Source organism: Lepidochelys kempii, chromosome 1, assembly GCF_965140265.1.
Source record: "Lepidochelys kempii isolate rLepKem1 chromosome 1, rLepKem1.hap2, whole genome shotgun sequence".
Taxonomy (NCBI): Eukaryota; Metazoa; Chordata; order Testudines; family Cheloniidae; genus Lepidochelys; species Lepidochelys kempii.
In genome coordinates, this window is record NC_133256.1 from 56061841 (window position 1) to 56133929 (window position 72089).

The 72089-nt window shown below is 44.4% G+C and overlaps 2 protein-coding genes and 1 long non-coding RNA gene across 4 annotated transcripts; 1 reads left to right on the forward strand and 2 right to left on the reverse strand.

Annotated features, from left to right (window-relative positions):
• The first annotated feature begins 24781 nt into the window (after window positions 1-24781).
• Window positions 24782-30050, forward strand: LOC140911126 (uncharacterized). Its single transcript, XR_012158839.1, has 4 exons — window positions 24782-25146; window positions 26476-26595; window positions 27294-27408; window positions 28886-30050. It is a non-coding gene; the product is annotated as an uncharacterized lncRNA (long non-coding RNA).
• A 2283-nt stretch (window positions 30051-32333) lies between these two features.
• On the reverse strand, window positions 32334-41573 carry KCNRG (potassium channel regulator). Of its 2 annotated transcripts, XM_073343492.1 has the most exons (3): window positions 41076-41573; window positions 40900-40997; window positions 32334-36955 (listed from the first exon to the last, which is right to left on the reverse strand). In XM_073343492.1, the coding sequence occupies exons 1-3, from the start codon at window positions 41478-41480 to the stop codon at window positions 36703-36705; spliced, it is 756 nt and encodes a 251-aa protein (XP_073199593.1). In that variant the 5' UTR covers window positions 41481-41573; the 3' UTR covers window positions 32334-36702. The 2 variants fall into 2 exon arrangements, with proteins under 2 accessions (XP_073199593.1, XP_073199586.1); XM_073343485.1 differs by having other exon boundaries at window positions 40900-41573.
• Window positions 41574-41575: 2 nt separating this feature from the next.
• Window positions 41576-51556, reverse strand: TRIM13 (tripartite motif containing 13). Its single transcript, XM_073343471.1, has 2 exons — window positions 51227-51556; window positions 41576-44920 (listed from the first exon to the last, which is right to left on the reverse strand). The coding sequence occupies exon 2, from the start codon at window positions 44912-44914 to the stop codon at window positions 43685-43687; it is 1230 nt and encodes a 409-aa protein (XP_073199572.1). The 5' UTR covers window positions 44915-44920; window positions 51227-51556; the 3' UTR covers window positions 41576-43684.
• Window positions 51557-72089: the final 20533 nt, after the last annotated feature.

Sequence of the window (72089 nt, forward strand, 5' to 3'; positions counted from 1 at the left end):
TTTTGGAGTCTTTGTGAAAAATCCACCCACATCTGGCCAAGTTATAAGTGAAAAATTGCACTTTGCACATGCTCAAGTAAACTTCTTAGATTTTAGCAGCGAACTTCCCCAAAGGTTTTGTCTGCACTGGGCATGCTCCAGCCCATAGTTGAGCTGGGCTTTTCCTGAAAGTTCAGCTCTCAGGCAGCTGAACTCAGAGTAGGGAGCCTGTCACTCCTGTGCTTTCAAAGATAACCCCCTTGCTGGGCCGAGGCAAGTTGGAGGAAGAAGCTGCCTGATTCAAATGCAGAGGGGATAAGAGCCGACTACATGGGGAGTAGATGGGAACATGGCGTGTTGGTAACAGAGTGGGACAAGGGAGAGAAATAGTGGAGGGACTGAGACTGTGGGATTTGGTGGGCTAGGGGGAGGAATAAGAAGGGGAAGAGGGATTTTGAAAAGGTGACACTAGAATTTGCTGAGCAAAGATACTGGAACAACGAGGCTGTGGAGTTGGAACTGGGACAGCATGGAGAGTGGCTCCTTGCCCCAGCCACAGGAGTAAAGAAGATCCAGGACAGGGACAGGTTGGAGGGGATGGACAGAAGAGTCTGTGCCTACTAGAGAACACTCCCGCCAGAGCATGGAATAGAACCCAAGAATCTTGGAATCTCATTTCTCTGCTGTAAGCAAACATCTGTGTAACCCACTTGCAAAGTATCCCATCCACTCCCTGTGCGGGTCCACATAGAGGATGACAAACTACTATTGCTGTCAGTTACTCCATTAGCTCAAGTGGTGGAGGGTCTTTGCATTGAAGCTAAAGTTTCCAACTCTGCTGATGGCCTGACTGGGTATCCATATGATGTCACCTTATAGAATTTCTATTTTTAAAAAACCTAGTGTTCCATGTGTAATTTCCTATGTTAAAAGAACATAATTAAAGTTAGTCAGGCACTGATTTAGTTGGGGATTGGTCCTGCTTTAATCAGGGGGTTGGACTAGATGACCTCCTGAGGTCCCTTCCAACCCTGATATTCTATGATTCAAAAATTGGGAAATGCCAGAGTTTAATTGTGCCTACACCTATTTGTTGCAGAAGTTGAGAGGTGTGTAATATTTGTAGTACTAGAACAGACAGGGCTAGGCTTGCCCATAACTAAAGCGCTTCCCCCACCCCCAAATTATAGGGGAGGAACCACTAAGTCCAGGTTACAATTGACTGCTGGGGACAACAAAGGAAAAAAGAGAAACGGGTGAGATTAAAGATTGAAAATCAGGGCAAACAGGGCAGAGAATCCCAGAGAGCACCCCCTGCTTCTCAGAGGTATCCAAGGAACTAGTGGACACTGCCCAGAGGAACTCCATCTGGAGATGTGAGCAGAGAAGGGACAATAAAAAGGCCCCACAATTGCAGAGCACACCCTCCTCCCCCACATCCAGCTTCCTCCTCTTGGAGTGATAGATGGCCATCTTGGCCAGTGTCAGGAGGATGTTGACAAGGAGGTCCCATGACTTTGTGAAGCCATGGATAAAGTATACAAAAATCAAGAGGTGTGGGGGAAAGGGGCAGCCAGAACCTCAGGAAGGGGTTCTGGATGAGCCACAAGAGGGACTGCAACCTGATGCACTCTACATAGATCTCAAGGGTCTCCCTGTTGCTGCAAAAGGAACATGTATCAGAAGAGTTTGTGAACCATGCTAGGACATGCCTGTGCTCACAGCTCTATGTAGGAGCTGCCATTTAACATCTCCGGTGGGCCATGGAATTACATTGGAGTACAGACAGGCCCACCAGGGTTCCTCACCCTCTGCAGGTGGCAACAGGTTCCTCCAACTTGGTGTTGGATGGGATGCAAGGGTGAGGAACTGAATGGTATGAAGCATGAGCGCTTACAGATATTTTCTGAGCACAGCTTGGAGGCAGACCAGCTGGATGTCATTCAGCTGACAGGTGGCATGTTGGGGGCAGCTGGAGAGGCTCGTACAGCAGGAGCCTTGTGATGAGTTCTGGAGGGCCAGAGACGAGGGGTGGACGCAAAGCACACTCATGTGGGACCCACTCAAGGAAAATCATAATCAGGAGCCAAGGCTGCCCTCACCTCCCAGAGCACACAACAGTGGAGATGCAGGGTGAGCAGCCCCATGTATTGGCTGAGCACAACAAGGTCCACTCAGTGTCTCAGATCAATTCTGGTGGCACCAGCCAGGACTATCCTCTGGAACACAAAGGGTGACACCACCACTTTAACACAGAGATGAGAGCTCTGTGTAGTAGGAGTTCTGCAGCACACTATGGAACTTTTAGTGCATGGTTACTGGTTATTGTGTGGCAGGCTAGTGTGCTGTAGATTTACACCCCAGCTTACTGTGCACTGTCAGTGTAGACATGCCCTCGCTCCCTGCATGATTCATGTCTTGGGTGTGGAACACAGCATAGCAGTTACCAGACTTAGAGGTATAGGGAAGACTGCATTAACTTGATTAGCTGTTTGCTAATTTGAGGAGTCCCCAGTGAAAATGCTGATCAAAACCCACACACAACAATTGAATGATTTGCTGGTCTTTTGGTCCTGTCCCACACTCCAGCTTACATCCTATGTTGCCATTTATTCATTCTTTATTATGTAGTTATCAAATAAAAAATTGTAAGATCTTTGTTTTGCATAAATGAGTTAAATGTATTGTAAAACAATATGCCAAAGAGAAGCTCAAACATGAGCATTGCCTTTATGTTGTAAAAAGTTGTACACTGTGTGGCAGGTGTTCTTCATACAGTAATGTTCTACAAATAGAACTGCATGACAAATAGAATGGGCAAGTTAAACTGAAATGATACTATTTATTTGTTATGTATAATATGATTGTAACAATGTTTTTAAAAGTGCAAAATGACTTCCATACATATGTTCAGGGCTTAGCACACTCTGTTGTATATAATTTCATGGGAACCAAGTGTTTTCTCTTTTTATACTCCCTTATAATGGCTGCACTATATATTTGAGTTTTTACAATACTTTCCTCACTGTCAAATGGTTTGGGGTTCAAAAATAAAATCACAAAACCTCTGATAAATGTGTTATTGTTTCTGTTCTTTAAATAAAAAAAATCTTAGTAAAAATCTGAAATACAGAGTATTAGGCAAGAATATTTTCATACCTGATATTTATAGTACATAACCCCGAAAATGTTTAAACTTCTCCCTTGATCTGCTCTACATGCTGAGTATCCTTCAAAACAAGGAAATGATGAAGTCTCTTCTCTAACAGCAGTAACCAGATGGAGACTTGAAGTGTCTTGATTCCTTCCTCTCATTTTCTTTGATGTCACCACCTTTCTCTTCTAGCTGCATAGGAATCACAACAGATCATTGATGGCAATATCTGAAATGGTGAGCAGTTGCCAGCTGCTACTTTCCCACAGTTTAACTGGAGGTAAAACAATGGTCCTTTGCAGAAAGGTTTGAAATCTATCAGCATACTTAAGGCCAAATCCCTCCTCTCCAAGTTGCAGTGGGGTTCTTTATGTGTATCTAAAGGAAACATTTGGCCTACAAGTAGAAACAAGAATGAACTGTGGGAAAAAAACATTAGGGCATAAGTGCCATTGTTACCACTATTTTGGAGGGAGGGGGAAAGATTTCTCTGTCTACCAGTTTATTTCAGTGGGATGTTTATTGAGTAATTATACAAAATATCAACAGTTATTAGGTAATTTTTGAATTCTTCTGATAGCTTTATATTAGTAAAGATCATGAGAAATGTTTACAATATTGATTCCATCTCTTAATGTACACATTGGAGAATTATTCTGTAAACTCTGAAAAGGGTGAAATTGGTAGTACTATAGAACCTCAGAGTTACAAACACTTCGAGAATAGAGGTTGTTCGTAACTCTGAAAGTTCGTAACTCTGAACAAAATATTATTGTTCTTTCAAAAGTTTACAGCTGACCATTGACTTAATACAGTTTTGAAACTACTATGCAGAAGAAAAATTTTGCTTTTAACCATCTTAATTTAAATGAAACAAGCACAGAAACAGTTTTCTTACCTTGTAAAAAAAAATTAAAACTTTCCCTTTATTTTTTTAGTAGTTTACATTTAACACAGTAATTTTTTTTGGTCTTTGCTGCCTGATTGTGTACTTCTGGTTCCAAATGAGGTGTGTGGTTGACTGGTCAGTTCGTAACCCTGGTGTTCATAACTCTGAGGTTCTACTGTATTGGCAGCCCTGCTGACAGCTTAAATGGAATGTGTATATAGTTTCATTAAATGTGAAATTTCTTCCTCACTTAAATTCTTCTGGAAGATAAGGAACAATATTCTATCCTAAATCTTTTATTCTTCTAAAGGGTTTCTAGCCATTGGTCACATATAGAGAACACTTCAGAGCCTCTTAAAAGTTCATAGATTCATAGATATTAAGATCAGAAGGGACCATTATGATCATCTAGTCTGACCTCCTGCACAATGCAGGCCACAGAATCTCACCCACCCACTCCTGTGAAAAACCTCTCACCTATGTCTGAGCTATTGAAGTACTCAAATCGTGGTTTAAAGACTTCAAGGAGCAGAGAATCCTCCAGCAAGTGACCGGTGGCCCATGCTACAGAGGAAGACAAAAAACCTCCAGGGCCTCTTCCAATCTGCCCTGGAGGAAAATTCCTTCCCGACCCCAAATATGGTGATCAGCTAAACCCTGAGCATATGGACAAGATTCACCAGCCAGATATCCAGGAAAGAATTCTCTGTAATAACTCAAGATTCCACCCCATCTAACTTCCCATCATAGGCCATTGGGCCTATTTACCATGAATATTTAAAGATCAATTAATTGCCAAAATCGTGTTATCCTATCATACCAAGTTCTTGGTTTTGAGGGGAGGGGCTGAGCTTGTTTTGGTGGTGGCATTTCAGCAGGGATGGGAATCTTTCATCATTTCTTTTTTCCATATTTCTAACTTCCTATTGTAATAAACAGGAAGTTTCTGGACTTCTAAAAAAAAGTTTCAGAAACTTTCAGTAACATAAAAAACAAGATGAATTTTCATACAGTACAATAACAAAGTGAGGATTGTGATTACATCTTCCAGCTACTGTACAACTGTCTCCAGAAGAATAACACCATTAAAGGTATGTGAAATAAAACATATGATTAGGTTAGTCATACTGGGGTAAACTTCAAGCATTATTGGGCCTGCTTAAATTGAACAATATCAGCTTAAGTAACACTCAGAATCCTTTTATTTAGACATACAAGGTGGGTGAGGTAATTTATATTATTGGATCAAGTTCTGTTGGTGAAAGAGACAACATTTTGAGCTTACACAAAGCTCTGCTCCAGGTTTGGGAAAGGGTACCTCAAGAGTGTCACAGCTAAATTCAAGGTTGGACAGATTGTTGAGCATGAGGAATTAACACATGTTACAAGAAACCATTCAAGGGGAAGTAAGCAGTTAACACCTGCAGTCAAAGGACGGTAAGTGGGTTACACTACATCAGTTTATCAAGACTACTCCTACCCCAAGTTGAATTATGTGTACTCTCCAAGGGACTGAATTTCAACCCCACCACAGAACCTATTAGTATGATAACTGTGGCAAACTAACAGGTTTCAGAGTAACAGCCGTGTTAGTCTGTATTCGCAAAAAGAAAAGGAGTACTTGTGGCACCTTAGAGACTAACCAATTTATTTGAGCATAAGCTTTCGTGAGCTACAGCTCACTTCATCGGATGCATACTGTGGAAACTGCAGAAGACATTATATACACAGAGACCATGAAACAATACCTCCTCCCACCCCACTCTTTTTCATGGTCTCTGTGTATATAATGTCTTCTGCAGTTTCCACAGTATGCATCCGATGAAGTGAGCTGTAGCTCACGAAATCTTATGCTCAAATAAATTGGTTAGTCTCTAAGGTGCCACAAGTCCTCCTTTTCTTGTGGCAAACTAAAATTCTTTCTTTGATGTCACCTCAAAGAATTCTTTCACAACAAAGATGACATCACCACATCATCCATATTTCCCCAACTGTCACAGAAAAAATAATCTGGACCCCCGCACAGCAGATGAAACTACACATTTGAACATTACACAATCAACTGTGAAATCCTTAACAAACATCACCTCACAAACACCACACTCTCTTCATCACCATCAGCCCCCAACTAAAACCTCTCCAGTGCATCATCAAGGATCGACAACCTATCCTGAAGGATGACCCATCACTCTCACAGATCTTGGGAGACAGGCCAGTCCTTGCTTACAGCCCCCCAACCTGAAGCAAATACTCACCAGCAACCACACACAAAAAACACTAACTCAGGAACGTATCCTTGCAACAAAGCCGGTTGCCAACTGTGTCCACATATCTATTCAGGGGACACCATCATAGGGCCTAATCCCATCAGCCAGACTATCAGAGGCTCTTTCACCTGCACATCTACCAATGTGATATATGCCATCATGTGCCAGCAATGCCCCTCTGCCATGTACATTGGCCAAACCGGCAGTCTCTATGTAAAGGAATAAATGGACACAAATCAGACGTCAGGAATCATAACATTCAAAAACCAGTTGGAGAACACTTCAGTCTCTCTGGTCACTCGATTACAGACCTAAAAGTGGCAATTCTTCAACAAAAAAACTTCAAAAACAGACTCCAATGAGAGACTGCTGAATTGGAATTAATTTGCAAACTGGATACCATTACATTAGGCTTGAATAAAGACTGGGAGTGGATGGATCATTACACAAAGTAAAACTATTTCCCCATGTTTGTTCCCCACCCCCAACCCCCCACTGTTCTTCAGACGTTCTTGTCAACTGCTGGAAATGGCCCACCTTGATTATCACTACAAAAGTTTTTTTTTTCTCTCCTGCTGGTAATAGCTCATCTTACCTGATCACTCTCATTACAGTGTGTATGGTAACACCCATTATTTCATGTTCTCTGTGTATATAAAATCTCCCCACTGTATTTTCCACTGAATGCATCCAATGAAGTGAGCTGTAGCTCATGAAAGCTTATGCTCAAATAAATTGGTTAGTCTCTAAGGTGCCACAAGTACTCCTTTTTTTTTTTTGCAGATACAGACTAACACAGCTGCTACACTCAAATCTCTCCATGATGACAACCAACAACTCTCCAATGCCACTCATAATAAAGTATTCAAATAAGACCCCACACTACAATTCACCCAAGAATTTAAGGATATCATCAAACCTTTCACAAAACAACTCTAAGAGAAACTCTACAACTTCATCCCCTTCTACAGACCCATGCCAGTGACCTGCATGCTGCCCAAGATATACAGACAAGGGAAACCAGGCAGACTCATCATATCTGGTCATGGCATTCTTATTGAAGGAATATCAGGACTCATAGAAGCCATCTTCAAACCACTCATCGCATAAAGAGCCAGTTACCTCCAAGACAAACTAACTTCCTCCAGCAACTCTGCAACATTAACAACCTCCCTCAAAACACCATCCTTGCTACCATGGATGTCACCTCCCTCTACATCAACATCTCTCACTATGACTGCCTCACTAGCTGCTTCTAATATCTATAAGACAATGGGCAACACTCAGAAATCCACCCCAAATACATTGCCAAACTCAGCCATTTCATCCTCACCCATAAAAAATTTACATTCAACAGCAAATACTTTGTAGAAACCATGGGAACAGCTATGGGTACTAGGACAGCTCCCCAACATGTCAACCTCTTCACAGACCACCTCAAGGAAGTATTTCTGGAAAAATGCACCACAAAACCAGTGATTTACCTGAAATACATCAATGATATTTTCATTCTTTGGACAGATGGTCTGAACTCCCTCATAGACTTCCACCACAATGTGAGCCACCACCTATTGTCTGGGTGCACATTCTGGGGTGCAATCCAGCATAGATGCCAACTCCGTGGGTGCTCTGGGGCTTAAACACCTATAGGGAAAAAATGGTGGGTGCTGAGCACCCACCAGCAGCCCCCCTACCTGAACCTGCTCCTCCCCCCAGCACCTCCTGCCTGCTGGCGGGCCCTGTGAATCAGTGCCTCTCCCACCCCCCCAGCGACTACCACCGGGCGTGGATCAGTTGTTTCACTACATCAGGAGGTGCTGGCGGGGGAGCGAAGGCACAGCATTCTTGGGGAAGGGGCGGAACTGGGCGGGGTTGGGGTGGGAAGAGGCATGGCAGAGCTGAGAAGAAGCAGGGTGGGGCGGGGCCTTGGGAGAAGGGGTGGAGTGGGGGCAGGGCCTGGGGGGAGCACTCCCCCCCAGCAGATTAGAAACTTAGAACATCTATGCAATCCAGACCAGTAAAGAGTTTTTACCTTTTAACATTGAGTGCCTCACAATGCCTTGCCACTGTGGTTCTCTCCCTGGGACACTTACTGTCAGCAACAGGTATGGAATTCGTCTATATACTGGGTAGCCCTGGTCCAAATCTTTGGATCCTGGAGCCTGCCTGCACTATCACAGCTTTCCACTGTCTTCTACCAGCCTTGGTTAACAACTGGTATGGTGACACCACACTCTCCTAACCCCAAATTTTTCCAAAAATGTGTGTTCTGAAATGTCCTTTCCTGGAACAATCAGAGGGATATTAATCTTTGTTGCCCTTTTAAGGAGTCAATATTCAACAGTTTGCTTCTTTAACTGGAGTTAACAAACAGGTCAGTTTACACACAGTACTGGTTTGGTTTAGATTAAAAATAGAACAAGTTTATTAACAAAAGAAGATAGGATTTTAAGTGAATTCAAGTATTGGAGATAAAGTTAGAAATGGCTACCAGCAAATACAAGTGAAAACATCTAAAACTTAATCTAGCAAGTTTTGGTTCAAGGCTTTGTTTAAGATAACCTTTCTCACCCACAGTCTTCCAGCAAGATGGTGACTGACCCTCTCCTCAGTCATAATTAAGGCTCCATGACTGTCATGGAAGTTACAGATTCCATGACTTTCCCTGACCTCTGTGACTTCTGCAGCGGCTAGTGTGGCTGGCTCTGGGGCTGCCCAAGCAGATCAGGCAGCCCCTGGGGCAGTTGTGTCAGCCGCTGCTGGGGAAGTTTGGGTGTGAGAAACAGCTCAGGGCTGGGGGTTGGGGTGCGGTGCAGTGTGCTGCTTACCTGGGAGGGGGGATCCCCAGAAGTGACTGGCATGTCCCTGCAGCTCATAGGCAGAGGGTCCAGGGAGATCTGCGTACTGCCCCTGCATGGAGGTACTGCCCCCGCAGCTCCCTTTGGCTGCGGTTCCTGGCCAATGGGAGCGGTGCATCCAGAGCTCATGGCGGGGGCAGCATGTGGCGCCTCCCTGGCCTTCCCTCTCCCTAAGAGCTGCAGGGACATGCTGGCTACTTCTGGGGAGCTGCGCAGAGCCCACTCGGGAGCCTGCCAGCACCGCCAACCCTCCCCGCCACCCCCAGCAGCAGCGGAGGTCCCGGGCCGCGCACCACTGCCCAGACAAACCACCCCCCAGCACCAGTGAGGGTTCTGGCACATGTACCACCACCCACTTCCGCCCCAGCACCAGCGGGAGTCCCGGGCTGCCCCCCACACAGCACCCGCAGTGCCCCCCAACCGTCCCCCAGAGCATCCACAGCCCCCCAGCCCAAGTTTTAGTTAGGGGTATATAATACAAGTCATGGATAGGTCACGGGCCATGAATTTTTGTTTACTACCCATGACCTGTCCATGACTTTTACTAAAAATACCCATAATTAAAACATAGCCTTAGTCATGATCTCTCCCAGAGGCCCAACGGTGCTGGTGCCCATGGACAATATGTCGCATAGGCTGGGGAAGGCTGTACTTCCCCAAACAGCCCGGTGTGGCCCTGCTCACACTCCTTCCCGAAGCCCCCTCCTGCCTGCCCTTCCCCCTTTGCCTCAGCCCAGGTAGGCTACTCCTCTTCAGGGAAGCGGGCTGGGGCTACGGCGGCCAGGACTTGGGGCAGCTGGGACTGTCTAGCACTGGAGGGCCCCCGGGTGCTGGGGCCACGACACCCAGCACTGGGGGGTGGGTTTGTGCTGGGGCTGCCTGCCCATTGCTGGGGGAGAAGGGGGTTGAGGGCACTGGAGGGGGCTGCTCACTCTGTGCTTGGGGGCACTGGGGGGAGGTGCCTGTCCTGTCATGGGTCAAGGGGGTTGCGCACCGCCCACCCGCTCTGCACTTGGGGGCCAGGGGGGCCGCGAGCTGCCTGCACACCCTGTGCTCAGGTCTGTCATGTGCCACCCACACGCCCTGCACTTGGGGGCCAGGGGGCTGCATGCTGGCTGCCTGCTCAGAGGCTAGAGGGCCCACGTGCCGCTGGCCCACCTGCCCAGTGCTCAGGGACTGGGTGGGCTGCACGTTGCCCACTTACCCAGTGCTCCAGGGCTGAGGTGGGAGGGGCTGGCAGCCATGGGATTGGAGTGCTCCAGCAGTGGAAGGAGGGGTGGGTCCTCGGGCAGGGCTGGCAGGGAGCTAACCTCCCCCAACCGGCAGTTCACCTGCCGCCCATGCTGGTGCCTTTGTCTTCTTAGGTCAAAGTGATAATTTGGGGTTTATGTCGTTTTCTTTTATAGACCAATGAACCTTTGAAGTGGATTCTTCTGAAGGTTACCCTTAAAGTAAAGTTTATTGAAGCAGTGAAGATGGCAACATGGAGTCTGGTGATGAAGGGAGCTGTATGCTCTTTCTTCCCCCACTTGTGTTTGCTGAAAGGCAAATTATTCTGTTTCCTATCATCTCCTCCTTCTGCAGTCTTGAAGATCCTATTTACTACTTGTACATAAATTGAGGTAAACCCACATTCCTTTGTTTAGGATAGACCTGCCTAACACTTTTATCAGGCAGGGTTTTGAAACTGTGCTAATAACCTCATATGGGGGAATTAATTACTTTACATATAATGTTGCTACATACATTTCACCATGATATTATTGACCAGTGAGTTATTAGTTTTTAAATAATACCTCACAAGGCATATTTTATACAAAGATTATTACAGTAGTGTGTAGGGTGTGAATACATGGATGCTTTTGGTCACACCCATCCATCAAACTCCTTCTAGAATCCTCCTACACCAGCATCAATTTCCTGGACACCAACATCACTTTCAACCATCAGAGGGGGAGCCGTGTTCGTCTGGATCTGTAAAAGCGGCAAAGAGTCCTGTGGCACCTTATAGACTAACAGACGTACTGGAGCCTAAGCTTTCATGGGTGAATGCCCACTTCTACAGACAGCTATATACAAGAAACCCATGGACCATGCTTTCCTTCACAGATGCAGTAACCAGCCCAAACACACCAAGAAACCTGAACAGTCAAGTACTCAAAAAGTACACAGAATATGCTCTGAGGAGAAAGTCTGGGATACAAACTTTAACACACTTAAAACCGCCTTCACCAAACAGGGCTACTCCACCAGAGAAATAGATCTCATCATCGAACGGTCCACCCGAATACCCTGAGAGAACCTGCTTCGATATGGAGAGAGAGAGAAAAAAAAGCTCTGATATAGCATCCCTAGTTGTCACCTACCACCCGACCCTGGAACCCATATGGGGTATCATTAAACAATTATAACCCATACATGAGGGACCACATCCTGAAATAAATCTTTCCGAAACTCCCTCTGCTGACCTTCAAATAACCCCCAAACTTTGCCAAGTTCATACGAAGCAAGGTGCCCACAGCCCAGGATTCACTAACTCAAAAAGGCACCAGATATTACCATAAATATTGCCATAACAGATACAAAACCTCCAGGCATATCTCTATTGCTACAATGAACAATACCCCTTACAACACAATTTTCAATATCCATGCCTACACATGCCTATCACAACATGTGATGTACCTCATCCAGCGCACTAAACACCACAATGACAACTGTGTGGGTGAAATGAGACAATCACTACTCTCCCAAATGAACTCTCAGAAAAATGATAAAAGACAAAAACATGAGATCGTCCATGGGCAAACACTTTTAAATTAACAATCACTCTGTATTTGACCTTTTGGTCCTTGTCCTCAAAGGAAACCTGCACAACAACTTCAAAAGATAAGCCTGGGAACTTAAATTTATGAATGCGCTAGACATTAAAAATCATAGACTCAATAAAGACAAAAAGAAAAGGAGGACTTGTGGCACTTCTTAGGTGCCTTTTCTTTTTGCGGATACAGACTAACACAGTTGCTACTCTGAAACCTGTCAATAAAGACACTAGATTTATGGCTCATTACAACAATCTGTAACCTACTAACAATCCTTTTGTCCTCTGACTGCAGAGGTGTTAACTGCCCACTTCACCTTAAATGGTCTTTAACTCCTTATGCTTAACAATCTGTTCTACCTTATGTTTAGCTCTGACACTGAGTACCTTTCCCAGACCTGGAGAACTGTTCTGTGTAAACTTGAAAACTTGTCTCTTTCACCAGTAGAATTTGGCGCAGTAAGAGATATTACCTCACCCACCTTGTCTCTAATGTCCTGGGACCAACACGACTATAGCTACTCTCCTTATACTTAGCTTCTTACTCCCTCTTAGCTGCCATTTTTACAACTGTAGACTCAGCCTAGCTTCTTCATGTTGCCTACATGTCAAGGAGGTTAGACTCTTATCCTTGCCCCTTCAGTCTTGGTATTCTTTCCTATTTTTGTTTACCCTCCATTGTTACACTTTAAATGAAATACTTCACATCCAGCCTAAGAGATGAGCATGTGGTTCTTACCTCTCTGACGTCTCAAAATCACAGGAGGAACAGTACATAAGTCAATTTACTAATCATTCAATGATCTGTGTACATAATGAATACTAACAAATATATACAATGTGCCTGGTTTTTTTTTCTTTGCGAGAACTACATCTTTTTGCTGCCAAATGTCAGTCTCTTCAAACCAGTACAGCAACTCGAATGTTGGCTGAAGGATTTAAGTCACATTCACCGGCAAAAAGATGACTTCGGTAGCAGAAAGATGGTTCCTATAACTAGTCTTTTATAATTGATATTGATAAAATTAGGGTTCTACTGTAAATGTTTTCTGAAAAGAGCTGGACGAGAAAGAGTGCTCTGCATTACCATATATGCGTCAATTCTCAGTTACATTAGCTGGGCTAGGAGTAGTGCAGAGGCAAATGTGTTCCTCCTTGGCTGGAGAGGGAAGGTCTTATCAATCAAAAAGTGTCTTTGTGAATACATAGCATTGATTGGTTCCAGAGTAGCAGACGTGTTAATCTGTATTTGCAAAAAGAAAAGGAGTACTAGTGGCAATAATTGGTTAGTCTCTAAGGTGCCACTAGTACTCCTTTTCTTTATAGCATTGATTAATGTCCAAAAGGAACTTAGCCAGGTAATTTGGAAGGATAGAGACTAACACAAGGCCTGAGCACTTGTGCTTTCTGTCGGCCTAATTCCATCACAGCTAGAACCAGTTTGCTAGGTCTAAATACTTTGTAAAAGCTGATTCTTCTTCAAGTGGTTGCAGACGTATATTTCACTCACGTGTGTATGCACAAAGCACATCAAAGTCAGTGCCTTTAACACTCACAGCAAAGCATACCGATAAGAGGTATTATATCCCCATGCAAGGTTTTGAGTGTTTTACATCCAGCTCCTAATTCTCTTGTGTGATGACAGCAAATAAGAGATTACCTCAGGGGAGATATAAATCCACACCTAAAGACAAGGAGTCTAAGAGGTTAGACTTGATGGGGAGAATAGTTTATTCAACCTCTTCATTACAAATACCCAGTGCAAACCAACAGGTGTTTTTATCTAAGTATGACTTTGTGAACTGGGATGCTATGTCCAAGTTTACAGATAAGTTGCCAGAATCCTTCAGGAATTCATTGCAGAAGGCAGTGTGGTGGCCAAGACATCTTTGCAGTCAGTGGTGGACGTGGCAGATGCTTCATCCAGACTTATGCCTCAGCTGCAATAATGAGAAGAGCCTCATGGTTAAAGAATTCCAGCACAGCTCCTGAGGTCCAACAAACATAGATGACTTACTTTTTGATGGATGCTTTTTGTTTTCTGAGAAAAATGAAGAGACAGTGCATTATTTTAGTCAATGCTACTTTGCTGTCATTGGGGGTCTATGCCCAGGCCACAAAAAGATATCATTATTGAGGTCAGCAACAACACCAGCGATATTGTCTGGAGTGATGCTTCTGATAGTCATCCTACCCTGCTAGGCAGCAAGACTTCCCCAGAAAAGAGCATAAATTGCAGACAAGACGACCTTCTGGGTCCAGTTGTAATCAACCAGCCCATCCTCCTCCACCTTTGGTCAGGCAGTCTACTTGACTTTCATATCGAGAGCACCATACCAGTTGTGAACTTATCGACCACTCCTCCCCAGTTTGGGACAGGCTAGCTCACTTCCGCAATAGTTGAGAAACAATAACTATGGAAAAATTGGTTCTAAGCCCTGTAGGATCATGTTATGCCATCCAGTCTCTGTCCATTCCCCCCTCTCAAACCCCTGCCCCATCCCTTTTCAGGACCCCTCTCATGAGTCACTGCTTCTAAGCAGGTCCAAACTCCATGTGCTCTGGGGGCTTTAGAGGAGACCTTTCATCATCATCAGGGAAAGGAATTCTACTCCCAGCAATTCCAGTCCAAGGGAGGGGTGAGACTCATCCTCAGTCTCCGCAATCTCAACAGGTACATCAAATGCCTGAGATTCTGCATGGTTACCCTGGCTACTATCTTCCTGCATTGGATCACAATGACGGGTTTGCTGCTCTTGGTCTTCAGGATGCCTACTTCCAGGTGGCAATTTTCCCAGGTCACAGGAAATGTCTGAGATTTGAATTGGCAAGTCAGCATATCAATATACAGTGCTCTCTTTTAGCCTATCCTCAGACCCACACGTTTGCCAAATGCATGTCTATAGTGGCGGCCTATCTCAGAAAGGGGAGTAGTATGTGCACAAGCAGGGAGGGGCTCGTTCTAACCAATTTTTCCAGGAAGCAATAAAACTTTGGCATATTTGCATCAAAGAGGGCCTTACCGCCACAGCAGCACACTCACCCAATGTTCAGAATCAGTTAGCTGACCACCTCAGCAGAGATTTTTCCAGAATCATGAGTGGACCCTGAAGAACAGCGTGCTGAGATCCATCTTTAGAGATTGGGGTATTCTGGCAATCCATTTGTTTGCAACAAAAGACAACAGAAAATGCAGTCAGTTTTCCTCTCAAGTGGAGTTCAGTCCAAGCTCTTCAACCCAATACCTTCCATTTGAATCGGGGTCTGGAGCTAATGTATGCTTTCCCCCAGTTCCTGTTCATTCCTCAGGTTATGCAACTGAAGCTGAATCATGTCAACCTGATACTCATCGCACCAGCTTGGCAAAGACAGTATTGGTTCTTGGATCTTCTCAGCCTGTCTGTTTGACCTCCCAAACCTCTTTCCCTCCTCCCAGACCCTCTGACACAACACCACAGCCAGATTCAGCATCCAGCACTGAGCAGACTGAACCTCTGAGCATGAAGGCTGCTTGGTTAGATGAGGAGGAAGGACATCACTTGGAAGTGGTGCAGGGAGTCTTGCTGAACAGTAGAAGGCTTTCAAGTAGGACTACATATTTCACCAAGTGGAAGCATTTTTCTGTTTGGTCTCTAGCTTGGAGAATCCAGCCAAAGCTAGCATGTATTCAGGACATTTTGGATTATCTGTTGCATTTTAAGTCCTAAGGTCTGTCTCTCAGCTCCTTGAGGGTCCACTTAGTAGTGACATCAGCTTTCCGTCCACCGATTCAAGAGAAGTCAATTTTTTCTAACTCCCTGGTGGGTAGATTGTTAAAAGGGATTGTCCATCTCATCCCTCCTGTTAAAGAAACAGCACCATTATGGGACCTTAATCCAGTGCTAGCCCTCATGATTCCTCGATATGAGCCCTTGGCAACTTGCTCTGTCCCTTCTTTGCCAAAAAATAAATTTTCTCAAGGCCATAACGTCCGCAAAGAGGGTGAGTGAGTTGCAGGCTTTCATGGCAGACCTCCATATATGCAATTTTTCAAGGATAAGGTGGCCCTAATGCTACATCCAATATTTTTGTTTAAAGTGGGTTCGCAATTTCACCTTAACAAAACTGTATATTTACTGCACTCAAATACAGAGGAACAGCCCCTTAATACATTGGAAGTGAGACCGTGTTTGGTGTTCTATTTGGAGAGGACTAAATGCTCTACTAATTTGCCTCAGCTCTTTGTCTCATATGTGGATGAAGGGTCAGGCAGTTGCCATACAGACAGTCTCCAGGTGGATTACTTCCTGCATTACATATGGAGTAGCTCAGTCTACATCTCCTCAAAGACTAGTACTCATGCAATGAGGGCCCAAGCGACTGGTCATGTTCCTCACATTAGACATTTGCAGAGTAGCTCCTTGGTCTTTAGTGCATACTTTTACCAAGCATCATGCTTAGGGACCATTTTAGTCAATTTCATGGTCATGGGATTTTAAAAATCATAAATTTCATGATTCCAGATATTTCAATCTGAAATGTCTTGGTGTTATAACTGTAGGGGTCCTGACCCACCTCTGACTTCTCTGCTGCTACTGGCGGCGGCGCTGCCTTCAGAGCTGGGCAGCTGCCACTCGCCAGCCACCCAGCTCTGAAGGCAGCGCAGGAATAAGAGTGGCAATGCTGCGACCCCCCTACAACACCTCTGACCCCCCCAAACCCTCTTTTGGATCGAGACCCCCAGTTTGATAAATGCTGGTCGCCCACATGAAACCTGTATAGAATAGGGTAAAAGTAGACAAAAGACCAGATTTCATGAGGGAGACCAGATTTCACAGTCCGTGACGCATTTTTAGCGCCATGAATTTGGTAGGGCCCTAATCATGCTATTATGACTGTGTTGAGATCAGATGAAAACTTTGGGAGGGAAGTTTTGCCGTCATTCTTTAGATACAGTCTGAGCCCCACCCCCTTCACTTACTGTTTGTGAGTCACCTGAGTGGAATACACACCTGCAACTGCTCAAAGAAGAAGAAATGGTTACTTACTGTACTATAACTGTTGTTCTTTGGAGATGTGAGTACAAATGTGTATTTCATGACCCACCCTCTGTCTCCTCTGCATCGGAGTCAGTAGCCTTGAATTCCGATCCAAAAGAACTGAGGGGGTTAAGGTAGTGCCACCCTTATGTAGCCAGGGGAGGGGCTACGGGGCCCAAGACTGCAAGCACCACCCCAGCAGGTACTGCTAAGCAAAGTCCTCCTAATCTGGTGTGCTGGGCGCATGCACACCTGAGAGGAATACACATCTACAGCCACATCTCAAAGAACAACAGTTACAACAGTACAGGTAAGGAACCATTTTTTCCTTGTCATGGGCTCAACCTTCGGAAGCTCTAAAATTGTTTCTGAATGCCCCTGTGAAAGATGAAGTCTAACCAAAAAGATAACAGCAGTGGTATAGAAAGAGCCTTTCTCATTAGAAAGAGAATGGGATCCGGTGGCTAGATTATTGGACTGCAAGCCAGGAGAGCTGACTTCTGCCTTTTCCACTGACCACCTATATGACTGTGGATAAATTGCTTCAGCTCTGTGTCTCAGTTGCCCCTTCTGTAAAATAGGGATATCTTCTCTTGCATAGAGCTTTTCATTTCTAAGTCTCAAAGCACTTTACAAGAACTAAATACTTTTATTAAACTTAGCGACTTTAGTGCTTGTGAAAGATGCTATATTGTCAGCCCTGGAGAGTGAATTGTTTCTTGTAGAACAAGAACTGAAAATTAAACAGAAAACAGTCTTGGCCAGTGCTAAATTGAGTGAACAAGATTTGTTTGACTTCATGGAAGAACTCTTAAGACTTTGACCAGACGAGGGTTTAAAGAGGATGTTTAGGTATTTGTTTTCAAACACAGCAGTTGCATATGTTGCACTAATTCTTACGTTTCCTGCACTTCTTGCTGAGGGGGGCCCTACTCAGTTTCCTATACCCCATGTTAATTGAGGAATTCAGGAGTTTAAAATATAGTCCTGGTTTCACAAGTTTAGGCTGTAGCTATGGATTTATTTATTTGTTTGTTTATTTTTAAAATAATAAACCAAATACATTGGTGCATGTTGATTTTGTGAATCACTGACAAGCCTTAAATCTAATGAGTGTAAAAAGTATACAATTACAAGGTTAACAATATTCACTAAATTTAACTCTTATGAAAGAATTGAATATACAGTACTAATTTTCAGCAATTAGACCTGTCTTATGATTTCTGCATTATTTTATCATGATTAAGCTAATTCAATGCATGTACAAGTCATTGATAGCTAAATCTGCATGTATGCAACAAGAGAATATTGTGTACCTTTTTGACAGTAATGCATCATCTTGATGTAGGAGAGACAGGGCTAGGGATTCTTGTCCAATTTTCACTGTTCAGAGGTTTGTCATTACAGTACCTGACTGCAACTTCAAAGGACAAATTAAGTCTGTACCAAGGCTTAAATTCAGCCAAAGCCAACCAGAGTGGAGCTCCGATAAATACTTTCAAACCCATGGGAGCCCTGGCACCTCCTGCGGGCTTCTGCCCCAAGAGTTCAGGAAATACTCGGGGAGAATTTAAGCCCTGGTCTGTACAGCTCCCATATGTCTCCTGCTTACTGGCTTATTGGTTCTTCTTCGAGTGCTTGCCCATGTCAGTTCCATTCTAGGTATGTGCATGCCCACATGCGCGGCCGTCAGAGATTTTTGCCTTAGCGGTATCCATAGGGTTGGCTTTGGTGCCCCCTTGAATGCCGCACCCATGCATCGGTATATTAGGCACCGCCAGCCCTATGCCCTCTCAGTTTCTTCTTACCACCCATGGTGGTTAGTCAGAGTGCCTTTCCCTTGCCTCGCAAGGGCTAGCAGTTCTTCTACTTCAGTCTTTGCTGCAGGCGATCCTAGACTATCTTCTGCACCTCAAGCTCCAGGGGTTGTCCCTGTCATCAATCAAAGACCACTTGGCCACTATTTCAGCTTTCCACCCTTCACTCCAGGGCAGGTCAGTCTTCACTCTCTACATGACGGTCTGGTTTTTGAAAGGTCTGGAGCATCTCTACCCCCACCTCAGGGATCTTATCCCTCCCTGGGACCTGAATCTCATGCTGTTGTGACTCCTGGGTCCTCCCTTCGAGCCTCTAGCTTCCTGCTCACTTCTCCTCCTCTCCTGGAAAGTTTCCTTCCTGGTCGCAATAACGTCCGCCCATAAGGTCTCTGAGATCAGGGCGCTTACTTCAGAGCCACCCTATATGGTGTTCTAAAAGGACAAGGTTCAACTGAGGCTGCATCCAGCGTTCCTGCCCAAGGTAGTTTCATAGTTTCATACCAGCCAAGACATATACTTACCTGTCTTCTTTCTGAAGGCTTATAAATCGGAAGAGGAGTGCAAATTGCACACCCTGGACATCAGGAGGGTGCTTGCCTTCTACATCCACAGGACCAAGCCATTTCATAAGTCAACACAGTTTTTTGCGGTGGCAGACAGGATGAAAGGTTGCCCAGTGCCTGCACAGAGGATTTCGTCTTGGATCACGGCCTGCATCTGTTACTGCTATGACCTGGCAAAGGTGCCTCCACCAGCAACCGTGACTGCCCACTCGACTAGGGTGCAGGCTTCGTCAGCAGGCTTCCTGGCCCAGGTGCTGATTCCAGGGTATCTGCAGGGCCACACATTTATGTCTCATTATACGTTCACCCAGCAAGCCCAAGACGATGCTGGCTTTGGCAGAGCTGTGTTGCAAGCCACATAACCAAGCTTGCCGCCAGGGATGCTGCTTGTGAGTCACCTAGAACGGAATCGACATGAGCAAGCACTCGAAGAAAAAACAGTTACCTACCTTTATAACTGTTGTTTTTTGAGATGTGTTGCTCATGTCCATCCCATTACCCACCCTCCTGCCCCTCTGTCGGAGTTGCTGGCAAGAAGGAACTGAGAGGTCATAGGGCCGGTGGGGCCTAATATACCGTTGCATGAGTGTGGCTCTCCAGGAAGTGCCACAGCTGACACTACGGATACCACTAAGGCAAAAATCTCCAACAGCCATGCACGTGGGCAGATGCACACTGAGAATGGAACGGACATGAGCAACACATCTCGAAGAACCACAGTTACGAAAGGTAGGGAGCTGTTTTTTCTTCCTGATCCCATGTTAATCCATCACTACCAGAGAGTAGCTTACTGTGTCCAAGGGAAATACGAATAGTTAAGGCCCCAATTTTGCATATTTTGTACGGGTAGACCTCTGCTCCTACACAGAGCCCATTAAAGTTAATGGTGGCCTGTGCCAGCACCGTGGCTCTGAATGGAGCAGCTGGCAAGATTGGAACGTAAGGTTTCTGTAGCTCAAAATTTTTCTCTTTTAGGTCCCCCCACCCCCCCATGTAAAAATTTAAAATGAATGAAAATAAATAATGTGAACCAGTCTTCTGCTGCTCAGCCTCAAGTCCTAGACTCCCAATATTTGGCATCATGAGGGGGACTCTTCCTTTGAGCGCACAAGGGCCTGTTGGAAATAGTGATGATTTTTGGTACAGGTGTCTTACAAAATGGTAGATATGCCCTTGAGAGAAACCACTAGATTTTACTTACTCTAATGTAATGTGAATTTCATTAGCATTTTTTTCCAAATAATTTGAAAGTAATATATAACACTGGGGAAAATCTCTAGAGGTATGTAAAAAACCAACAACTGTGTGTGTGTAGAGGAGGGGTGGTACTCAGGGGATAAGAATAGTTGTTGTGTATTATCTCCTTCAAGAGAAGAAGAAGGGCTTGTCTACACTTGAAATGCTACAGTAGCACAGCTTCACCACTGCAGCCGGGCCACTGTAGCATATCAGTGTAGACCAGAGGCAGGCAAACTTTTTGGCCTGAGGGCTGCATCGGGTTTCGGAAATTGTATGGAGGGCCGGTTATGGGAGGCTGTGCCTCTCCAAACAGCCAGACGTGGCCCAGCCCCTGCCCCCTATCCGCCTTCCGCCCCGCTTCTTGCCCTGTAATGCCGCCCCCTGGGACTCCTGCCCCATCCCCCCGTTCCCTGATGGCCCCTCTGGGACCACTGCCCCATCCACCCCACCTGCTCCCTGTCCCCTGACCACCCCTGGAACTCCTGCCCCTGGCTGCCCCCTGCTGCCCCATCCAACCCCCCCCTCCTTCCTGACTGCCCCCCTGGGTCTCCTACCCCATCCAACCACCCCTTCTCCCTGTCTCCTGACTGCCCCCAGACCCCCTTCCCCTTACTGCCCCCTGCCGCCCCATCCAACCCTCCCCTTCCTGACTGCCCCCCCGGAACCCCTGCCCCCATTCAACCCCTGCTCCGTGCCCTCTGACCACTCCCCCACCCCCTGACCACCACCCCTGAACTCCGCTGCCCTCTATCCAACCCCCCCCCCACTCCCTGCCCCCTCACTGCACGGCCTGGAGCACCCGTGGCTGGTGGCGCTACAGCCATGCCGCCCATCTCAAGCCAGCCACGCACTGCGCAGCACAGAGCACCGGGTCAGGCCCGGCTCGCAGCTCCGCCGCCCAGAGCATCGCGCTGGTGGTGCAGTGAGCTGAGGCTGCAAAGGGGCCGGGGCGAGCCTCCCGGGCCAGGAGTTCAGGGGCCGGGCAGGAGGGTCCCGCGGGACAGATGTGGCCCGCAGGCTGTAGTTTGCCCACCTCTGGTATAGCCACTACCTACGTAAATAAGAGGAGTTCTCCTGTCAGCGTAGGTAATTCACCTCCCTGAGAGGCTAGTGCACTGGGGGTTATACTGACTTAACTATGTCGCTCAGGGGTGTAGATTTGTCATACCCCTAAGCGATGTCACTGGATTGACCTAACTTTTTACTGTAGACCAGGCCTCATTTATACATACAATCTTAACACAATAGAACTGGTATAGACATAACTTCGGCATACTCCAAGTAGTTGTGCCATGCCTCTCACGTCATTAATAAGAGTACGTCTATCCTGCAGCTGGGAGTAGGCTTCGCAGCTCAGGTAGACAGAGATATGCTAACTCTGCTTGAGCTAGAGCACTAAAAATACCCTGTAGTCAGGTACCAGAGGCAGCTGCTCAGGCTAGCTGCCTGAGTACAAACCCAGGGGGTCTGGGTAGGTTGTACTCAGGTGGCTAGCCCAAGCAGCTGCCCATGCTACCCCTGGCTACATTGGTACTTTTTGTGCAGTATTTCAAGCAGAGCCAGCATATATGTCTACCCAAGCTAGGAAGCATGCTGCCAGCTTCAGTATAGATGTAGAGGAATGATATAAAATAACACAAAGTTTTCTCACTTCTCGAATAAGCTATTTTTGTTGTGTCTTCTGACATATGGTGTTCAGAGACAAGAAAGATATACAAGGTGTTATCAAAAAGAAAAGGAGGACTTGTGGCACCTTAGAGACTAACCAATTTATTAGAGCATAAGCTTTCGTGAGCTACAGCTCACTTCTTCAGATGCAAGTGAGCTGTAGCTCACGAAAGCTTATGCTCTAATAAATTGGTTAGTCTCTAAGGTGCCACAAGTCCTCCTTTTCTTTTTGCGAATACAGACTAACACGGCTGTTACTCTGAAAGGTGTTATCAGGCAAAGATGGTAAAGAATTGCATTTATGGGACTGCTATCTGTTAATTGACTTCTGGAACTACCAATTACTTAGGGATTGTCTGAAACCCATAATGTGCCTGACGATATGTTGTACATTTGGATCACTTATTTAGCTAAAAGATGCATGAAATCATGTACCCAGACAGCCCCCTGTTGGCTGCAGTGTCATGGAGGCTCCAGAAAATAATTCTAGTTTAATTCAGCATTCGCTTGCCTTCCCTAAGCTGCTTTTAGATTCACCTGTCTTAGATGGTTACAAATAAAAAAACAAACATTTTTTCTTGTTGTACCATCTACCAATTTAGTCACAAACGTTGCTCCTTTTGTCTCTAAGATAATCCATGTAGAAAGTTGAGAGTCTGTCAGTGCCTAGAAGGCTTAACTGAAGCTCAGTTCCAAAGGTCCACAGTGAAGACTTGAATGTTTGGTCCTTCTGGTACAAATTAAGACCGCCTCATTAAAATATTAGACACATATTCTAGGACAGTGTACATTAGTCTGACATAATTTTGGGGAAGTATTACCACCCCCAAAATCCAAGGAAAACAAAAAACATAAAGAGCAGGGGGAGAATGTTTGAGAGTTCAAATTTGTCAAATGTAGGCTTCAGCCTTATTTTCAGACTATTCTGACCAGGCCACAGGGATCTCTACAGCAGCTTCTGCTTTTTCGCCAGTTAAAAGTCTGACACCTTCAGAGACCTCCTGAGGTCTCTTCCAACCCTAATATTCTATGATTCTAAGTTCAGACTACATATATCATCAACTCTCAATTTAATAAGGTACAACACTACCAAGGAGACCCTTTTTTTTCTGTGTTGCTTCTTACCTTTTCTAACTTCTTCCTTCTCTTTTGTGCAGGCTAGTTAAGCTTTTAACACAGTTGTCCTTCTGAGCTGGCTGTTGTCCATTTAGATGCAAGTTACCAAACAGCCCCAGGCCTGAACTTTCAAAAGGGGCTAGTGAATGGGGGTGCCTCAATTTTGGGGTGCCCAAGTTGAGACACTTTTAAAGAGACTTCATTTTGGGGGGAAGCAAATGTTCACCACTTTCTGAAAAGCAGACCGCTTAATGGGTTTCTTAAGCTGAGTACCTCAATATTGAGGCACACACAATCACTAGTCACTTACAAATATTTAGACTTCAATTCTTCTTTAAAGGGCTGCCTTGTAACTAGTATATCCATTTGGTACCCAAGGTGTAGCAAGCACTATACACACACATGCACAACAGTCCTGCCCAGAAGGTTTAGTCACAAAGCTCTTTTGTGCCTAACAGGCACAGTATAAGTTGGGACAGTGTGGAAGTCCATCACCCCAATGGAAGTTCCAAGAGGCCTCCTACTTCCAGGGGGACAAAGCCTCATGATCCATGACTTGGGGACATCATCTTTTTGCTTCAGATATGTTATAGGTTTTCAAAACGCTCCTTGGCTTCAATGGATGCAGTTAGGCCAATGCTGAGCACTTTTGAAAATCCCACCCATAAGCAAAGAAGCAAAGTCTGTCCCCTCACCTAATAAAATAAAGTAGGCACATAGGGAACAGACCCCCTAAAGAGAGAGACACTGGCGTGACCATAGACCCATAGATCAGGAGACATGGTTTCAATTCCTAGTTGTGCCACAGATCTCCTGTAGAACCTTGGGTAAGTTACTTATGGCCAGATTTTACAGGTATATAGGTGCCTAGCTCCAGGAGTCAGTTGCCTAAATACCTTTGAAAAATCTGATGCTTAACCTCTCTGTGCCTTAGTTTTCCATCTATAAAGTGGGACAGTCCTTCCCTACATCACAAAGGTGTTGTGAAGATAAATTCAGTAATGTTTTTAGACACTGAGATACTACAGTGACGAGCACCATAGAAAACCCTGTTAAGAAGTAATAATTGACTCAGTCTTAATCTTGAATTTCAGTTATCCAAAATTGGCAACGTGTCCTTACATTTTGGTCCAAAAACCTGATTTATTTTTGTAGTTCCTTCCAGCGGAAACTTTCACTCACAATTCCTTATGGGAACAAGGACTAATATTTGGATATTCATCTACCTGATTGCAACTGCAGATCATTTAGTTAAGCATCTATGTACCATATTTCTACCTACAATTCTCTATTGTGGTTCAAAATTAGAGGCTTAATTTGGGGCCTCTTTAAAATTTTCACCCAAACTGCCTTTGCTAATTTTCCAGAATCACAGCAGAGTCATGAAACAACAGCAAAGTTTTAAAATATTTGTTGCAAGGGGATATATTTCTAATCTGTTGCATTGTTTTCACAGTAGTCTTATAACAGTGCCAACCAAGGAGTTAGGGTCTCTTTGCCAGCTGACAGATAGTGTAGAATCTTGTGGGGAGAGAGGGCGAGGGAAGTTGAATGATAGCCCTGTAAAGGAGCTTGCTGGTTTCAGAGCCTCAGTTGAGATTTCAAAGAGTAGTGATAATATTATTTTAATATTTTGTTTGTCTTGTTGATACCGTTCTACAGTCCAAGATCCATGTTTTCCCCTAAGATCACAGAATCATAGGACTGGAAGGGCCCTCGAGAGGTTTTCTAGCCCAGTCCCCACACTCAAGGCAAGAGTAAGTATTACCTATACATTTACTAAATCAGAAACCAAAGACAAAATAAAAATAGCTTTTGAGATACATATAATTGACAAGCAATCATTAAAACAAGCTATAGTTATACCTTCCCATTGCTTATAATTGAAGATTGAGATAGCTAAAACTTATTTATAAATCAGGGCCCAGATCCTCAGTGTCTCAAGTTCTACTTGACATAGCAGAAAAGAGTGGAGGCAAAGGTGGTTTTAAATCTCTCACTATCCCTGGACCTGCTGCGGGGAAGACCAGTCTCCAGCAAAATTTAGAGTAGCCTTCTGGCTGCTCTAAATTTTGCCCAACAACAGTGACTCCCAATAGACTGTTCTGCAGCCAGAGGTCACTGGGTACAACATACTCTGACAATATTCCCTCCCACCTTCTGCATGCTCTCTGTGCCAGTGGGGACTTGCAATCTTCCTCCCCAAATAGTGCTGCAGTAGGATTGATGGGGGCTATTTTGGGCAAAGGAAATGGCAAACAACCTTGTGTGGGCAAGGATTACAATTTCTTTCTACTCTGTGGAGTGCCTAGTTACTCTGATTCTTTATTTCCTAATCCACAATTAGACTGCTCCATAACTTGTGGTTATTTGTTTTCCTTAATGTTATCATGGAAAATCCAAGTAATCTGTGTTCCTTTCAAATATTTTTAAAAAGTTAGAAAGCACAGTTTACCCTGGAATCTGTGATGCTATTACCCCATCCATTTATACTTATCCTGCACATTACCCTATTGTTAAAAATATTCTCAATCAATTTCCTCAGAAACTGTGGTGTGACTCTGGTCTACAGTGAAGGTGACCTTTACGTCCTCTTCTGAGGATGGTTAACTATGAACAATTGTCCAATCTTGAGGAATATTTGGTGTTCTTAGGGATAATTGAAAAATCTTTATCATGGTCTCCACGTTTTCACATTTTATTTCTTTCAGAGCTCTTGGATAAATAGCATGTACTCCTGGAGATTTACTGCACTTGAGTTTCTCAAGCTGCCCATAACCTCTTCCTTAGAGACCTCCAGGTCTGTTAAAGCTATACTCTAATTTCCCGTAAAACATGCCCTTGGGATATTAATTTCTCTATTGCCTTCTATATTAAAAACAAATGAATTATTTGCATTAAACTTCTGTATAACTTTTCCATTCTCTTTCATTTCCCCCTTTGGTACTATATAGGACCTAAGGATAGACAAAAAGCTTTCTTGAATGAAACGTCTTTAAAAAAATCTATTATTTTCTTTAATATCTTTGGTTATTTGTTCTTCATATTGTATATTTTCCCTTTTAATTCCTGGGTCCAATTTCTAGGTTTGACTAGGGCAAAAAGAAACATTTCTTCACTTCCACACGAGAATGAAGCGTGATGTGGATGAAAATTATTCATATAGTGCCTGTTATTAAACGTTGAATGGGTAGCTCTGAAAAAAGGTAAGGTTGCACAACACTTTCCATTATAAGATGACCCTTATTTCAGTGGTTTGTAACATTGTTAAACTTTAACCAGTCAGGCTGAAGTTTCCTATGTTGGGTGTGTGTCTCTGACTGAATTTTTATTTTAAAGTTTCTGCAAAACAGTTCAGCCATTTCCAATAATAAGATTAGAGGAAAATATTTTGTTTTGAGTGCCACAGTTACTGGTCTAACTGCACCTCTGATGCCTCCTGGTCTCTTCGAGTGCACCCACTCTCAGGTCTCAGGCCTCACATCACCACCTTTCTTAGGACAGAATCATACAATTCTCCCACTCTCAGATTGAGTCCTGGCTACAATCCCCTGTGATTACCTCCGGAGGTCTAACAGACTCAGACCCTTCAGTTCTGTTCACTCCAAGAGCATGACAGTAGTAATCAGTAGCTAGGAAGCCTTCATAAAGCAGAGTATTATTTATTAGAAAAAAAGCATTTCAAATAAAACACATTTTAGAAACAATAAACCAGTCTATACCCATGCCTGATTTTCCCTTTGGCTTACTGTTCCCTGGATCTGGGAAAACCCAGCTTCTTCAGGCTCCCTCCATAGAGACTCTCCCTGCATCAGACTGTCTCCCTGGTCAGTCTTGGACAACTGACCACCGTTCTTCTCCTGAGAAGGGCTTTTTAACTGTTCAGTGTTCTTTTGATCTCTAGGAACACAGCTTTGGTAAAACAAGGCTTGCAACTTGTTAGAGACAAGATCCAGGATCCTTGAAGCTAACAGGTTATCCCATTGTCTTTCAACTGTATGCGTGTATGCTTCCATCTGGTAAGCCATTGTGTTCCTTCATGCACAGACCCCATGGAATTAAAGTATTATGGGCATATAATAAACATTCCACTACCCCCAAAATAAGTTAGAACAATACAGTCATACACAAAGTTTTAATATCCTACCATAGTTACACAGTAACTTTATCTCACTAATCATCTCACATATACTGTTCATAAAATTATTACATCTCAGGGATGTGCCTTGTTATGTTCCTGTCAAAATCTGGCCAAGCTGTAAACCTCTGAAAAATCTCAATGTGCACATACTCAGTAGAGACCATTTAGAGTTTCGTGGCTAAATTATCTGGATTCCATCCTCACTGAGCAGGCTCCTTCCCCTGAGGGTTCCTTGACCTAAATACTGAACAGGCTGTGCATGCACCTTTCCCACAGAGTGACTGAGCATGTTGCATCCTGGGCCTAGGGGGGCTCAAGTAGATTTTCCTTGCAATTCCTCCTCCTGGCTGCCAAGGGCCACTGTGGTGTCAGACCGTGTGTCATAATCTGGGATTTAAGTGATCAGACCTCATGGTCAGAGTTGTTGTGGTCAGAAACCAGAGGTCAAAGACAAGAATCCTGAGTCAAGCCAAGGGTCAGAGCTGGAATCAGGGTCTGGAATCCAAACCAAGGGTAGAGTTGGAGTCAGTAGCCAGAGGTGGATCATAGAACTCGGGATCTGGAACAAGGCAGGAGGACAGGCACCAGGAACAGGACAGGAAGGCAGGAATCAGAAATGAGGCAGGGCTTAGGAGTCAGGTGAGAAGAAAGGGTCCAATGTAGCAGCCAGCCAGAGATTTACTTGGTTGGTTAGATGACTGCCTGTGCCTCCTTCTGGCTTAAATAGTGAGTTTGAGCCAATTGGAGAGGCTGAATGTCTCTTCCTGTTGGAGCTTTTGTGGCCAGTGCCAGGGAGAGCTTGAGTCCATCATCTCATACTCCGTGCCCAGTTCCAGCAAGCTCCTAGGTGGTGGCTGTGGTCTGAGCACTGTTTGAGTTCCTTGGGTTTGAGACCTGCAATCCTTCGATGTTCACATACTGTAATGAAGATCAAAGAGACGGACTCTCTTGTGCTCTCAATTCTCCCCCAGGTGGCTCCCAGGCAGCAGAGGAGGAAGCAATCTGACTAAAATACAGGGAAATTGTAGGAGCCAAGGGGTAGGGAATAGGGGAAGGGAACAGGAGTTGGTGGGGAGTGAATGGAAGAGGAGGAGCTGGGAGCATTATAAGCACAGAAGGGGAGTAAGGCATTTAGAGAGAGGGGGCTGGATGGGAGGATGGATGCAGGAGCACAATGTAGCTAGGTCCGCTATAATATCGTTCTCTATTTACACTCTTTACATAGACTCTGCCCTCTTTTCTATTTTTAGCCTTTGCCTGTTTACCTCCTTATAGTAATTTTTAGGCAGCTTCTCCGGGAGAATGGAGAAGAACAATGTGCACATCCCTGTTTACACAGCACTCCCTTCCCACAGGCTGACTTATGGACTCTTCCCGCATCTGAGAACAGTGGCATTAGAGAGGCAGCTGCCACCCACCGTGTCTCCAATAGAAGAGTGAGATCGCCTTCCCAGGCAGATCCCTGGGATCCTTCCGCTAGCACCTTTCCTACCATTCCATCAATAGCGGTGGTGTTACCCCTCGGAGTGGGTTGCAGGTGTAAGGAGATAGCCCAAAGAAAGGTGCAGAAATGAGAGAAGGAACAAGAATCAGGAAGGCTTTGCCACTAAATGTAATATCATGAAATTACTGTCCCAGGGTTGATAGTCTATTTTTATTACATTTTTATTTTTGCTACTACTGGCTATAAAATATAAAATTGTTGGAGGCTGTGGTTTTCAAAGGAGCTTCAGGGAAGTAGGCTTCAGACTCCTGTTGAATTTCAGTGGGAATTAGGTGCCTATCTCCCTTTTGAAAATCCCAACCATAGTGTTTTTAATCTCTTGTATTTTGTCATAATTGTGATGCAATAGGTAGTGTTGCAGTGCTTAATCCTTCAGCAGTTTAGGCAGACAGCCAGCACTTGACTTACTTCATTTTGATAACCAGTTATTTGGAGAGGTGAAAATGCAGATGAGTTCCCTGTAGTAGGCTCACACATGGCTGTTTCCAGCATTTCTGAGGATTTACTTTGGGAATGAGATCTATCTTGTTCCACTAGAAGGAAGTTACCTACTGAGTGAACCGTCACATTACAGCGGTAGCAATGGAAGAGCACGGGGAAGAATTGTATACACAAGACTGTAGTTGTCATAAATATAAAGGGAAGGGTAAACCCCTTTGAAATCCCTCCTGGCCAGGGGAAAGCTCCTCTCACCTGTAAAGGGTTAAGAAGCTAAAGGTAACCTCGCTGGCACCTGACCAAAATGACCAATGAGGAGACAAGATACTTTCAAAAGCTGGGAGGAGGGAGAGAAACAAAGGGTCTGTGTCTGTCTGTAGTCGTTTTGGCCGGGGATAGACCAGGAATGGAGTCTTAGAACTTTTAGTAAGTAATCTAGCTAGGTATGTGTTAGATTATGATTTCTTTAAATGGCTGAGAAAGGAATTGTGCTGAATAGAATAACTATTTCTGTCTGTGTATCTTTTTTGTAACTTAAGGTTTTGCCTAGAGGGGTTCTCTATGTTTTTGAATCTAATTACCCTGTAAGATATCTACCATCCTGATTTTACAGGGGGGATTTCTTTATTTCTATTTACTTCTATTTTTTATTAAAAGTCTTCTTGTAAAAAACTGAATGCTTTTCATTGTTCTCAGATCCAAGGGTTTGGGTCTGTGGTCACCTATGCAAACTGGTGAGGCTTTTTATCCAACATTTCCCAGGAAAGGGGGGGTGCAAGTGTTGGGAGGATTGTTCATTGTTCTTAAGATCCAAGGGTCTGGGTCTGTAGTCACCTAGGCAAATTGGTGAGGCTTTTTACCAAACCTTGTCCAGGAAGTGGGGTGCAAGGTTTTGGGAAGTATTTTGGGGGGGAAGGACGCGTCCAAACAGCTCTTCCCCAGTAACCAGTATTAGTTTGGTGGTGGTAGCGGCCAGTCCAAGGACAACGGGTGGAATATTTTGTACCTTGGGGAAGTTTTGACCTAAGCTGGTAAAGATAAGCTTAGGAGGTTTTTCATGCAGGTCCCCACATCTGTACCCTAGAGTTCAGAGTGGGGGAGGAACCTTGACAGTAGTCTTATAGCAAATAATTTGGGGGTTATACTGCAGCTGAAATGTTGTCATGCTCTAGAAAAGTGACATTTGTTTTTTTTAGACAGAAGTCGGTTTAGTCTATATTTCATGTGAGGACTGATCATTCATATCCCACACAATCATTTGAAAACATACACGGCTCTAGGCCTTTCTGCAATCAGCGCCAAACTACTCTAGTTAATGTTGGTAGATCCATTTACTAGTCACTACGTGGTATTCTCTAATTGAGGCCTACCTACTGCAGGAGGCTGGGCAGAAGAAGCAGTGTCAAAGGATGGGACAACTTTCAGGGCTACCATAACCAACAGACCTTCAAAAACAAACAGCTGGTCTGCTAGGTCCTACTTCTTTATTTTATGTGACTTATTATATTGTTGATACAAAGTTTAGTGGGCTGCTGAAGATTCACAGGGATCAAAGCCCCAGTACATATTCCCTTGCCCCTGTAGTGGTTTCTGAGGACATAAAATTTATACACAGCCCTCACAGAGGAGCATTCTCTATCATCACTTTGATTTGGTCTTTTATTTTAGGAGTTCTCAAACTGTGGGTTGCATCACAACCCCATTTTAATGCGGTCGCAAAGGCTGGTGTTAGACTTGCTGGGGTCCAGGGCCTAAGCCCCACCGCCCGGGGCTGAAGCCGAAGCCTCACCACGCAGGATAACGATTATATGCCCCCCAGCCAGGGCACTAGCCTTTGGCCCCCAGCTTTGGCCCCCCCGCCCAGTGGTGGAGCTCGGGCTTCGGTTCCCCCCTCCTGGGGTCATGTAGTAATTTGTGTTGTCAGAAGGGGGGCACAGTGCAATGAAGTTTGAGAGCTGCTGTTTTATATGCTTGGCTTCAGCAGCATCTAGTGGGAACAGATCAATACAACATTTGGTGGAGAGTTGGATTTCCTTAGGATGGACTGAAATTTGATTGTAGGTGTTCATTGTTGGGGGGGGCTGGAGGGGGGGGGAATTAATAAAAATAAAGCTGTGCAGCTGCACTAGGTCAGCACAAACCAGGAACAAAGCCGAAGAGGCAGGGAGAAGGTGGCTTGTGGGTGGTCGAGCGGCTGCTACCCACTTAACATTCGATACCACTTTCCAGCAATTGGGGTGTAAATCTCCTTGACAATTTTACAAAGCTAACCAGGCATTACTATGATCTAAGAATAGACTTCTAATTCGCAGCTCGCACTTACATCTAAAAGCAAAATCCATACTGGACCAGAAGAGTACTTCTCAGCTAGCCTGTACGGCATATACCACAGCTGCGTCCATTTCAAGGACAGATCAAGCCCTGCTCACCCCCCACTGTGATTAAATTCCTTTTCGGCACTTTAGATTGAAACTAAGCAAAATACAGTATAAAGGGAAAGTCTATTGCAGAAGAAAGCTTCCTCCAACTCTAGTACCTAGAAACATGATGTTCCAACCGCTCTTTGCATGTGTGCAGGAGAGGAGATAGGAAGCAATCATCATGGTATCATTCTTTCACCCAGCATGTGTTAAATAGTCACATACCAGAACGTGGCCTGGTATTCTTCATTGTTTTCTTATGCAGTTCAAGTATGCTGGCAAGAACTGTACAAAGAGTGGTAGTTTTTCATTAGCATGGCAAATAAACCAGCTGATTTGTCTTTTCTTTCTCCCAACTCAAGCAAAATCTTTATTTAAAAATCCATTTTAACTAATTAATAAGTAGCACACACACAGAGCACAAGATATTCAAGACTGCAGTTTTCTTAATTCCTGAAGGGCTTTCATTCTTTATCCAGTATCTACAAAGCTATCACTAGAGATACAAAATACCTGATAGTACAGACTCTCCCCAAGTTAGCGTCAGCAGCTTATTGTATATTAAAGTTGGAAATAGACCACCCCATCTCACAAAAGATGAAAAATAAATCTTTAAAAGACCCCCCCCCCAGAGCTGTAAAGGAGTTTAACAGTTTTTTTAAAAAGAACGAGATATACCACTAAAGATCCACCCTTGTAAAGTGGGATAATACTACCCTACTTGACAAGGGCATCAAAAGCTTAAAATATTGATAAAGCCCTTTGAGAGCCTTGCATAAAAAGTGCTAGACAAGTTCCAGTTATAAAGAAAAGATAGAAGCAGTGATTTAAAAAAGGAAAGAAGATAGTCTAGCCAATGTGTTCCTTATGCATTTGCTTTTTGCAGATCTAATAGCCAGTCATTAATGCTTTTCAGAGGGATTTACTATTTCTCTAATGAAACCACAGAAGAATACGGAGGGCAGATTACACTAAAAACAGAAGGCAGTCTCGTATTTCAGGTCTGGTTTCCTTTATATCCAGTGATCCCTTGTTTAAAAAAAGGCAGAGGCAAAAATCACTACTTCATCAACACTCAGGGCTTGTCTACATTACCTGCCAGATTGGCAGGCAGCAATCGATCCAGCAGGGGTCCATTTATCGCATCTAGTGCCGAGCGCTCTCCCGTCGATTCCGGTACTCCACCAGAACAAGAAGCACAAGTGGAGTTGACGGGAGAGCGTCAGCTGTCGACTTGCCACAGTGAAGACACCGCAGTAAGTAGATCTAAGTACGTCGACTTCAGCTACGCTATTCACGTAGCTGAAGTTGCGTATCTTAGATGGACAGCACGCGGTAGTGTAGACAAGCCCTCAGACATGACTGCAGGGACACCTCAGGTCTGCAGATACACCATACATGTTACTGAATACCAAAATTTAGGGCAGTCTACAACTCATTTGCTATATTTAGAGGAGAACTGCCGGGGGGTGGCGGGGGAGAGAGAAAGTGTTAGTAACTTAAACCAAACCCCTTCTACACAGCATGATGCTCACCTCAAGACAACTTATTGACATTACTATGAGGGGGGAAAAAACCTTATTTGCTGAGACCAAAAGATCCGTTTAAATATGGACCATCTCCTAGGACTGGAGAGGGGAGAAGAGTAGATGAAGCCAGTAGCTACAAACTCCAATTTTAAAACAACAAAATGGAGTAGCTCAAATATGACAAAAATCTATTCACATTTACTTAAAGAGAGAGAGAAGATGGGACTGCTGAAACTCAGGAGACCAAGGTTCTATTCCTAGCTCTGATGCCTATGACAGGTTGGCCAACTTTCACACTGTGGTTCTACTCGGAAAAGTGACAGTAGGAGTTCTATTGTGCTGTGCCATTGTTTATTCTCGCCAAGATTTCTTTAAGGAAGAACTCAGTTTACAAGTAAGCATGTTTTTTCTGGCTAGCAGGTTTACCAAGGCACCCCAGTCTCAGTCAACCAGGCTTCTTCCCTTCCTACACACCAGCACCCTTCATGAAGGTTTTGCAGGCCGAATGAGACCTTCACTTATACCTGTGCAATCACAATCTATAGGACTGCCCCAATGTAACCAACTGGAACCGTGTAAACAATTCTGTCAACAGTGCACCTGAAAAAAAAAAAATACATAACTCAGCTACACTCTCTGCAGCAGCATCGGTTTGGCACTGAAAGGAGTAGAGCAGTAAAAATTTCACTAATGTAAGACAACTGAAAACACTCTGTGATTCAGCATTACCCTGCACCCTGTGTAGCCATTCACACTTGCAGACTGAGTGTAGAAAACTATCATTCTGAATTGGTAACACCCACTTTGCATTGGTGTAATAGACCACACAGGGTGCAGGGCAATGGTGATTCACACCAACAGGGAGCTGTTGCAGTAAGAAGGTGCCATTTTATACTAACTTGTCAGTGAAGTGCACTTTCACCTCTGCCTCAAGTTACTACAGACATTTAGTCACAGCCTCAAGCTAGCCCTGTGTTAAAATATTTTTAGCCTGACCACGTGCACTATCACTTTTTGTACATATGCTTTCCATTGAAGTAACCATCTTAGTGCAAAATAGTCTTCAAAAGCTAAGGTCGTCTACCTCTAAGTACATACAGGATAGAAAACTGGGTTAGACACTTTTTGGCTAAAACACCTGTGTTTCAAATATGCATTTTCCTTTTATATCACACAGACACACACACACACACAGGTTTTTAAGCAACCATCAGTAAGAACCCTGAATAACAAAATTTGATGTAAAAAGGAGTACTTGTGGCACCTTAGAGACTAACCAATTTATTTGAGCATAAGCTTTTGTGAGCTACAGCTCACTTCACTTAAATAGCCACAGGACCCAGAAACATTGAGAATTATTAGCCCAGCAGGAATTGCACTAGTAAAATATTTGTTAAAATACTTTAAAATGATCAGCTTGGACTATGGAAAGTGGATCAAGACAACAGATAATCCACTAGAAGGGAGAAAGTACTTTTAAAAAGTTTCATCTCTTGGATTTTTTTTTTTTAATTTCAATATGATTAAGAATGAAAATAAAACATTATCAGGATTTCTGCAGTATGTGAATCAACACAATATTTTCCATTACAAAAGCTTATTAAAAGTTAGTCAGTCTACACTTCATTATTGTTTATCAGGTATTGTTTTAGTTATAGATCTTAGGTACAGTCTTAAGTCCATTTTCTTTCTTTGCCCATTAAGGGGGTTGTCATGTACATCTGCATTTCTTACTGTCATTGATTGTCTTCTTGACTGGAGACGTTCATGGTAACTTTTATAAAAATTCAATACTAGGAAGCCACATAGATGCAAACATCCAAAATGGTCTTTGATTTCTTGGCAACTCAGTAATGTCTCCTTAATAGTAAAAAGAAAAGGAGTACTTGTGGCACCTTAGAGACTAACAAATTTATTTGAGCATAAGCTTTCATGAGCTGTAGCTCACTTCATCGGATGCAACTTATGCTCAAATAAATTTGTTAGTCTCTAACGTGCCACAAGTACTCTTTTTCTTTTTGTGAATACAGACTAACGCGGCTGCTACTCTGAAACCTGTCCTTAATAGTAGTGATCTATTGGGCCAGATCCTGTCCCAACCTCCTTTGTACCATCCAAAAGTTGCCATTAATAGGCCTAACCAGAGTAGGGGAAATCCTTAATTGGCAGAGTCCACCACTATACCACCCTTTCCTGGCATAGTCACACACCTCAAGGACGAAGAGATGGATCCAGAACCTGCTACACTCCCACATTCCTAGAACTGCTACAAACCAGAGTAATTTAAGAGTAGTCAAGAGGCTACTCTAATTTCTGGTTCAGGCCAGTCTGGCACTGCAGTGTGACCATGTCTTAAAGTCACCTTTGCCAGCCTTCATCCTAGCTGTTTTTCACATTTGGCAAGTGCCGAAAAATTCTTTGAACTATTTTAGTTGAACTCCAGCCTATCTGTTTCTTCTGAAGAACAATTCAGTCTTTTCTTTATTTTTGTAATTGGGACACTACTAATTAACTGACCTTTCATGAGAGCCTGCCATGCACTGCATAGCAGACCTTTTTTAATATTACATTTATCAAGTTCGGAGCATTGAGAGAGAGTTTAATAGGTTCTTTTCTTGAGGGATCCTGCAAGAGGAGAGAATACACTAAACGAATGGTGGTTTCATAGATAAAAAGAGTGGGACAGGGCATATCTGTGATATTTTCACAATGCTGCTTTCACCTAATTGAAAGATTGTGTCTGTAGTTTTTGCCTGCAGAAACAGTATGTCGTCATTCAAATTCAGATTTCTCCAGCTATCTATAAAACCTTCTAAAGGAAGGTGAAGAGAAGGCTCTATGGGCCCTGTTTATTACTACTTCACTTGCTGTTGTCATATTTAAAGTCGCCTTGGTGGTATTCTGCAATGAGAGCAAGAATGTTTATTTAGGGACTCCCTTTATTCCCAAAATGGTTCATTTTTTCCATTATGCCGATCTCAGTTTTGGAAATTGTCTTGCACATGTTTAACTGCTTGATTCTGGACTACATATTCAATATTGCATCAGTATTCTCCCTTGCTCCAGAAAAGGGTTAATAGAGAAAAAACAAGAACTTGGCTTCTCTGTTAAATGACTGCAGGAAAAGGAGGGAAACTGATTTTTTGAGAAATTTATAAAAATTGACAGTTGTTGCCACCCTCCATAGTTGCAATTTCAAATAAAAAAGAAATAGTGGGGTTAGTAGTGTCTACACGTGTCTCTTCCCAGATTCAAAAGGATAGGTAGTAAAGAAACAGGTTTCATTTCTGCGTGTGCATCAGAGTTAACTTCATCTGTGCACTACCAGGGCTTTCTGGGCTTTGGTTGGCAGTGAGAAAAAGGGTTTCTGGCCTCTTCATCCTTTCAAAACTGTAGCATTCAACTTTTTCTTCAGTGGAGACTGTTCTGGTGCTTACAAGGTGAAATCCTTCTCTAAGTAACGTGTCAACCAGTAGGCCTAGTACGTTAGTTCCATTAATCAGCTTTCTATGATCAGGTTTTATAGAGACGTACCTAGAGAAAAAGAAAAGTGTGATAGCAAGTTAACATCCTTCTTGGAGGATGGCAACATTTATGTAACAGGGCCAAATTCTCAACTGATGTAAATCAGCATGACTCCCATTGACTACAACAGAGCTGCACTGATTTACACTAGCCAAGAATCTAGATTAGTTTTAGGGCTGTCGCGTGATTTAATTGCAATTAATTGCACTGTTAAACAATAGAATAACATTTCAGGTTTTTTTTTTAATGTTTTCTACATTTTCAAATATATTGATTTCAATTACAACACAGAATACAAAATCCACAGTGCTTACTTTATATTTATTTTTTATTACAAGTATTTGCACTGTAAAAAAAACGAGATAGTATTTTTCAATTCAGCTAATATAAGTACAGTAATGCAATCTCTTTATCATGCAAGTTGAACTTACAACTGTAGAATTATGCACCAAAAAAACTGCATTCAAAAATAAAACAATGTAAAATTTTAGAGCCTGCAAGTCCACTCCCAGTCCTACTACTTGTTCAGCCAATTGCTTAGACAAACAAGTTTGTTTACATTTGCAGAAGATAATGCTGCCTGCTTATTGTTCACAGTGTCACCTGAAAGTGAGAACAGGCATTCACATGGTACTGTTGTAGCTGGCGTTGCAAGGTATTTACATGCCAGATGCGCTAAAGATTCGTATGTCCCTTAATGCTTCGAGCACCATTCCAGAGGACATGCGTCCATGCTGATGACGGGTTCTGCTCAATAACAATCCAAAGCAGTGTAGACCGACACATGTTCATTTTCATTATGAGTCAGATGCCACCAGCAGAAAGTTGATTTTCTTTTTTGGTGGTTCGGGTTCTGTAGTTTCTGTATCAGAGTTTTGCTCTTTTAAGACTTCTGAAAGCATGCTCCACACCTCGTCCCTCTCAGATTTTGAAAGGCACTTCAGATTCTTAAACCTTGGGTCGAGTGCTGTAGCTATCTTTAGAATTCTCTCATTGGTACCTTCTTTGTGTTTTGTCAAATCTGCTGTCAAAGTGTTCTTAAAACGAACATGTGCTGGGTCATCATCCGAGGCTGCTATAACATTAAATATATGGCAGAATGCAGGTAAAACAGAGCAGGAGACATACAATTCTCCCTCAAGGAGTTCAGTCACAAATTTAATGAACACATTTTTTTTTTTTTTTTTTTTAAAAAGTGTCATCAGCATGGAAGCTTGTCCTCTGGAATGGTGGCTGAAGCATGAAGGGGCATACGAATGTTTAGCCTATCTGGCCCATAAATACCTTGCAATGCCAGCTACAAAAGTGCAATGCAAACGCCTGTTCTCACTTTCTGGTGACATTGTAAATAAAGAGAGGGCAGCATTATCTCCTGAAAATGTAGAGAAACTTGTTTGTCTTAGCAATTGGCTGAACAAGAAGTAGGACAGAGTGGACTTAGATTGCACTACAGTACTTTTAGGAGGTGAACTGAAAAATACAATTTCTTTTGTGTATCATTTTTACAGTGCAAATATTTATCATCAAAAACAACATGCACTTTGATTTCAATTACAAACACAGAATACAATATATATGAAAATGTAGAAAAACATCCAAAAATATTTAATAAATTTCAATTGGTATTCTATTAACAGTGCGATTAAAACTGTAATTAATCACAACTAATTTTTGAGTTAATCATGTGAGTTCACTGTGATTAATCAACAGCTCTACTTTGTTTTCTAAATATATTGATTCTTTACCTCATTACAAGCACAGCTATTTCTTTCAGTTTAACCAATGATATTTTTACAGAATAGACACTTTGTTTTTCCACTATGAAGTTCACTTTTTCCTTACAAGTGATTGTAACAACTCTTAAATTTTGTTTAAGCGTTCTGTCAGTCATTTCCCCTCCATTAAATTAATGTACGGCAGTTTCTCAGATAAGAAGAGTCAAACTGGTGCAAAGTCAGCAGAACTGCGTTCATTTACATAGCAGCACTCCTCATTACAAAGCACCTCTCCGTACTAACAGGGAAGTTTACTGGTCGTTTGCCTTCCACAGCAGCTTTTTTTAGTTACAATTATGAACTTTATTTGCAACTAAAGTAAACTGATTTTACTTGGAATAAAGTACAGAAGGTTTAAAAATTCATCCAGACACCTCAAGGAACAAAAGCCATGTAAAAATATGGTTAGAAAGTAGCATAAACTGATAGGCAGAATTGCTCCATAGTTCATGAAAAAAGTACAAAGGTCCACAAGAAGCACTAAAAGGTAAAGATTCCATACAACCACAAAGGATTGATGAGAGATAAGTTTGTAAGATTTTTCCTCTGCAGTTCAACAGAAAAGTGTAGCTTGATTAATCAAAGTCAGAAAAGAGGTTATGACAGACTACATCTCACTGTTTTTAAGTTGCCATAACCTACATTGATGCACAGTTAGTCCAATAAGCTATAAGTTATATACCATTTAAGTGCCATCTTATATGTTCTACGTGAGAAAGCCCAGAATGAGCTTCTTACAATTATTCAGCTAAAGAAAGTCAAAATGATAAAGATAAACCCTACTGAATTTTTTAAATCCAGCATTCTCTTAATTGTTTAATTTATATATTTCAAGAGAGAATAATAACCCTTCTGGAACTATTCCAGTGAAGTGTCCATAAAAAATCCAGGCATTCCAAGAGCCACAGACGATAAACTAGGTTATCTTTTCCTGTATGGAGACAAATTCCAAATGTATAATAAAGCCACTCTTTAGAGCTTCTAAAAGCATTATAAACTATGTAACTAGAGCCTGTTATGGCTAGCATAGAGGTCACCGATTTCCCACTGAAAAAATCAATGACAAGAGGACCAAGCTCTTAAGCCCCCACTCTCCCGCCAAACTCGTGTAGTGTATACAATTTATATTCTTCAAAACAAAAACCCACATCTATAGTTAAGGAACAAGGAAAGTCCATTATCTTAACTCCACCTTTGTTTTCCATCCCCACTTCCATCATTCTGTTCTCCCCTTCTTCAAAATGAAATCTACAGGGCGCGTTTGTAGCCATTTTAATTATCTTCCCCTCCTCCCTTCCCCAGCTTATTCCACATTTATCTGGGAAAACTTTCCCACAAGAACTTTATCCAATTTATTCCTAGTTTTCCCAGTTTGTAGGTTACAAGCATTATGGATGCTTATGCGCACAAGGGAATGGCATGTGTGACAAAACTCATTTTATAATTTTCTAAACTTGTATTAGCCCACATTCAGACTTAGCAACCTCACTAATGAAAGAGATCAGCTTCCTTCTTTCCTCAGAAAAAAGAAAGGTACCCTGCATGCTCTGAGTTAAACATCTCAAAGGAGAGGTGGTTAAGATAAAGTATTTTCTACCATTACTATTTCTACCATCAGTTCAGCCAATTAGGAACATCTTCAGTGATTGCCCATTATTACTTCAGACAACTCACAGACTTTGTTTTCAGTTATCAAACATTCTGCCTACTACAGGAGAAGTGAACCCTTTCGGATAGGTCATTTGGCTGACAGAACACCGAGGCAGTTACATATGGGACAAACAGCAGGATCTATCTAGGCAGAGAATCAAGAGCACAAAAATATTACTGCTGGCAAGTGGTTCTTCTCCTGTATTTTAATTTTGCATTTTCCAATGGCTTCTCGGTGTGACTCAGCCATCCCACTGGACAGACACATCAGAAATATAGAAAGAGCAAAAAGGTGAGAGGAAGGTCAAATGAATTAGGAGAATAAGATGTTTTCAAAAAGCCATTAAAAAAAGTTAAGGAAACTTACAAGTTAGATCAGTATAACAGGAGTTAAATCAGTCACCTCTTGGCATTGAACCAGCAATTGATTATCCCATGATCTCATCACAGTGTAGCAAATTGCATGTATTTTATGAAGTAGAAGTCTTGGAATTATTTCAAGAAAGAAAAGCCACACAAGGTGAATACCTTGCCACTAACTGGTCACCAGCAGAATAGTCAGTGCCACATTGAAAAACCAGGTCATGATGAGAAGGTCTCTCCAAAGGAAGTGGAGTGAGGAGCTTCTGAGAAGGGAAAGGATTATTATTCCAGTTCTGTCTCAAGGACTGCTCTGTAAACATAGTGACCCGTCCAGCCAGTACCTCAATAGTGTTGCTGCAAGAGCCAAAGACTCGAAAAAAGGCCTGAGTTTCCTGGAGCAAGAATCGCACTTCCAAGATCTCTGGTCTCGGCTTCAGCAAGTTTTCCTGGCTCAGGAGATCAGCCAGGGAGTGGAGCTCATAGAAGTCCGCTTCTCTTTGCAGCCTCTGATAGTCTGAAAAGTCAGTGGGCAGAGAAAGCTGGAGTGTCCTCAAAAAATCTAGGATGTAATTAAACAAAGTTCCATCTCTGTCCACAAAGAATTGTCCATTCACCAGCCTGAATTCGTGGTCATTGCCATTCAACATCCGTGCTAACCTGGACTCTGGGAACCTCCGCAGGGTGGAAGCCCATGTTGTAAATTTTGAGCCTCCCACATTCAAAATGGCCACTTCTTGATTGCTCATTGTCTCTCCACCGATCAAGGTTAACACTGACCTTTGTCTTTCTAACCAGACTATTCCTAAACTGCAAATCAACTGGGACTGCAAGTACCATTCAGTAATCTTACTGTATGTTTGGGGTGAGGTGTGTAGCACCGTTAGGGTTCCCAGGCAACAAGAAGCATAAATACAATTAAAGATAGCTGTTTACAGGTCCTGGTTGCTTGGGAACTTGGACTCTTGAAACAAAAATAAAAAATGAACAGCTTCCAAAGACTGTTGAAAAATGGTTGACTGACTCCAAGTTTTGAAAAATCCTGATAAAAACCAAGAACTATCCCCAAAAGCAAGACATTCAGTATAAATATTTGAGTTTTACAGCACCACAAGATGATTTCATTTCTATACCACTGTGGGTGACCCACTGCTAAAAGAAATGTTCAATGTACTTTAAGGCAACTCCACAATCATGCTCTGGAATGAACATTTCAGAGTAGTTGGAAGTGTATTTCACAAAATGTTTCTGATCTGAAAGGATTTGATTATTAATATGTTTGTATGAAATATCCATACAGAGATATGGTAATGATTTATTATTTCTTTCTATATTCAATTATCCTAGAGTTAAGTCATGAAACTCACTAAACTAATTCTTCCCAGGTGCACTGCAGCCAATGGAACGATACGGAGTAAGTCTACGCTGGAATTGGAGGTGCAACTGCCACACGCGCTGACATACCCACACTAGCTTTAATTTAGGTAGTAGTGCTGAGAATAGCAAAGAATTCACAGCACCACAGGTTTCAGTTGAAGCTGTACAAGTCTGCCTGGGCCCCTGGATACATACTTGTATTGCCCATGCTGCCATGTCATCACTGCTATTTTTAGATGTGCTAGCTAGATTAAAGGTAGCACATGTATGCCAACCCATGCTCCAACGGCAGAGCAGAGAAAAGGAGCAGGACCTATCTCAGGGCTAAGGAGTTTCCTAACACAACAAGACAAGGCCAATGTTCATGGATGTGATTACACAGCAGGTTTACAGGCAGCACCCCATCTCTCCAACTGTTGAAGTTATGATTGACTGATGTGGGGAGGCAATGAAGAGACGCTCCCCCCTTCACCGGTCTCACATTGCTCGGAAGATTGTGTTTTTAGGGAGGTTTGCTTCCTGGCTGTTGAGCAGGGGGTTAACTGTCATTCTTTCACCTTAAAGCAGGCTCTGTTCTTACTTCCAACCACCACCACCAAGGGGAAGGGAATGGACAAAACTCCTTAGTCCATGCATTCACCATATAAGTACTTTACCCTCACTGCCACAAGGAGATGCACTGTATCCCCAATTGTGAGCAGGTGGGTGCATTTCCCAATAGGGAGCTTAAATTCTTTACATTAGAGGCACTTTGTAGAAAGAGACAGAGTTGCAGGTGGCTTTTAAAAACAAACCATGAATCCAACATGAAGATAGCTCAATCCCTTGACAGGACTGGAGCTGGAAAAGCAACATTGCACAGCATATAAGAGCACCTTGCAGCTTGTTCTGCCCCACTCACTTCCACTTATTTCTCTTTCCTATTGCAATTTGTTCGAGACCACTGCCCTGAAGACTTTTTTTTTTTAAACTAAACTATAATCAATAGCCAATGTATACATAGTACTGCTTATACCCAGGATGAGGAATCAGTGAAATTTAACATCTTCAGTTACGAAGAGATTCCGAAGAGTTAAAGTACCACTCTGTATTTTGCAATGGATGGCCAGTCTTAGGCAAACTTTGCAGCCCACCTCTCTTAGCAATCAGAAGTGTCCTTCCTAATTTCAAAGAACCTCCCACAACAACAAAATGTTGATGCATTTAGGGATCAGCACTTTTTACTCTAGGACATGTAAAATCACTCATACAGTTATATTAATATTTGACAATACACATTGTTAGTTTTCCCTTATATTTTGGTTAGAGCAAGGAAGTGCATTATTTCAAAATGTTTTGGGGAACAAGATCTCAGAAGCAAAAGTACGTTTCTCCAAAGTTCGGTTTCACCTTCCAGCATATCCGTGCTTGAACTACATGAACAATATAAATAACTCAGGAACCATTCCGAGTCTTAAATGCGTCCATCAGAAACTAGAGATTTTTATTTAAAAAACTGTGCATGTACTGTTACGTTTTCTGCACCAGAATTCTATTCACTTCTTGGGCTTCTGAATTTGTGCTTTGGTAGTGGACATTATAAGAGTTTATATTTGCACACAAACTGTGCAACATTATCCAATACCACTAGCGTATAATTTTTGCACTTTTCACTTAGAAGTGAAGCGCCATCTGTCATTTGCTCCCAGTAAAACATGGCATGGTCAGCTATCTCCGCAGTGTCTGCCAGATAGGATGAGCCAATTGTAAAAAATTGAGTTTTCCAGCACTGAAGATTGTCAAAGACAGATTCCACAAAGGTCATTCTGACGGCTGCAAGGATAAATAAACAAATCAGAGAAGTCACTACAAATTTGTGTGAAAAGACTGAGAGAATCTTGAAATTAAGCATGCTGTTTTCCTGAGGCAAAGAAAGCTTGTCCACGTCTACTAGTTTTATACCATTCCACTGGCTGGTATCAAAGTTCTTTATTGCGGGATTAATGTCTACACTGGAACAAGGCAGAGGGGTTTCCTTGATCACTTTGATTTTTTCCCTGAACTCCTGCATCTGTTGCAGAAATATAATGGGCTCAGACACATCCTTAAAGGCTTCTGCAATGTTAAAAGCCATTCGTTGCTCTTGTAGAATTGTGTTCAGTTTATTGATTTCTGGGTCATAGGCCTGCATCACTGCAAGCTTCATGGTCTCAAAGTCAGACAGAATCTCATTTCTTTTCTGCTCCAGTGTGTGCTGCAGCTTCTCAAAGAACTCTTTCACTTTGTCTGAATCCTTTGTCAGCATCTGCAGCGCTTTCCTCTTGCTTGTTTCCAAGGTGTCTAGCCGGGAGAGTGCATCCCCACAACGCCACGTTTCAAAGCCCTGAAACAGGGTTTCAAAAGCACACTTCTCCTGTGAATAGGCATCTTCAATGGAGCAAAATACATGCTTTGTGTGGTCACCTCGAGTGGCACAGACACCACATATCAGCTGCATATCTGTCCGGCAGAAAATGTTGAGGGGCTGCCCACTGTGCACCTTACATATAGGCATTTTGGGAGTTACTTTTATTTTGTTATACTTCTCCACAATACCTTTCAGGGAGTAGTTGACTTGTAAATTGTTGATTCCTGAAACAGGAGTTTCTTTACGGCAGGTAGGACACTTGAAAATGGGGGGTGGTCTCCAAACCACACTGCGGACATTTCCCTCTAGGATCCCCTCCAAACACTTCTTGCAAAAGTTGTGAGAACAAGGTAAAACCCGAGGTTCTTCAAACAAGCCACAACAAATGGGACAAGTGAGGTCTTCCTCTAAGAGCTCCATCACATCCTATGGAAAGGAGAGGGAAAAAATATTTGAGGGACTTTTTAAGAACTATTTCCATCCCACCATCATTAGTCAAATGGGGAAGAGGTTACAGTAAACCATGCCAAGAGTAACTTCCATTCGAGATAAGCTTAGTATAGCTTGCCCTGGCTCAGTGACAGAAGGCTTTTTTTGCCCAAGGAGTTTCAAAGTGGGTCTCAGCTGGGCTGTTATGCATGTTGCACACGCTATCAGATCAGCCACTAATTGCTTAAGTCTGTTCTAGTATCGGATCATCAGACAAAAGTTGCTCAATGTCAAGACAAAATCAGTTTCACAGTCTTGGTATAAACACTGAAAAGGAATGTTAGCTAAACCTGACAATGATCTTTAATATCTGCTGAAAATGATTTGAGTACTAATTCAAAACTTAAGTCTTATTGCAGTAATGCAATATTCAGAGATTGATTTGATCTGTTTTGTGAAATTTCAATATGGCAGACAATGTTAAAATTGAACCAGAAAGTTACATTTCACTTCCCCAACTCCTACAGAACTTGCTTTTAAAAAAAAACTGTCATTTTTGTGTGTGCGCGTGCGGGGAAGCAATATTGAAGGTGACTTACAGAGTAAAGCGTCAGAATGTCCTCAGTTTTAGAAGCGTTTGTTAAATGCCCCCTCTCCTCAGCCTAAAGCCAAAGGCCAGTCAGCATTTGTTTAAACTTAGTTTAAGAAGTTCGGGTGCAGGGAAGAAAAATGTGTGAATGCCCTTTACGTTGCTATTGGGGTATTCAGCACAAAGTTAAAATATTGTAAGAACATGGAGGTAACTCTTAAAAACCACTGCCATAAAAGTCATTTATAATCTACTTTTGATTACATAATCTGTATTTCCAGATCCAATGTCTCAATATCTGTTTAAATTATGGCTTTTGGGGAGGGGGGGCTAAGAAATTAGGATTTATCAAAAGAAAAATGTGAGACTTATCTTGTATTGCAGTAGCCCCTAAATGCCCCAATCAGGGATCAGGCCCATTATGCTAAGCACCTAATTTACGTAACAGAAACCAATTCTCTGGTGCAGAGATCTTACAGTCTTAGCATACGAAATGAGAAAGCAGGTGGATACTTACAGGAGGAAAAAGTTAGAATTGATATTTACCAGACCTGCAGACCCGATTAGTTTGGTGATGGAAGGTAAAAATACTTTGTGAGAACTAAAGGACACAACAATTTTCCCATGCTTAGCAGTATATTACCAAAGTGGATGAACAGTAAGTTCTCCTCAATTCTCATGGTGCTATCACACAAGGTAGCAGACCATTAAGAAAGGAAGGAAACTGGTTAAAAAAAAAAAAATAGTCGGGAAGAACCGTTCAGAGGGAGGTCGAGGATACCAGTGGATACATGGAAGGCAGAAAAATCAAGAGAGACTGCACTGGGAGAAGAGGAAGGTTTGGGATGCAGTTTGGTATGATCAAAAGAAAGCTTTCACCACAAATAGATATTGGCTGCAACAAAAGAAAGAAGAATTCTTCAGAGGATACAATCAACCCCCAAATTCATTTCTCCAATTACTAGAGAAGTTTGCATGGATAAGCAGGGCTTGAAAAATTTACTAGACTTCTACTCAGCCAGAAGACTAAGCCTACTAACGAAAAGTCAGTCACCTCAAAGTAGGGTTGCCAGGTGTCCAGTTTTCGACTGGAACACCCGGATGAAAAGGGACCCTGGCAGCTCCAGTCAGCACAGCCAAATGAGCCATTAAAAGTCCGGTTAGCGGCACAGCAGGGGCCAGGAGCTAGGGCAGGCTCCCTACCTGTTCTGGTTTCATGTGGCTCCCAGAAGCAGCCACCAGGTCCCTTCAGCCCCGAGGCGACCAGGGCGGCTTCATGCACTGCCCCCGCCCCGAGGGCCAGCTCCACAGCTCCCACTGGCCAGGAACCGTGACCAAAGGGAGCTGTGGGGGTTGCACCTGCAGGTGAGGGCAGAGCGCAGAGACTCCCTGGCCACCCATGCACCATGGGGCCACAGGAACTTGGCAGCCACTTCCTGGGAGCCACAGTAAGCACTGCCGGGACCCTGCACCCCAATCCCCTGCCCCAGCCCGGAGTCTCCTCCTACTCCCCAACTCCCTCCCGGAACCCACACCCCAACCCCCTGCCCCAGCCCTGAGCCCCCTCCTGCACCCCAAACTCCTCATCCCTGGCCCCACCCCAGAGCCCACACCCCAAGCTGGAGACCTCACCCCCCCCGCACACCAACCCCCTGCCCCAGCCCGGTGAAAGCGAGTGAAAGTGGGGGAGAATGAATGACAGAGGGAAGGGGGAACAGAGCAAGCAGAGGGTGAGACCTCGGAGAAGGGGTGGGGCAGCGGCAGGCCCTCGGGGAAGGGGCAGGGCAGGGCAGAGGTGTTCAGTTTTGTGAGATTAGAAAGTTGGCAACCTTATCCCAAAGCCTAGGGGCAAAACCATGGTGAGAAGTCCTGTCCGCACCATTCTCAGCTGCTGGAGTTCCTAATAGAGCATTGTCTCCGGATCTGATTCAGGGACTCCGTTTTCCTACAGGAGTCTTCAGTTATCAGGTTAATTTGAAGTACCTCTCTTAAATAATAATGCTAATACTGGCTGTTTATAAAGGTACTGAACTGTAACCTACCTTATTTTTGATCTTTCGGGAAGCCATTTATGACTTCTATGAAAGCATGCAATCTTTAAAAAAAGTAAAATGGGAAGCTATGAGCTTATGTCTCCTCTCTTCCTCAAGTAGATGCCAGTAATATTAACATTAGAAATCTAAAAGTGCTCACATGACAGAGAGGGATATGTCTATACCAAATTGTGAACTCCAGTTTGTATTACAATCTTCATTTTGGATTAAACATCCATTTTATATTAATGGCTTGGCACCTAGTTAAAAACTGTGTCTGAGAAGCCATCACAGAGCAACTAAGGGCCATCAGATTTGACTGTCTCAACTTATTGCCCATCACCATGCAACAATGGACTGTCACAGAAGCCGGATGGGAAGAAGGGGCTGGAATTTCCAAGCTAGAGCATATGGGTAAGAAGGAAGGCCATCCACTGCCACATGGCAGAACACTGGGCTGAAGAGAAAGAAAGTGGGAGGGACTCTGCCTTGCCTGCAAGGCTGACCATTCCTCAGACTCACAGAAGAAATTAGATCAGACTAAGGGGGTGAGGAGTGCATCTCAGGGCTCTTATTTTTCAAAATTATGCAGCTCTAGTACTTTCTGGAGAAGAACAGCAACCCTGGTTAAGAAATTCCTTTGCAAAGCCTGTATTCCATGCTTACCTGCCATGCCATCCCTGAACAGGTTAATAAATAAAGGTTTCAGAGTAGCAGCTGTGTTAGTCTGTATTCGCAAAAAGAAAAGGAGTACTAGTGGTTAGTCTCTAAGGTGCCACTAGTACTCCTTTTCTTTTTGAGGTTAATAAAGAAGCTCAGAGCACCAGCAGTAAAGTGGAACTGTGAGCGTGGGAGTAAAAGCAACCAGCAACTCAGAAGGGCTGAGGCACTGGGGTCTAAGACTATGTCTACACTGGCAACTGAACAACAAAACTCATGTCTTTCAGAGGCGTTAATCCCCTGAAAGACAGAAGTTTTGCTGCGACAACTGCCAGCACGAACAGTGTGTTGTCGGCAGGAGTGCTCTCCTGCCAACAACGCAAGCCCCGCTCTTTGGGGGTGGAAGTTTTTTGTTGGCAGGAGAGCCGACAAACAGCAACTACCCTGCGTGACTTTTAGCAGTACGGCTGTAGCAACACATCTATGTCACTAAAAGCTGTGTAGTGTAGAAATAGCTTAAGGCAGCCAGGCTGCAGAGCCCCACGCCCCAAGAAAAGGTGTCAGTGATAGGATCTACACCTTGGGTTTGCCTTAGAAATCCAGATCTAGGAACAGTGACCCACCTCTGCTTCGACCCAGAGGCTTAGAAGCACGTGAGATCCAGTGGTTGGGTCCACTTACAACAGATTAACACTCAACTAGAGAGGGGGACTAGACCAGTTGGAACTTGTTCAAAATTTGAGTCCCCTACTTATTTGGAACAGACTGATCTGAGACTCAGCTGTTTTTCCTTAAGTAAGCTAGAAGCTGTTCCTCATGGGAGCTATTCGATCTCTCTAGCTTCCAAATCTAAAAGATGTCAGCTACAGAACAAAGCAGACTTTTGGCTTTCCAGTCACAGTGAAGATGTTCAAAACAAGGCAAAAGTATAAACGCAAAACAAATGGTCTAATTCCTCATCCCAAATATGCTCTCAGATGAAAACAGGAACAAGTTAATCTAGTCCATTTCTAGGATGCAGATGGTGGCTTATCAGATAGTAGCAGGAAACAAGGTAAGGTGAAAGATGAGGCAATGAAGGCTAGGCTTAACCCAACTCAGTACAGCATCCAAGTTTCCACTACTTATTTCAGAATTAGATTTCTCCAAACAAGAAAATTTTCGTTGATAACTAAATTCATGTCATGGCAAGTCTGAATTTTAAAGAAAAAGATGCCAGAGTTTCTTGAGCCTCAGAACAGACATTTTTAAACACCTGAGTTCCAGGCACAAAGCTCAGGCAGTTGAAAGGTAACTGAACATAAGGTGGCCAAACTTTAAATAAAAAGATTAGTTTACAGCCGAAATTCCTAATACATAGGATCAGTCCAAAAGATTAAGCTTTTAGAAAGCTGTAAGTGCCTAAAACTAAGGGTTTATTATGAAGTGCCTTTAAAAAAATAAGTATACAGCTTTGCTACCACAGCATCATAATCCACAGAACAGACATGACATGGGGACAGCATATTTCCCTATTACTCGAACAGTATTTCAATCTTTACCTGTTTCTAGGATAACAGTATACAGAGTTACTCGATGCTACTCAAAGAAACTGATGAGGTTAACAGGAGGAGGAAGGCTACAACTTCTTAAAAATTGTTGTTTCCCCCATACATTGCTTTCCAAAGTAACCAGTCTTCTCCTTGACTTGCTGAGAGGCTTGAGACAAACTAAAGATTCCACAGCATCCAGTACACCGGTTTTTAACTTAAAGTAAGGATTTCCCATTCCTCTTTCCAAAGAGGGACACAGATCTGAGAAAGGAAGGCCAACGAAGCCAGCAAATCCTGACCTTTGAGGAGTTTGTCCCATAATCACCATAACTTGGAATCTGTTAACTATTTAGTTCCTTCAACTCTTATTTGATTGTTCTAACTAAGGAAATTGAATTGATGCCACATTTCAGAATGAAGCTATCTACAGTACACCCTCATTATAATGAGCCTGTCAGGATCCAAGCCTTTTCTTCATTATAGCCAGGGGTTTGTTATAACGAAAAGACAATCAAACAATACAGTGCCGCAGCTCCGAGCTGTAATTGTGCACATGTGTGCAACGCGCCCCCCCCCCCACGTTTTTTTAAACCACACACAGTACTGTACTGTAGTTGGAATTCAGGTTCAGTATTGACAAAGGTTCATTATAATGAAGCGTGTTATTGCAAGGGTGTACTGTATTTCTACAGGTGAACTATAGAAGCATGTTACCCAATAATCTTTTAAGTTTAGGAGTCAAAGCTTCTACCATGGTGAAGAAAAGCCAGTACGGTAATAGCAGAATGAGGCATAGGGATTCCAGATGAAATTCTTTCAATCCACAAAGAGGGAAGTTAACAACAAATTAATGTTGTTCCTCAAGTGAATATTAACCAAGAAGATGAGAGAAATCAATTCTTTTTAGTGCACCACAGAAAAAGGAGAGGAACCAATCTGAGCGCATTGAACCAGTTCTAGAGATAGGGATGAATCTGAACCCTGGGATCTGGATTCCAACCCCCACTCCACTACAAAATTTGCAAGTGCTCAGATCTTGCGTCTGAAGCCATTAGATAAAGCCAGCTCTCCGCCACCGCACAGTCTGGGGGCGGGATCCAGGCCCTTCCACGGCACGGTGGAGGAACGGGGGAGACCGGGGCGTTAAGCAATTGCTGCAGCGTAGCCCCGCTCACGGCAGCAGCGCTACGCGGCCTGTGCTGCTACCGGGTGTCTGCAGCAGCCTCCCCGGGGCCCGTCCCTCCCAGGGGGCCGCGCACCGCCCGGGGAGAAGCGGCCCCCTGCCAGCGGCCGCGGTTCTCGGGCAGGGCGAGCGCGGCTCCGCTCTTCGCCTGGGAGGTTCCCGGGGTCCCCCAGCCCCGCTCGGGGGGCGCAGCCTGTGCCCCGCGCTGGGAGCCCCGCCGCCCGCCCGGCCTCGAGGACCCACCCCCTCCGGGGCAGGCGGGGACCGCCGCCCTCCGAGCCCCGTGCAAGCCCGGGGAGGCCTCACCTACGGGTCCGCCGCCTGCCGCCGGGAGCCCGCCGCTTGGCTTAGCCGGACACTCGTGCGGCTGAGGCTGGGCCCGGCGCAGGCAGCAGGCGCCTCCCCCCTCCCCGAGCAGCGGGAAGGCGGGGCCAGGGCCCGGCTTTGTACCTCCCCGCCCGCGGCCTTGTCCCGCCGCTGTTGGGGAAGGAGCCGGGCTCGCTTCGCTTGCCCGCCGAGCAGAGCAGAGCGGAGCCCGCGTGGGCCCGGGCCCGGGCGGCGGAGAGGGGTCTGTGCCTGTGGCCGCTGCCGGGCTACATGTGGCCTGAGCACGTTGCGCCAGGTTCAGGGTGGTCCCCGTGACTGACTCGGGTTTGGGAAGGCTGGATTGACATAGGCCGGGGCTCTGCGTCCTCTTCACAGGAACACCCCCCGCCCTTCCCCGCGAGTCGAGGGGCCTGGGGCGGGTCATTTGGCCTTGAGCGCCCTGGGGAAAGGTGTAAACCATCTGCCCTGGGGGAGGGGGGAATCAGCCCTACTGTGGAGCAGGCACTGGTGTGTGGGTCTGTGTGTACCACAGTGTCAAGTGCGATGAGAGGTTAGCAAAGCTTTCTCAACGCTCCCAAAAAGAAAAGGAGGACTTGTGGCACGTTAGAGACTAACAAATGTATTTGGGCATGAGCTTTCGTGAGCTACAGCTCACTTCATGGGATGCATGCAGTGGACAATACAGTGGGGAGATTTATATACACAGAGAACATGAAACAATGGGTGTTACCATACACACTGTAAGGAGTGATGAGGTAAGGTGAGCTATTACCAGGGGGAGGGGGGAACCTTTTATAGTGACACTCAAGGTGGGCCATTTCCAGCAGTTGACAAGAACATCTGAGGAACAGGGGGGTGGGAATAAACATGGGGAAATAGAAAAGGAGGACTTGTGGCACCTTAGAGACTAACCAATTTATTTGAGCATGAGCTTTCGTGAGCTACAGCTCACTTCATCGGATGCATACCGTGGAAACTGCAGCAGACTTTATATACACACAGAGAATATGAAACAATACCTCCTCCCACCCCACTGTCCTGCTGGTAATAGCTTATCTAAAGTGATCATCAAGTTGGGCCATTTCCAGCACAAATCCAGGTTTTCTCACCCTCCACCCCCCCATACACAAATTCACTCTTTTCTTTTTGTGAATACAGACTAACATGGCTGTTACTCTGAAACATGGGGAAATAGTTTTACCTTGTGTAATGACACAGCCACTCCCAGTCTTTATTCAAGCCTAAGTTAATTGTAACCAGTTTGCAAATTAATTCCAATTCAGTAGTCTCTCGTTGGAGTTTGTTTTTGAAGTTTTTTTGTTGAAGAATTGCCACTTTTAGGTCTGTAATCGAGTGACCAAAGAGATTGAAGTGTTCTCTGACTGGTTTTTGAATGTTATAATTCTTGATGTCGGATTTGTGTCCATTTATTCTTTTATGTAGAGGCTGTCCGGTTTGACCAATGTACATGGTAGGGGGCATTGCTGGCACATGATGGCATATATCACATTGGTAGATGCGCAGGTGAATGAGCCTCTGATAGTGTGGCTGATGTGATTAGGCCCTATGATGGTGTCCCCTGAATAGATATGTGGACACAGTTGGCAACGGGCTTTGTTGCAAGGATAGGTTCCTGGGTTAGTGGTTCTGGTTTGTGGTTGCTGGTGAGTATTTGCTTCAGGTTGGTGGGCTGTCTGTAAGCAAGGACTGGCCCGTCTCCCAAGATCTGTGAGAGTGATGGGTTTTCCTTCAGGATAGGTTGTCGATCCTTGATGATGCGCTGGAGAGGTTTTAGTTGGGGGCTGAAGGTGTTAGCTAGTGGTGTTCTGTTATTTTCTTTGTTGGGCCTGTCCTGTAATAGGTGACTTCTGGGCACTCTTCGGGCTCTGTCAATCTGTTTCTTCACTTCAGCAGATGGGTACTGTAGTTGTAAGAACGTTTGATAGAGCTCTTGTAGGTGTTTGTCTCTGTCTGAGGGGTTGGAGAAAATGCGGTTGTATTGTAGAGCTTGGCTGTAGACAACAGATCGTGTGCTGTGGTCTGGATGAAAGCTGGAGGCATGTAGGTAAGCATAGCTGTCAGTAGGTTTCCGCTATAGGGTGGTTATGTGACCATCACTTATTAGCACCGTAGTGTCCAGGAAGTGGATTTCTTGTGTGGACTGGTCCAGGCTGAGGTTGATGGTGGGATGGAAATTGTTGAAATCATGGTGGAATTCCTCAAGGGCTTCTTTTCCATGGGTTCAGATGATGAAGATGTCATCAATGTAGTGCAAGTAGAGTAGGGGTATTAGGGGACGAGAGCTGAGGAAGCGTTGTTCTAAGTCAGCCATAAAAATGTTGGCATACTGTGGGGCCATGCAGGTACCCATAGCAGTGCCGCTGATTTGAAGGTATACATTGTCCCCATATGTGAAATAGTTATGAGTGAGGACTAAGTCACAAAGTTCAGCCACCAGGTTTGCCGTGACATTATCGGGGATACTGTTCCTGATGGCTTGTAGTCCATCTTTGTGTGGAATGTTGGTGTAGAGGGCTTCTACATCCATAGTGGCTAGGATGGTGTTTTCAGGAAGATCACCGATGGATTGTACTTTCCCGAAACACTCCCATTGCTCCTAACCACTGTTCAGATGAGCCAGTAGGATTTTTTTAGAAACTTTCCTCAGTGTAGGCATTTAACCTGGCAGTTTCCTCATCTTTTAAACTGGAGTATTGTTGTATAGCAAAATGTATTAATGAGCAAGTAAGACAAGGTTTTTTAAATACATTTGGAGCAAGAGAAAGACAAAGGTGAACGTAGGTCCTTTACTTGACAGGGAAGGAGAGCCAATAACTGCTGACATCCAGAAAGCTGAGGTGCATAATGCAGATTTTGCTTCAGGTTGCACTAACAGGGTTAGTAATGACCAATACTCAAAATAGGGAAAGAACGGGCTAAAGAATATTTAGATAAGTAAGATGTATTCAAGTCAGCAGGGCCTAATAAAATTCATCTTAGGTTACTTAAGGAACTAGCTAAAGCAATCTCAGAACTGTTAGCAATTTTCTTTGAGAACTCATGGAGGACGTCAGGAGAGGTCCCAGAAGACTGGAGAAGGGCAAACGTAGTACCTATCTTAAAAGGGGGAACAAGGAGGACTCGGCATATGCTAGACCAGTCAGCCTAACTTCAATACCTGGAAAGATACTGGAAAGAATTATTAAAGAATCAATTTATAAGCACCTGGAGGATAATAGAATTATAAGAAATAATCAGCATGGATTTGCCAAGAACAAAGCATACCAAATCATCTTCATTTCCTTCTTTGATAGGACTACTGGCCTCGTGAATGGGGGGCGGAAGTAGATGTGATATAACTTGATTTTAGTAAGGCTTTTGACACATTTCTGCCTGACATTCTTATAAGCAAACTAGGGAAATGTGGTCTAGATTTACTATAAGGTGGCTGTACAACTGGTTGAAAGATTGTACTCAAAGAATAGTTATCAATGGTTTGCTGCCAAATTGGGAGGGAGTATCTATTTGGGTCCCACAGGGGTTGGTCCTGTGTCTGGTACTATTCAATATTTTCATTAATAACTTGGATAATGCATATAAAATTTGCAGATGACACCACACTGGTAGGGATTGCAAGCACTTTGTAGGACAGGATTTAAAATTCAAAATTACCTTGACAAATTACAGAATTGGTCTGAATTCAACGAGATGAAATTCAATAAAGACACGTGCAAATTACTTCTCGTAGGAAGGAAAAATAAAGTGTACAACTACAAAATGGGGAATAACTGTGTAGGTGGTAGTAGTACTGCTGAAAAGGGTCTTGGGATTATAATGGACCACAAACTGAATATGAGTCATCAGTGTGATGCAGTTGCAGAAAAGGTTTAATAGGATTCTGGAGTTTATTAACAGGAGTAGTGTATGAAACACACAGGAGGTTATTGTCCTGTTCTACTCAGCACTGGTGAGGCCCCAGCTGGAGTACTGTGTCCAGTTCTGGGTGTCACACTTTAGGAAAGATGTGGACAAACTGGAAAGAATCCAGAGGAGACCAACACAAATGATAATAGGGTTAGAAAACCTGACCTATGAGGAAAGTTAAAAAAACTGGTCTTAAGAAAAAAAGTCTGAGAGGGGAACTGATAAGTCTTCCGATATGTTAGGGGCTGTTATAAGAGGAAGGTGATCAATTGTTCTCCCTGTAACATAAGAAGTAATGGACTTAATCTGCAGCAGGGGAGATTTAAATTAGATATTAAGAAAAGCTTTCTAACTAGAAGGATAGTTAAGTTCTGGAATAGGCTTCCAAGGGAGGTCGTGGAGTCGGAGGCGATGGAGCCTTCCTAAAAATGTGAGGGGGAGCGTGAGGCCCTGTCCCTGCCCCTCCTCTTCCCCCTGAGGCCACGCCCCCGGCCAAGTTGGAAGCTGGAGCCAGGCTGGGGAGCCGGGGCCTCTCCACCTGCCTGGGGTGGAGGGGCTTGAGAGCAGTCCCCAGTCTGTGTCCCCGGGTCCCCCACCCAGGGTAGGTGGAGGGTCCGTGGCTTCCCACAGCTGCTTGCGCCTGGCCTGGGGGTGGGGCCTCAGGGGTCGAAGAGCCGCAGCTGGGCCCAGGGAGCCACGGACCCTCCAACTGCCCTAGGTGGGGAACCCGGGGACAGCAGGCCGCTCTCAAGTCCCTCAGCCCCGGGCAGGTGGAGGGTCCACAGCTCCCTGGGTTCCCCAGGTCGCTCTTACCCAGGCCAAGTTCCAGCTTCTGGCCTGGCCATGGGGCGGGGCCTCAGGGGGAAGAGGAGGGGCAGGGGGCCAGGCTCGACACTTTCAAAAGTGGGAGTGCCATGGCCTCTTGCCCACCCCGCCCCAGTTCCAGCGCCGCTCCCTGGAGTCCTCATCATTTTAAAAACAAGTTGGACAAACACCTGTCAGGGATAGTCAAGGTTTACTTGGTCCTGCCTCAGCCCAGGAGGCTGGACTTGATGACTTCTTGAGCCCTACTTTTCTATGATAGTGTTTGCAAAGTGCTTTCAGATCCTCCACCAGAAGGTGCTATAGAATGCAAAGCACTATTAATAAACCTCTCTCTCTTTCTCTCACACACACAGAGTTGTAGATGATATTGGATTAATTTATTTAAAATCAATTATTTATTCCTCAACTTCATGAGTTGACATATCTGATGCCAGTTTTTACATTACTGGAAAAGTATGCCACAGATAAGTTGGGGGGGCAACAAGTCTGAAATTAGAACTATTTCCTATTAAGGGATATATGAGTGACACAAGATGGGGTCCTATGATCATTGAAAAGCTGTCAGATAAAGTTTTTCTAGACCTGGAAGGTCTCACTCATGTTTGCATGAGGAAAACTCCCTCATTTCGGATTCATTTTAAAGACTAAAAAATGTTTCTGTGTGTGTTTCAATGAGACTTTTTAATTCATAGTCCCAGTGCTGCCATCAGATCTAGGCAGAACCCATTTAATGGGGCTTCATGTGGACACTAAAGTCCACCCAAATGCAAGACCAAGGCTTTACATATCACTGCTTTTAAATGCTCCTCACTTAAATTGTCACAGCCTGACAGTTTTCTCACTACCTACCAGGCTGGATCCAAAGCCCACTGAAATCAGTGGAAAGAATTCCATTGACTGCAATGGGCCTTTAGTTCAGATTCAGCTTTAGATCCTGTGGTGACCCCATCAAGACAGAGATTCTTCTAAATTTGGTCTCACTAAGGGTATGTCTACACTACGAAATTAGGTCGAATTTATAGAAGTCGGTTTTTTAGAAATCGGTTTTATATATTCGAGTGTGTGTGTCCCCACAGAAAATGCTCTAAGTGCATTAAGTGCATTAACTCGGCGGAGCGCTTCCACAGTACCGAGGCAAGCGTCGACTTCCGGAGCGTTGCACTGTGGGTAGCTATCCCACAGTTCCCGCAGTCTCCGCTGCCCATTGGAATTCTGGGTTGATATCCCAATGCCTGATGGGGCTAAAACATTGTCGCGGGTGGTTCTGGGTACATATCGTCAGGCCCCCGTTCCCTCCCTCCCCCCGTGAAAGCAAGGGCAGACAATCATTTCGCGCCTTTTTTCCTGAGTTACCTGTGCAGACGCCATACCACGGCAAGCATGGAGCCCGCTCAGGTAACCGTCACCCTATGTCTCCTGGGTGCTGGCAGACGCGGTACGGCATTGCTACACAGTAGCAGCAACCCCTTGCCTTGTGGCAGCAGACGGTACAGTACGACTGGAAGCCGTCATCGTCATGTCTGAGGTGCTCCTGGTCGCCTCTGTGAGGTCGATCAGGAGCGCCTGGGCAGACATGGGCGCAGGGACTAAATTTGGAGTGACTTGAGCAGGTCATTCTCTTTAGTCCTGCAGTCAGTCCTATTGAACCGTCTTATGGTGAGCGGGCAGGCGATACGGACTGCTAGCAGTCGTACTGTACCATCTTCTGCCGAGCAGCCATGAGATGTGGATGGCATGCAGTCCTTCTGCACCGTCTGCTGCCAGCCAAAGATGTAAAAGATAGATGGAGTGGATCAAAACAAGAAATAGACCAGATTTGCTTCCTCCCCTCCCCTGTCTAGGGGACTCATTCTTCTAGATCACACTGCAGTCACTTACAGAGAAGGTGCAGCGAGGTAAATCTAGCCATGTATCAATCAGAGGCCAGGCTAACCTTCTTGTTCCAATAACGACAATAACTTAGGTGCACCATTTCTTATTGGAACCCTCCATGAAGTCCTGCCTGAAATACTCCTTGATGTAAAGCCACCCCCTTTGTTGATTTTAGCTCCCTGAAGCCAACCCTGTAAGCGCCCCTCCCAGCGTCAGAGCAATGGCAAACAATCGGGCATCTGAGAGTGCTGTCCAGAGCACTCACAATGGAGCACTCTGATGGGGCTAAAACATTGTCGCGGATGGTTCTGGGTACGTGTCGTCAGGCCCCCGTTCCCTCCCTCCCTCCGTGAAAGCAAGGGCAGACAATCGTTTCGCGCCTTTTTTCATGAGTTACCTGTGCAGACACCATACCACGGCAAGCATGGAGCCAGCTCAGGTAACCGTCACCCTATGTCTCCTGGGTGCTGGCAGACGCGGTACGGCTTTGCTGCACAGTAGCAGCAACCCATTGCCTTCTGGCAGCAGATGGTGCAATACGACTGGTAGTCGTCCTCGTCGTGTCCGAGGTGCTCCTGGCCACGTCGGCTGGGAGCGCCTGGGCAGACATGGGCGCAGGGACTAAATTTGGAGTGACTTGACCAGGTCATTCTCTTTAGTCCTGCAGTCCTATTGAACCGTCTTATGGTGAGCGGGCAGGCGATACGGACTGCTAGCAGTCGTACTGTACCATCTTCTGCCAGGCAGGCAAGAGATGAGGATTGCTAGCAGTTGTATTGTACCATCTTATGCCAGGCAGGCAAGAGATGAAGATGGCTAGCAGTCGTACTGTACCATCTTCTGCCAAGCAGCCATGAGATGTGGATGGCATGCAGTCCTTCTGCACCGTCTGCTGCCAGCCAAAGATGTAAAAGATAGATGGAGTGGGTCAGAACAAGAAATAGACCAGATTTGTTTTGTACTCATTTTCCTCCTCCCCTGTCTAGATCACACTGCAGTCACTCACAGAGAAGGTGCAGTGAGGTAAATCTAGCCATGTATCAATCAGAGGCCAGGCTAACCTCCTTGTTCCAATAACAACGATAACTTAGGTGCACCATTTCTTATTGGAACCCTTCGTGCAGTCCTGCCTGAAATATTCCTTGATGTACAGGCACACCCTTTGTTGATTTTAGCTCCCTGAAGCCAACCCTGTAAGCCGTGTCGTCAGTCGCCCCTCCCTCCGTCAGAGCAACGGCAGACAATCGTTCCGCACCTTTTTTCTGTGCGGACGCCATACCAAGGCAAGCATGGAGGCCGCTGAGCTCATTTTGGCAATTAGGAGCACATCAACCACCACACGCATTATCCAGCAGTATATGCAGCACCAGAACATGGCAACGCGATACCGGGCGAGGAGGCGACGTCAGCGCGGTCCCGTGAGTGATCAGGACATGGACACAGATTTCTCTGAAAGCATGGGCCCTGCCAATGCATGCATCATGGTGCTAATGGGGCAGGTTCATGCTGTGGAACGCCGATTCTGGGCTCGGGAAACAAGCACAGACTGGTGGGACCGCATAGTGTTGCAGGTCTGGGACGATTCCCAGTGGCTGCGAAACTTTCGCATGCGTAAGGGCACTTTCATGGAACTTTGTGACTTGCTTTCCCCTGCCCTGAAGCGCATGAATACCAGGATGAGAGCAGCCCTCACAGTTGAGAAGCGAGTGGCGATAGCCCTGTGGAAGCTTGCAACGCCAGACAGCTACCGGTCAGTTGGGAATCAATTTGGAGTGGGCAAATCTACTGTGGGGGCTGCTGTTATGCAAGTAGCTCACGCAATCAAAGATCTGCTGATATCAAGGGTAGTGACCCTCGGAAATGTGCAGGTCATAGTGGATGGCTTTGCTGCAATGGGATTCCCTAACTGTGGTGGGGCTATAGACGGAACCCATATCCCTATCTTGGCACTGGAGCACCAAGCCGCCGAGTACATAAACCGCAAGGGGTACTTTTCGATAGTGCTGCAAGCTCTGGTGGATCACAAGGGACGTTTCACCAACATCAACGTGGGATGGCCGGGAAAGGTGCATGATGCTCGCATCTTCAGGAACTCTGGTCTGTTTCAAAAGCTGCAGGAAGGGACTTTATTCCCAGACCAGAAAATAACTGTTGGGGATGTTGAAATGCCTATATGTATCCTTGGGGACCCAGCCTACCCCTTAATGCCATGGCTCATGAAGCCGTACACAGGCAGCCTGGACAGTAGTCAGGAGCTGTTCAACTACAGGCTGAGCAAGTGCAGAATGGTGGTAGAATGTGCATTTGGACGTTTAAAGGCGCGCTGGCGCAGTTTACTGACTCGCTTAGACCTCAGCGAAACCAATATTCCCACTGTTATTACTGCTTGCTGTGTGCTCCACAATATCTGTGAGAGTAAGGGGGAGACGTTTATGGCGGGGTGGGAGGCTGAGGCAAATCGCCTAGCTGCTGGTTACGCGCAGCCAGACACCAGGGCGGTTAGAAGAGCACAGGAGGGCGCGGTATGCATCAGAGAAGCTTTGAAAACCAGTTTCATGACTGGCCAGGCTACGGTGTGAAAGTTCTGTTTGTTTCTCCTTGATGAAACCCCCCGCCCCTTGGTTCACTCTACTTCCCTGTAAGCTAACCACCCTTCCCTCCTCCCTTTAATCACCGCTTGCAGAGGCAATAAAGTCATTGCTGCTTCACAGTCATGCATTCGTTATTCATTCATCACACAAATAGGGAGATGACTACCAAGGTATCCCAGGAGGGGTGGTGGAGGAGGGAAGGAAAATGCCACACGGCACTTTAAGCACAGCACTTTAAAAGTTTACAACTTTAAAATTTATTGAATGACAGCCTTCTTTTTTTTGGGCAATCCTCTGTGGTGGAATGGCTGGTTGGCCGGAGGCCCCCCCACCGCGTTCTTGGGCGTCTGGGTGTGGAGGCTATGGAACTTGGGGAGGAGGGCGGTTGGTTACAGAGGGGCAGCAGTGGCAGTCTGTGCTCCAGCTGCCTTTGCTGCAGCTCAACCATACACTGGAGCATTCTGGTTTGGTCCTGCAGCAGCCTCAGCATTGAATCCTGCCTCCTCTCATCACGCTGCTGCCACATTTGAGCTTCAGCCCTGTCTTCAGCCCGCCACTTACTCTCTTCAGCCCGCCACTTACTCTCTTCAGCCCGCCACCTCTCCTCCCGGTCATTTTGTGCTTTCCTGCACTCTGACATTATTTGCCTCCATGCATTCGTCTGTGCTCTGTCAGTGTGGGAGGACAGCATGAGCTCGGAGAACATTTCATCGCGAGTGCGTTTTTTTTTTCTTTCTAAGCTTCACTAGCCTCTGGGAAGGAGAAGATCCTGTGATCATTGAAACACATGCAGCTGGTGGAGAAAAAAAAAGGGACAGCAGTATTTAAAAAGACACATTTTATAAAACAGTCGCTACACTCTTTCAGGGTAAACCTTGCTGTTAACATTATATACATAGCACATGTGCTTTCGTTACAAGGTCGCATTTTGCCTCCTCCCACCGCGTGACTACCCCCTCAACCTTCCCCCCTCCCTGTGGCTAACAGCGGGGAACATTTCTGTTCAGCCACAGGCAAACAGCCCAGCAGGAACAGGCACCTCTGAGTGTCCCTGAAGAAAAGCACTCTATTTCAACCAGGTGACCATGAATTATATCTCACTTTCCTGAGGATAACACAGAGAGATAAAGAACGGATTTTGGTTGAATGCCAGCAAACATACACTGCAATGCTTTGTTCTACAGTGATTCCCGAGTACGTGTTACTGGCCTGGAGTGGTAAAGTGTCCTACCATGAAGGACGAAATAAGGCTGCCCTTCCCAGAAACCTTTTGCAAAGGCTTTAGGACTACATCCAGGAGAACCGCAAATGCCAGGGCAAAGTAATCCTTTCACATGCTTGCTTTTAAACCATGTATAGCATTTTAAAAGGTACACTCACCAGAGGTCCCTTCTCCGCCTGCTGGGTCCAGGAGGCAGCCTTGGGTGGGTTCGGGGGGTACTGGCTCCAGGTCTAGGGTGAGAAACAGTTCCTGGCTGTCGGGAAAACCGGTTTCTCCGCTTGCTTGCTGTGAGCTATCTACAACCTCCTCATCATCATCATCTTCTTCGTCCCCAAAACCTGCTTCCGTATTGCCTCCATCTCCATTGAAGGAGTCAAACAACACGGCTGGGGTAGTGGTGGCTGAACCCCCTAAAATGGCATGCAGCTCATCATAGAAGCAGCATGTTTGGGGCTCTGACCCAGAGCGGTTGTTCGCCTCTCTGGTTTTCTGGTAGGCTTGCCTCAGCTCCTTCAGTTTCACGCGGCACTGCTTCGGGTCCCTCTTATGGCCTCTGTCCTTCATGCCCTGGGAGATTTTCACAAAGGTTTTGGCATTTCGAAAACTGGAACGGAGTTCTGATAGCACGGATTCCTCTCCCCAAACAGCGATCAGATCCCGTACCTCTCGTTCGGTCCATGCTGGAGCTCTTTTGCGATTCTGGGACTCCATCATGGTCACCTGTGCTGATGAGCTCTGCATGGTCACCTGCAGCTTGCCACGCTGGCCAAACAGGAAATGAGATTCAAAAGTTTGCGGTTCTTTTCCTGTCTACCTGGCCAGTGCATCTGAGTTGAGAGTGCTGTCCAGAGCGGTCAGAATGGAGCACTCTGGGATAGCTCCCGGAGGCCAATACCATCGAATTGTGTCCACAGTACCCCAAATTCGAGCCGGGAACGTCGATTTAAGCGCTAATCCACTTGTCAGGGGTGGAGTAAGGAAATCGATTTTAAGAGCCCTTTAAGTCGAAATAAAGGGCTTCACTGTGTGGACGGGTGCAGGTTTAAATCGATTTAATGTTGCTAAATTCGACCTAAAGTCCTAGTGTAGACCAGGGCTTAGGATAAAATATTGCAAAGGTTTTTCAAGGCATCTTTCTCCAAACTTTGGATGCCCTTCATTCCTCAGGCTGCACTTGTCCATCACGGGTGTCAATTAATGTTACCCTGTTACTCTGTGTCTCTTTAAGCTTTATTTGGCATTGTCATACACCTAGATATCACAACATTCAGTAACTCCTCACTTAAAGTTGTTCTGGTTAATATTGCTATGTTGTGATCAATTAGGGAACATGCTCGTTTAAAGTTGCTCAATGCTCCCTTACAACGTCATTTGGCAGCCGCCTGCTTTGTCCACTGCTTGCAGGAAGAGCAGCCCGTTGCAGCTAGCTGGTGGGGGCTTGGAACCAGGGTGGACCGGCAGCCCCCCTATCAGCTCCGTGCTCCCCTAAGTTCCCTGTGCAGCAGCCACCCAGCAGGCTATCAACTGCCAGCAGTTCAGCTGTCCCTCCTCCCACTGCCATGTGCTGCTCCTACCCTCTGCCTTGGAGCTACTCCCTGAGCCTCCTGCTTGCTGTGGGGGGGGAGGAGGAAAAGGGGGGCTAATGTCAGGGTGTCCCCCTCCCTCCTGCACCCCACTTACCCCATCTTCATACAGCAGGGGAGACACACAACAAGGCTCAGGACGGAGGGAGATTCCCAGCAGCAGCAGCGGTCTCAGCTTGATTAACTTAACAAGGCAGTGTACTTAAGAGTGGGGTCAGCATACCTAAAGTGGAAACTCTCACACACACACATACACACACACACAGTCTGTTTCTGTCTCTGTCTGCCATGCTGTCTTCCCTCCCTCCATTCATGCCTTGTAGCGTGTGAGGCTACATTAACAATGAGTAAACCCTTGAGGGCTCAGCCAATTGCTAGTACATCGTTTAGCAGTAAGGCATTCCCTGGGAAATATCCCACCCTCTGACTTCACCACTGTGTACAGTATTTAATTATATATATATTCTTTCATCTGGCAAAAAAAAAGCATTTCCCTGGAATCTAACCCCCCATTTACATTAATTCTTATGCAGAAATTCAATTCGCTTAACATTGTTTCACTTAAAGTCACATTTTTCAGGAACATAACTACAACATTAGGTGAGGAGTTACTGTATTTGCAAAAGAAGCAATATATTTATTCCCTAAGGGGTAAATCCACACTCCAGCAATCAGCCCAAGTGCCTGAGCTGGATGCTTGGTCCATTCTTGGGGGAAAAGCATACTTCCCCCCGCCCCAGGAGGAAAGACTAACAAATGACCCATATAGATCTGCGGATCCTCCAGTCGTACTGCCAGCCTGCCCCTAACACACCCTCTGCACTGCTTTGTATTCTATACATGTCCTTATACTGCCCTCATTGCCTTAGAACCTGAGCACCTTCCAGTAGAGCATTAAGTGATATGACTAATACCTGTCATGTGTGGTTTGTTGTTTCTCTTATCCACTCCTCAGGAAAAAGGTTCCCTGCCATGGATACTCCTCTGTGCCCTGTCTTCCAAAACCCTGCCCCATGCTGCACTGCAACCATGCTATTTTCATTGTCATGGGGCCCTCCACACCTGCTGAGGTTAGAGCAAGATTTGCTGTTGTATTCAGGTTCATTTTCAACCTGTGGTCTCAAAAAGAAGAAGTTTTACACCCTGTATTTGGTGGTTTCTTCGTAGGGACCAAGGAAGGCATTCACCACTGCACTGTAACCACACTATGCCATATATTCCAGAAACTTGCCATAAGGTCCTTCCAGGGAATACCTTTTCAGTTCAGAAGGCATGCTAGCTACATTCAGCAACAAGCAAGCGGCAGCCGGGTATGTGGGAGGTTGGAGGAGAGGAGTTATGGCTGCAGCATTCCTACGCCCCAGCTATTCTCTGGCTGCTGCTTGTTTGCTGCCTGCCAAGTGATGAATGGCTATTCCCCTTGTAGCTCCAGGCTCAAGCCACTGCTCCTCCATTCCTGCAGCGTACTCGGCCCTGGCGTAGGGATGAATATAGCATATAGTTTCAAAACTTTTGGTCTTGTTTGGTGGCTTTTGTCAAATCTAAGAACTGTCACCAGCACTTGCAGTGGTTATGCAGTCTGGGGTTAATTCCTGATGCCCTTTTTCCATCAAGTAGTTTTAGGGTACAGTAGATATTGAACTGGAGGACAGCAGACTAAGCTATTACTGACTAAGGTTATGGCTACAGTACTATAATCACAGTATTCATATGGTGCAAATAAGTTTAACTAGCCATTTCAGGGAGCATCTCCATTTTTTTGGCAGTTTAAAATCTCTAGCAAAATTTAAGCCTTCGCTAATAGAATGGAGAGCAAGCTGCCAGCTGTTACCCCTGAAGTGTCAATGCTCCAGGGTGGGGATTGGGTCACTATGCAGACAGATTCAAGGCCTATAGTCCATCCCTCCAAAATGACAAAATACAGGTAGTTCTGCATGAGCTAAATCTGAAGCATGAGCCTCCATTTGCCCTTATTTCTTTCCCCCAAGTTTATTTCTGTGCAGCCAGGAGACCCCCCCACCATGTTGCTAGATACTGATGAATGTACTGCTTTGCAAAATATGATGATTAGAGTTTTTAGGATTTCCTAATCTGGTAATTCAAGTCTGTGGCCCAGAAGCAGAAGTGAGAGAGGCACACATACATTTTAGTTGTATCTGAGATATTTATAGAATTCTAATTTCTAATTTTTTTTCTTAATTCTGCTGAATCAGACTCTGAGTATAGGTTATGGGCTTTTTGCAGCCCAATAGCTCCTCTGGTGCTGCATAACTAGGGAGGCTCCTCTTGGGCTATACAGCTGAAGTTGCTCCGTATTCCACTCCTACATGGAGGCATCTACATAAAGATAATTTTGGCCAGGTATAGTGATGAGAGTCATGAGAATTATTTTGGTACATCCCCATATGCTCTAATGTAATAGGTGTGTTCTCTCCTGGTAGATTAATTGAACTAGGGAACTCAGCCAGGGCTTATTGAACTGAACATTGCCCCCACCCACCCCAGCACCCAAAAGAACTCACAATCACAGTGGAAAGAGGAGGAGGGAGCCCCACTTTTGGTTGAGGGAGGCCACCAACTATATGATTGGGAGAGGGGGGCTGGAAGGCAACATTGCCACAGAGAATATTGGTGACCCTTATCCTTTTTTGGAAGGTCCTTCAGATAATTTTCAGTCCATGTAGCAGTACTCAGACCCAAACCAATATGAATGTATTCATAAGAACATAACTGGGTCAGACCAATGGTACATCTAGCCCAGTATCCTGTCTTCTGACAGTAGCCAGTGCCAGGTGCCCCAGAGGAAATGAACAGAACAGGTAATCATCAAGTGATCCATCCCCTGTTGCTCATTCTCAGCTTCTGGCAAACAGGGGCGAGGGACACCATAGCCATTAATGGACCTATCCTTCATGAATTTATCTAGTTCTTTTTTTAACCCTTTTATGCTCTTGGCCTTCACAACATCCTCTGGCAAGGAGTTCCACAGGTTGACTGTGCATTTTGTGAAGAAATACTTCCTTTTGTTTGTTTTGAACCTGATGCCTATTAATTTCATTTGGTGACCCCCTATTCTTGCATTATGAGAAGTAAATAACACTTCCTTATTTACTTTCTCCACACTAGCCATGATTTTATAGACCTCAATCATGTCCACCCTTAGTCATCTCTTTTCCAAGCTGAAAAGTCCCAGTCTTAATAATCTCTCCTCATATGGAAGCTGTTCCATACCCCTAATCATTTTTGTTGCCCTTTTCTGAACTTTTTCCAATATATCTTTTTTGATATGGGGCAACCACATCTGCACACAGTATTCAAGATGTGGGCGTACCGTGGATTTATATAGAGGCAACATGATATTTTCTGTCCTATTATCTATCCCTTTCTTAATTATTCCCAGCATTCTGTTAGCTTTTTTGACTGCCGCTGCACATTGAGTGGATGTTTTCAGAGAACTATCCACAATGACTCCAATCTCTTTCTTCAGTGGTAACAGCTAATTTAGACCCCATCATTTTATATGTATAAAAAGTTGGGATTATGCCTTCCAATGTGCATTACTTTGCATTTATCAACATTAAATTTCATCTGCCATTTTGTTGCCCAGTCACCCAGTTTTGAGAGATCCTTTTGTAGCTCTTCGCGGTCTGGGTGGGTCTTAACTATGTTTAGTAATTTTGTATCATCTGCAAATTTTGCCACCTCACTGTTTACCCCTTTTTCCAGATCATTTATGAATATGCTGAATAGAACTGGTCCCAGAACAGACCCCTGGGGAACGCCACTATTTACCTCTCTTCATTCTAAAAACGGACCATTTATACCTACCCTTTGTTTCCTATCTTTTAACCAGTTACCAGTCCACGAGAGTACCTTCCCTCTTATCCCGTGGCAGCTTACTTTGCATACGAGCCTTTGGTGAGGGACCTTGTCAAAGGCTTTCTGAAAGTCTAAGTACACTATATCCACTGGATCCCCTTGGTCCACATGCTTGTTGACCCCCTCAAAGAATTCTAGTAGATTGGTGAGGCATGATTTCCCTTTACTAAAACCATGTTGACTCTTCCTCAACAAATTATGTTCATCTATATGTCTGACAATATTGTTCTTTATTATAGTTTCAACCAGTTTGCCCGCTACTGAAGTCAGGCTTACAGGCATGTAATTACAGGCCTGTAATTGCCAGGATCACCTCTGGAGCCCTTTTTAAAAATTGGCGTCACATTAGCTATCCTCCAGTCATCTGGTACAGAAGCTGATTTAAATGATAGGTTACAGGCTACAGTTAGTAGTTCTGCAATTTCACATTTGAGTTCCTTCAGAACTCTTGGGTGAATACCATCTGGTCCTGGTGACTTATTGCTGTTTAATTTATTAATTGTTCCAAAACCTTTCTAATGATACCTCAATCTGGGACAGTTCCTCAGATCTGTCACCTAAAAAGAATGGCTCGGGTTTGGGAATCTGCCTCACATCCTTCATGAGTGAGATTTCATGAAACACTGCAGCAAAAGCTTTACTAAAATCAATGTACTCTATTTCCTGCATTCTCTTCATTCACTCATCATTTATTTACTGCAGTCACTTCATTTGTTGGACTCATGGGTCTTCACGTTAAGGATTACTCATATGAGTAAAGCTTGCTGGATTGGACTCCAAATTTGTATTTATATCAAAAGAAGCTATCCAGCTTGTCTGTCATGCTTTGTTCTGGTCTTCTGATTCTAGAGGGGTGGGAATTCAAAAGGTCTTAGCCTTGACCTAACTCTGCTCCAATCAAAGTCATTGTTATTCAATGGCAGCAGACTAGATCTAGATGTTCACTGACTTTTCCCCTTACTATCTGATCCATTATTTTGGAGAATGGAGAAGGAGAATGGGCCTTAAGTTAGACTTACCACTTACCAGTTTAATCCTGGCTATGTCAATCTTCTTCTCTTTGTTGTACTTTAGTGCCACATTTGCTTTTCTCTGACTATTTGATGTCTCCCCAGTTCTCCATGGCTTTTAAAAAAATAATTATCAGTGGTTTAATAAATGTATTAGTCCATTTCCTCAACAGCTTAGGTGTCATTAATACCCACAAATTTGTAAATGTTCACATTTTCCAAGCGTTCCCTTGACTGTTCTTTATTGATAGCTATTCCTACAAGGTATTCATTACTTTCTAATTCACCAAATCTCCTATCTTTATTTTTTATGTTAAAGAGAGATTTTAACAGCAACTCTCTGACATTTCAGAGTCATCATTGATTTCTTCACTCATTATAAATGAAAATCCTTCTAGTCTAGAATTTTCCCCAATATATTTATAAAAGCCCTTTTTTAGACCACTTAACTCCTTTGGCTGGCATTCATTTTGGCTTTCTGCTGCCCTCAGTCTGGATCCATTTACACAACCAAAAAGGATTCTATATGGGCAGAACTTCCTTGATGGTATAGAAGTGGGGATTGGCCTCTGTCAGCATTATCTTGTCGTCATTAGGCCCTTATGAAATTTCTCTGTGGTTTCTCCACAAGGTCTTCGCTCTGCAAAGTTTTAGGATTGGAAGGGACCTATGATCAGGGATTGAGACAGAGGATCAGACACAATATTATTTCCTGATTAGTCCCAGGATTTCAGTGGGGAAATCTGTTAGGAAATCAATGGTGCTCAAAGCATTATCTCCTGTGGGACTAACAGGAAGGCTGAGCTAATGGCAGCATGACTCCTGCTAGAGCCATTCTCTCAGATGAGAAGGTGGCCAGCAGAGCAGAATGGAGGGCCATCCATCCAAGCAGTGTTGTAGCCCCCATGGAGTCACACAACTGAGAACCCTGCTCATTCTCCACTCCCACAATTCCTTCTCACCAGAAGAGATTCTGTTCTGAGAATGCTGTGATGCCTCAAACTCTCTGGTCCTTTCCTGCAAGCTCACACATGGGAGGAACTAATTTGGCACTGTGGCTTTCCTTCTCAAACTTAAACTAAGTCTATATATTTTTGTTGCCTTCCTTTTCTATTTTCAGTACAGTTTGTTTGTTCAATAACCCTGCAACAACATACACATGTATAAACCTTACATACATACATATCTTGTATTTGACAACGGACTTTTTTTACGCACATCTGAACTTTGTTTCCCCCCTGTGGAAAAGGCTATGGGGCTCACTCTAAAAACCTGGCAAATCCTAAGAGATCCACAGGGAGATGCAGGAAGCCAGAACCAACCACTCAAAGCCCTGCACCTCCACACAGGCTCTGGCATCCCCATCTCTGACTCCCCGACAATAAAGCTTCCTAGGAGTCATGCTACCAGAGACTCATTTCTCACAGCTGTCCCCAGGACTCCTGGGAGAAAACTCCAAGGCAGGGTAGTTAATAGACAGACCATGGGCCAAATCAAAACCACCAAATGCTTCTGAACAGACCGCAGAATCTTTTTTATTTTTTATCATCATTATCATTATTATTTTTGTATTATTTCCTCTGGAGTCTGGATCTTGATTATACCTTGACCACAAAATTTGGACCTTGACAAAAAATATTTGATTACCTCTGCTCCAAGGAAAAGACAATGCAGCATAGGGTTATAAATCTTATCTGGAAATTCTCCAGTTGGCAAGGTACGTCATCCCCTGTCCTCAGCTTGCCTTTTTCTTCTATCTTCTTAGTGTACCCCAAATGGTAGAGAATCTCATATGGGGCCCAGATGAGGGAAGAGGGGAATGATGCAGTGAACACAGCTGTGTCTCCCCTTCTGTACAGGAGGGAAGAGAACTGTATGCAGATGGTCTCCTCCATGCACTGATCTGGTGGGGTGGGTGGTGATTTAATCTGAGCCATGCTATTTGTCTATAGGGTCCTAAATATAAAAGTAAATCCCTAACAGATGCAGTGCTGATGGCACCACAGTAGCACCAAGATCACAAGACAACCATGTTTAGAAAAAAGATTCACGATGAATAACTCAATCTATCCGTAACATCATACACATGTACAAACCTTACATACATACATATCTTGTATTTGACAATGGACTTTTTTTAGGCACATCTGAACTTTGTTAGCACCCCCAAAACAGCTGATTTATGGGAGAGGAAGAGTAAAGAAAGCAATTTCTCACAATCATTTGATGAAAGCTACTTTTAACATGCATTGTGGGAATACTAGCAATTAAAGATGGAAACATTAATCATCAATGATTCAAGTGAGTGGCCTACTCTCAGACATCCCTGTATGGCCTCAGGGGATCCCTGTAAGTAGCCCTTCACCTCAATTTCCCCTTTCAAGGGGCTTCTTAAATAAACTCCACACAAGCTTTCATGAGTCTAATGATAACAACCCTCCTCATGGTCTGATTTTATTGATATGTTCACAAATAAACACAAAAGTCTTTCACCCCAGTCTTAAACAGGAAGCAACCCCTCCTCCCCAACAGCTAGCTAGCTTGCTCAATCTCTGCCCCATCGCCCAGCAGCTTTCTGCTGTTCTTTGTTTTAAGAGGAGAATCAGGTCATCCCTGCTCAGGTGTGCCTCCTGAATAGGTTTGCCCCAGACTTCTAACCCTTAAGGGGCAAACGACCCTGTTAAAGTGACCAACTGCAGTTTTCCAGGTCACAAATTCTGAGAATGAAACAACATCTGCTAGGCATCTGTGTAGTATTTTAGTAGTGGTATGATCTGTAGTTTTACATACTGTTGCCCCTTGGCTCAAGCAGTTAGCCCAGTACCTGGGGCCTTGACAGGTTGTTTCCATTAGGAGGAGAAACTGATAATATGATTTACAATAATATATATTTCCTTATATACAAACAGGATTGCACCAAGGAGCATATACCAAGTCCGGTGTCCCTGAACACAGTATGAACAGATAACAGCAGACACTTTTCTTGTTCAGAAATCCAAGTCTGCCTTTCTAGCAAGTACTGTTCTCAAAAGAAGCTCGGTCTCTTAGGGCTCATCTACACCGGCAATTTACAGCGCTGCAACTTTCTCGGTCAGGGGTGTGAAAAAACACCCCCCTGAGCACAGCAAGTTTCAGCGCTGTAAAGTGCCAGTGTATACAGTGCACTGGCACTGGGAGCTACGCCCCGCGTGGGGGTGGGTTTTTTTAGAGCGCTGGGAGAGCTCTCTCCCTGCACTGTGCTGCGACCACACAAGGCATGCTAAAGCGCTGCCAGTGTAGACTAGCCCTTAGCTTCCATCCCAGGCCATCCTCACTCCTGCTTCCCCTGCTGCTGTCTGCTATGGCTTTCTGGTTCTTTTCTGTTTCTGACACCCACACAAACATAGCTTCAACCAATCAATGTCACAGCCCCTGCCTTTGCAATCAGTTCCCAGAGAAGGCACTTCTCCCTGAGTTATTCTTGCTCAGGCCTTCCCATGTGGCCCAGTGCCTAAGCGGTGACTTCTGTTGTTTCAGCTACCTTACTCCATAAAAGACTTCAATTCCTTCTTCCATTTAACCTGAATAAAAGGTGATTAGAATGCCCACCAGCTTTAATGAGGTCTGTGATTGAATAGAGATCAAATACAAGCTTGTTGGCAGACATTAACATTTTTCAGCATAATAGTATCTATGGGTCTGATTGTGCTCCCATTGATTTCAACTGGGGCAGGATTGGACCCACTCAATAGATAGCGGAAATTTAGCTCTGCCAGACATTTTATAACAGCTATGGGCCTGTCACTTGTAAGCAAAAGTTTGGCCCTAATTGGTTTTCCCTACATCAAGCCAGCCAGAAGTGACTTCTACACTAAATACCACAACCAGGAACAAAATTAATTTTCATATACAATTTCACAAATGTCAAATTATCAATATAAAATACAAGACTGATTA

Excerpts from the sequence above, each read along its gene's own strand:
- KCNRG (XM_073343485.1), bottom strand. The coding sequence starts at position 41,480 with ATGAGCAATCAAGAAGTGGCCATTTTGAATGTGGGAGGCTCAAAATTT. Across the intron at positions 36,956-40,899 it reads GGTGACCAGTTAGTGGCAAG|GTACGTCTCTATAAAACCTG; the intron begins GTATTCACCTTG and ends CTTTTTCTCTAG.
- TRIM13 (XM_073343471.1), bottom strand. The coding sequence starts at position 44,914 with ATGGAGCTCTTAGAGGAAGACCTCACTTGTCCCATTTGTTGTGGCTTG.